This window comes from Desarmillaria tabescens (assembly GCF_030435595.1).
Source record: "Desarmillaria tabescens strain CCBAS 213 chromosome Unknown EV420scaffold_120, whole genome shotgun sequence".
NCBI classification, from domain to species: Eukaryota; Fungi; Basidiomycota; class Agaricomycetes; order Agaricales; family Physalacriaceae; genus Desarmillaria; species Desarmillaria tabescens.
Genome location: NW_026848419.1, coordinates 39,160 through 111,248, shown reverse-complemented (window position 1 = coordinate 111,248; position 72,089 = coordinate 39,160). Strand labels below are relative to the sequence as shown.

The window sequence follows — 72,089 nt, the reverse complement described above, 5'->3', positions numbered from 1 at the left end:
TGAGTTAGGTCAGGACCGCGACTCTAAGTATTCCTGATTGGCCCTTACTGTCACCACCAACACAACTTTAAATCCACCTGACGTCCATCCATATCGTTCGCTAATACTTTCGAGGTACATGCATGTCCAGCTGATTCAACTGTATTCATGTCACTTTTGTGCGGTCAATACAATAGTGGGCGGTACTCCAATCTTGATGTGCGAAATGACTGCAATCCCGTAGAGGCGGACAGACCAATCTTACAGTTGTTTTCCTCCTCGAAAACTAGACCACTAAGTCGACGTACACCAGCATGGCGCAATTCCTTCCAGGTCTGCCCTAAATCAGGTTCCAACACTAGGACGACGCAACACTATCAAGAGATCGATATGTCCATTGGACCGAGCTATACGAACTGGTGCTCCATAATAAGCACATATTCACATTCAGTTGGACCCATCATCGGTCCCCATTCAAATGTGAGTAAACAGAGAGCAAAAATAAGTCATTCTCTAATGATAGGCAAGCTTCTTAAGGACTAAAGGGAGGGAGAAACGACCCACCGCAACTCCTTCCCAATGATTTCGACTCTCCTGTTAGCGTTTCTTCTAATCGGTGCCACCCGGGTATTATATCGTCTATCCCTCCTTTTTAATCGTCGACGTCTACCCCTTCCTCCTGGACCCAAGGGACTCCTACTGATAGGGAACCTCTGGGATGTGCCCGTAGACCACCCATGGCTAACCTATGCTCGATGGGCTGCTACCTACGGCGATGTCTTATATCTGGACACACCGGAAATCCGACCATTATAATCAACTCGGTTCAGGCAGCGACCGATCTCTTCGAAAAACGTTCTGGGAATTATTCTGATAGGCCGGGTAAGGATGGAAGATCCTTCAATGTCTCAGTATTGACAATGTCACGCAGATTTCACCATGTTAAAGCTAGCGGGATGGGACAATAGCTTTAGCTTTATGCGATATTCTGATTGGTGGAGGTCAGTGCAATCGCCGTGTGGTCTAATTCTTCTCCTTCCTTCTTCTCTTCACAGAAAACACCGCAAAATGTTTCATCAGTACTTTCAGCCTCGTGCAGTTCCTGCGTACTACTCTGTGCAAATGAAGGCCACATTAGACTTGCTCCAACAGCTGCATAGATCTCCCGACACATTTGTTCAGCACGTCCGCCAGTAAGCTGGGCGTATCCCTGTAGCTTGGTCGTTGAAACTAACAGCCTTCCAGCCTTGCCGGTTCAATCATCATGAAAACTATCTACGGATATGATGTAGACCCAAATGGTGATCACTTCGTGGAATTGGTAGATCAGGCTGATGAAAGCTTCGCGCCGCTGGGAACATGGGAGCCTTCCTCGTCGATTACATCCCCAGTTTGCAATACCTTCCGCGTGAGTATGCTTGTATCTGATCGCTAACCTGGGGTTTATATTAAAGGCGGAGTCGTTAAGGATGGATGCCTGGTGCAAAATTCTTGAGCCTTGCGTGCGCATGGAGAAAAGACGTTAAAGACATGGAAGAAGAGCCGTTTAAATATACCATGGAGTCGCTAGTGGGTCCTTGTTTGTTGGTTGATATCAGTTGCGATCCATATTGACGCTTAATCAAGGCAAAGGGCAACGCGCCCCCTTCATTCGTGGCGGAAAATCTAACAAAGAAGGGGGCGTCAGAGGATACGAAGCACCTCGAAATTGTAAGGAATACGGCTGCGGTTGCCTTTTCTGGTGGTATTTCTCCGCCTCGTCGAGCATCTGATCTTACGCCCAAACCTTGATTAGCGGGAGCTGACACAGTGGGTTTTCATTCCGAAGTATCGTTCGGAGTCTCTAATCCTTGTAAAGACCGTGTCTGTCATCTTTCCGTGATACTCGCATTCTTCTGTACCCAGAGGTACAAGCTAAAGCCCAAGCTGAGGTGGACGCCGTGATTGGCCACGGCACCCGTCTACCGAATTTCGATGACCGTCCGCAACTGCCCTATATTGATGCCATCGTGTTGGAAGCACTGAGATGGAACCTGTTGCCCCACTGGTACGTGCTTTAGATTTGCGAGTATGCTTGAGTTCATAGTTTTGATGTTAGGTGTCGCTCATCGTACCATGGAAGAGGATGTTTACAGAGGATATTACATCCCTGCGGGTACGTTCGAGTCCCTTGATATTGTCAGTAATGCTTATCGGTCTTCCGTAGGCGCCACTGTTATTGGCAATGTTTGGTCAGTCACAAGTTAATCTATGATATCAAAGCCTCGGATTGACAGAACAACGTAGGCTCATGCTTCACGACGAAAAAGACTACCCTAACCCTCTGGTATTCGATCCCGACCGGTTCATGCACCAAGACGGTAAAGAAATGCAACCTGAGCCCACAGCCGCGTTTGGTTTTGGACGACGGTAACGCACCCTGTAATGTAATCACGTCCAATGCCCTTAATGATATTATTGTAGTATCTGTCCTGGCCGTTATCTTGCATTAAATACTGCTTGGATTGCTGTTGCATCTATGGCTTCGACTTTGTCATTCTCCAAGGCGGTGGATTCTGAAGGTCGGGTCATTGAACGAGTAATACTTATACGAGCACTTTTGTGAGGTAGGTCTTCCACGTCGGAGATCCTATGACGTGTTTTGATTCGAGGATAGTTTCCCGCGCCTTTCAAATGCATGATCAAAGCGCGTTCGGCTACGGCGCAAGCGTTGTTAGATTAGGACGCATTGCACCTATTTGAAGCAACTGCTTTCGTCGGAAGTCTGATTTTACGTCCTTGGCTATCATAGTGTACGATGAGCCTTTGGTATCCCGAAGTTTGTGCATGTGTTGCCGGGTTTATTTCTCTCCAATGTTTTAACGCTCGTTGGTGCGGACTTTCTACAGCTAAGCATTGTGCCCATCCATTTCACTAGTTCGTCCTCGTAGAGTATATACAAAGATACCCTGTATCTATACTGAACGCGAGCGAAGTATAGTTTCAAAAATGGCTTTCAGAGCTTATGGATGGAAAAGATCGATGATCTCGGCCATTGTAGGATACATAGTACGAAGAATATGTTTCTTGGAAATACTATGAGTTGCGTCAGAAGACTGGGATGATAGTCGAAAGAAGCATAAGGTGTATACTATCCAGAACTCAAGATTCTAAAACCTTGACACAGCATCTAGAATTAATTCAAGGCCGCTTTGTTTCAGCCCCAGAAAAAGTCCCCCCATTTGAGCTTTGAGCGTGTCCCATCCTGCCGGCCGTGTTTCAAAAGTAATTGCAACGTACATATCCTAGTCGTCCGGCGAAGGCCTGGTTATGCTGGTATTCTTCGGGTTACGAAGGTATCTCATCTCATCACTCTCATGCTCGACGCTTATATTGAATATCTGTTGATCCTCATGAGGATATATACTAAGGGAAACAAGAAAAATTGAACCTATAATGACTCCCCATGATCGAGCTTATAAGAGACAAAACCATCGTCAGATGGTGAAAAGTATTTTGAGGAAATACGTACCTCGGTACTATTCCACGGCATGGTCCATAGAGGCCACTTCATCTCCGATATCCTGAATGTGGGGTTGGCGCTAAACACGATTGTGTCGTCCACAGTGAGTATACGAATAATTATTATGGAGGCAGCTTACGCACCGCATTAAGACTCGAAAGCGCTGGAATAACTGTCAGTATCACTGAATCAAACACCTGTATATAGGCGTACCTGAGTTGTGTACAGTTTAGGCAAGATAAATATGACCCCTGAGAGATAATGATTAGAGTGGTCAAACAGAACAGAAATCGGAGAGCCCGCACAAAAGATGTAAGGCCGCCTCTGTCGGAAGCATAAGTAGGAAGGAAAAAATGACACAGATTGAACACTTGCCGTCGCACTGACAGTCAAACCTACAGCAGTTAGGGCGACGGTGGCGGTGAGAAACCCTGTCGGTCACATTAAGCCTCGCGGTGCGGGCCACGGAAGAGTATGGGACTTTGCCATTCTGCATAGTCACTGTTGACTTAGGTGGCTTCAACATACAGCAAAAACATTTCAGTTGGACAAGAAACTCACGTCGGGTATTCTGTTTAAGATACGATTGGTCCGTTTGATGGAACCTTTTGCTCGCTGCAGATATGTTGGCGATAATGACTGTGATGACGAGGTCCCCAAGTGCCGCTGGAATAAAGCCATACAAGAACGGGTACGCCCATTTCATTACGAAGCCCATTCCAGTCAACTGAATCGGCGATTAAAAGGCAGATTATACTTGTCGCCATACTGCCGGCAAAAGATGTCAATGTGCAAAGGACGATCACACCAAGGTAGAAATAGTTCCTACAATCAGTAAGCTTGATTAGAAACGACACTTGACCATTTGAAGGATATATATATAACGTACTTGGTTAACACCCAGATCCTCCATGCAAAAAAACCTTGAACCATTCCTGCCATGATACCCCCAGAAGCGGGTCAGTTGTGGCGGTCCAGTCAGCTGCAAAAAAAACGCTGTAAGCATAGGCATTCAACGGTGGCTGGTATCGAAAAATTACTGACTTTTGGTAAATGCGACGGGGTTCCCAAAATTGTCGATCAGGAGGTTATAAATCCTGCGAAGATGTCTCAACTTAAGCATACCAGTCAGGTTGTTCTTGACATATTCCGTACCACATAAGGACAAAAACAGAGTTGAGAACGTCCAAGGTAAAGAGGACTATGACAAATACCTTGAGCCAGATATTGTCCCTTGAAGAATGAATCAGAGGTTGTTATAGAAAAATACAGTTATGCTGACTTGGGATAGCGATCAAAGTAGATGTATACCTGCAGAAAACATAGCACCCAAGAGGAGGAAGCTAATGAATATAGCTAGAAGTGCGCGCGGTTCAATCCAACCATACGCATGACGACTGCGGAGTTTTACTCACATACAACGACGCCTCCAAAGGGATCTGAAATTTCGCTACTCATCTCTGAAGCGAAGGGGGGGGGGAGAGAATAACAGTAGGAATGAGAGATAGTTGAGTCAGAGGCAATATTAAAAAGATGGCCATCAAATTTCAAGATGATCATCATCAATGCCATAAGACGGGCTTCATCCTATATTCCGCAACATTTCGTGACCTGATTGTGAGTTAGTGATTCCGAAGAATCGGTGTTGGTATGTGGATCATGTTTTGTTAAGAGCAGCACCCTTCGTGCTAAGTGTTTATTACCGTAGCGAAGAGGCAAGTCCGGCATACTACTCACCTAGGTATAAGAACTTCATCTTCGGGAAAAATACTGAAGACAAAGCTAGAGACGAAATATTGTCAGATTCTGCATAGTCCATCAAATTAATAGAAGCCAGACGAATACAGCAAACGGAGCTCAGCAGATGCCCAACACCGGATGATTTTGTCGCCCGACGGGACACGAGTAAAGTATATTATTAGCCGGTGATCCTAAGAAGGTGGGAGAGGTACTAGTAAAATTTCGTAGCTACGCTTCTCTCTTCTTTACTCGATTGACTACGTACTCCACCGCTCATGTACTCCGTCAATCCCGTATCCGTGTCCTGATCCCTCGTGTGCTTCCATGCCCGCTAGGATTATTCCAACAATACGGCGTTCGGTTCTTATCCGTTGAAACCGGTCGACATGCGAATTTGGTTTATTGAAATCCCTAGTCGTTCGGAAGATGGTACATTGTACCTGTGCCTCCAAAAAGAATGTATACATGGCATGAATGTCATTGCCAAGAGCCCGTATGCTAGCCCCGACGTTTTCATAACGCGTGTCATGAAACCGGGTCTGTTGAACTCTGCGATGGGGATAGCGCCAAGGTCCGAGGAATAGCTATTTGAGCCACACCAATCAAACACCAGTGCCTAGTCCCGCTCCTCGTTAGGTCGAGGAAAGACGGTAAGAGAAGAAGGGACGCACCAGTAGACCCGCTGGTAGAGTACGAAAAAGGGGGAACTGTCATACAACACCAACCTAATATACGGGAATGTACGCACTTGTCAACTAAAGTATGCTAATGCATGATTCTGACACCAGCTGCGATGCGCGATCATGCTAAAGTAATACATACTCTGCATCTGGCAACAGGAGCAGCACGAATGCCTTGATTCTCCGACCTCGTTCCGACATGCATTGTACAAACCAACCGTTTTGACGGGGAATCACTTCGGAGCATGATAGTAGCTGATGGAACTACGAAATTGTCCTGGAATAGCCACGGATATAGCCGCGGCTTCCGAGATTGATAAAAAGCGCAGAAGTCTCGTCGGCAATTCTCAGGGCCTGTCCTCGTGGAACAAAAAATATAGTGGCTGTCGTAGCGCTAAATAAAGTCCACTGATAAGTGTAACACAGAAGCAAATAAGCGGAATATGCAGCTGCCTCGTGTCAAAGATGGCGAAATGACAATTCGCAGAATCTTCTGACTCAGTCTCAAGTCCATGGCTGCGGTCTCTTGCGCTTTGGATCCACGTGTTCACAACCTTCCGTCAGCTTCTGATGAACAAGAGGAATAAGCCGTACCAAGCACATGAATAATAAATCAAGCTCATTGTTTTTTACTCAAGAGCCTCAGAATCCTGACACGTATATCTCGATCCGATACGCCACCTAGCCATATGCATATGCACAGGAGCACAGGAAGGAGGGGATAAATCATATTCAAGAAAGCAGTTCGGCAAGAGGAGTCGAGAGCGAGAGAAGAGAGAAGAAAAAAGATGTACCGTTGTCGTTGAGGTCAAGTCTTGGTGTCGAGCACTACAATCTGGAAGGGCATCGCATATCTAGATCCCCGCTCTGCCATGCATTGTACGGATACTCCAGGGGGTTCGATTACTTGGCAACATCGTTTATCATTCGCAAAGTCGACCTCCAATTGATAATCCTAGGTATCGACGTTCAATATTTGATCATAGGTATCGTAAATTGGTTGTCTGGAGGGTATCGCTAGGTCTTGTAGAATCAAGTGAGCCGTTGACCTCCGCCGATTCGCCAGCTGGGACCATCCTCGAGACGACGAAGTGTAAAGGATCTGCCACGGGACGGGTCTTCAACCCAAGACTGAGTACGATTCGGGCGTATATTGCCAAGGTAGATAGTGTCAAAGACACGACATAGTGGTAGAAATCCTAGATAAAGTTGTGAGAAAAGGCCAAAAAACGGCGCATACGTAGTCATCCGAAGGAGTAGGTAAACAAAGATAAATGAATGATGTAATTATGGGTCCATAGAAATTCGCATCCCTTACACGAAGTGTCGTATATATTCAGCTTTCGTATTACTCGCGGATTTTGAGACTCAACGGACATGGTTCGCCTTCGATGTCGGAACTGGCGCTGAACGAAGATTGTCATGAGCGAAGGAGAAGAGAAATCTGAACATGTAGCTAGGCACCACTTGTATTCTCCGCAATATAGAACCGAGGGGAATGTCAATAGCTTCCTTGCGCAGGTATCCACTAAGAGCCTTGTATATTGAATGCACTGGATGATAGGTACTAAGGCAAAAGTGAGCCAAAATCAGGGTAATACATGTGACAACGTACTGGCTCATCCCTAACTTGACGCTCCCACATCTCTAAATCTGTTGTTGGCCTGCCCATAACTAGTAGAAGACTTTCTTGATACCCAATCGCGGCAGCGCAGACCTCCACATGATACACGGTTCGACTGTCACGTAGAGTATCATGTTTGATGGCGGGTACTGCGACAGCTCTAGCACCTCAGCAAGAATTTGGGCAGTAGCCTCTTACTCCGGGTGTCGAGTAGCCTACGGAAGATACAGTCTTGATAAGCGCATTTGAGTCCAAAAGACGCGTGTACATTCCTGAGCTCGTTCGTCTGATTCCTGATGACGACTCTATCACGGACAAAAATGCAGCCAATGGGTATCTCACCGGCGTTTGAGCCTGAAGAAAATGTTTATAGCGTCCCAATAGCGTCCTCGACTGGAGAGAAATTCAGACGCCCATACCACTGCTAGACTTGGTTCATGAAGACATCCATATCTACGACGGCAAATGATTCTTTGTTAATAGGAATGGTTGATGTTGAACCTGACAGTAAGTGAGACTCGATAGAGCTGTGGCCAGTCGTCGCGGTTCAAACGCAAAAGATAAAGCGGCCCGCGAAGCTCCGGTCTCTCTTCCTGTCACTATGACCCTCCATAATGTCCTAATAGTTAACCGCTCGAACGATTTTAATTACAGTGGATTTTCAGTTCTCTGTCACAGGGTTCTTCCAAACAACCGGCAGGATCTTCAGCTTGGCCTCCTCCCAAGGCGGAAGCTCGCTCAACGGCAACTCCAATCCCTCAGACTCGATACCCAGCCCAGTCGGCATCGCATGAGTGGGAGCCATCCATACGTACGGATGAGGTGCGTACTTGACTTTGGAGCGTACGGCAAGACTCTTGAGCTCTGGAGGGAGGATATCGAACATGGTCTTCCCGGAGACGGATGCAGTCGTTCCAAGAGGCACAGGGAGCTTGTCGCCTGTCCCATCGTCATATCGACAAACCTGCTTTGGACCAGTCGGTACATTGATGCCATACAGAGTGGTCACTCTAGGCGGGGATAAGTCGTACAAAGCGGCATCGATATGCCAGCGATAGAACCGTGTCGCTCCCTTGGCCTCATCCTTGAGTGAAACGCGAGTCTTGTGGAACATAGTGTGGGAAGGATGTTTCAGCTTGGCTTCAGTGAGACCTTCGTGATCGTAGACAGTCCCATTACCGATGAGCTGGACCTGAGGAACACGGGGAATCGTCTTGAGGTCGGGATGCAAGATAGACTTCTTCGTGTCCTCCGTCTTGTTATTACCGTGGCCGTAATTCTCAGATTCAGGATCAAAGGCCTGGAACAACAGTTAAGTCTTCCTCGCGGCACATGTAGATAAGGCATACCTTGGTCAACGCATATTGTTGCTCTGGCGACAGGTCGACGTTGCAGAACAGCAGAGCATCATGCTGGGGACGGTGAGCATTCGGCATATGCATGATATCAAGCAACACACTTTGTACAAACTTAAAGCATCCCGGGGTTACATCCCATCATGCTTCGCTCTCCATCGACATTAGTGCAATACAAGCTTCAATTTTCAACCGTCGGCCTCCAATCACTCCTTCAAAAGTCGATGCATGAATTTTGGCTGAACCCACTGGTTGCTCTGAAGTAGTGTAGAACGCTGGCATCGCCATCAAGGAATTGGCAGAAGGAAAAAAATATCCTTGTCAAGAGTCTGCTCTTCTCTAGACTATCGGATGTCGGCCCCTGAAATCGCCCTATTGCGTTCATGTTAGAGTGAACAAAAGACAGAGAAAGAGGAGAAAAAAGGAGAGACGCACCAGTATATTATCTGGCGAGCACGAAGAACAGGAAATCGCCACGCCATCATAATCTTGTATCTACAATGGGATGTATGCGCCTGTAGACTATCGGAATCCTTGAAACACGATGGTGCATATATATTTGTGTCCTCCATGAGATTCTCGATTTCTGACGAGCATCTGAGAAAAAGGCGGCATCGGGTGTCACGGTGGCCACTGGTGAAGGAGCGGACGTTCGGGCCGACCCAACCTTAACCACAACTGGGATCACTATTTTCTACATCGATTTCCCTTGCCTTCGAAGCTCAGACAACCCGTTTATTTCCAAGTTCTAACCGCAATGAGCATGTAAGAAGTGTGCGGCTATCAAAGTTTGGACGCGTTTCTTCGCTTTAACTCGAATCCAGGATTACCGCTGCAGTTGCGGTCATTGAAAGGTGACACTAATCTTGGACTGTCCTCAGCCATCGAAGTTCGATGACTTGTACCATGGCAATGCATTACGTTGAATACCATCCCACAGGAACCCTTCCACAGCAAACCACATGCACCGAAACGTATCTTGCTGTTCTGGTTTTCATGTTCTCCATTTCAACGACCTATTGGATCCTATCTTTGTATCAAGACCTGAATCTCATTACCACTTCATTCGTGCATGTCATCCCTATGGATGAGACAGTTCTCATCCATTCCCAAAATGAACAAGACGTGATGAACACTCTTGTCCTCCTGAATGTAAGTATCCTTTTCTTGTAAAAGGTTTATGTCCAACTCAACACTCAATAGCATGTGCTAACCAACGGTGTCGTCGTTTGGCGGGCTTGGGTACTCTGTCGAGACGAGTATAGCAAAAGTTTGATCCTTCCTCTCGTGTTCTTATGCTTGACTCTGTGTGAGCTCTGGTTCTTTTACGCCGGTCATCTTAGTCCCGCTCATGGTCGGCATGATAACAGCGTCCCTCTTGGCTACAATCGGACTGCGTGTCACCATAATTGTTGTTCCCGACATTCAGCATACCATCATGACCTTACATTAATAAGATCTGATCTGTTATCTGTATTAGGCGTCATAGACATTGGGTTACATCCAAATTCCAGATGAGGAGGACAAAAACAACCTTAGCAGAACGAGTTCTCACTTTGCTTGTCGAGTCCGGGATCATTTACTGCCTTTCTGCAGTATGTAACCGTTCGAACGATTTTTATCACAGCGGATCCTCAGTTCCCCCAGATAATGGTTCTGATTGCCATTATGATTCGACTTCCCTTTGGCACTCTCGGCGACATCTACACTCCGACCCAGTCCAGTCCGCGGTCCGTATTCATTAATACTCGTTCTAACTGGTTTTGACGACTCGAACCAGGGGATCTATCCAACTGTAGTCGTTCTTCTCGTCAGCCGCCAAGGTGAATTAAACGAGACTGTCATATTCATGTTTGAGGACAAGAGCAATCCCCGGGAACAGCAGCCGAATGTATCTCATTTGGGTACCATCGAGTTTGGTGATAATCAGAACATGATGAATGGCTCGGTTGGAGAAACGAAGACCCTTGCGGATGGTACTAGACGTAGTGGGTCGATGGTATCGCGGATTTAGTGAGCTGGACTACGCTGGCGTCGTTTTACTTTGCAATAACATGACTGAAGTCCTCTAGTAGAGTGCTGAACCAATCACCCTTGGCCCTTCGGTGCGTTCAGTAGTAGACGGGAACACCTTGTCGCGTCAGATAAATCCCGAGTGCGTTTCTTCAAAACCGATGGCACTGCGACATCCAGCATTATTTGTCTATTCTGCAGGGCTTGCCACCGATGCATTCTATGTGTTGGAAACTACCTGTCGGTAACAGCGGGACTTGATAGGTAGTTTCTGCAGAATGCTCTGTGTTGCCCTGGAGCACCATGGCTACTGAACGGGTTAAAACTGCTCTTCGTACCCGTACCTGCCGTGCTCGCAGGGGCCCGTAAAGATGGAATGACAAGTGAGCTTATGTAAATATCAAACTTGGAAGATATCCGAGGCCTAGACTAGAATACGTCGTTGATTATTACTATAAAAACAACGAGATCGTCGAAGGTGGCGATGTTTAAGGCTCGTAGTTCTCGCTATTATCATCGTGCATTTTTTCGGCCCAAGTTTGCACTGACTTGGCCAGACGGTCTTTCGGAATGTCTTGGTCGTCTGGCAAAAACCTGGCTATGCTGACATTCTTCGGGTTACGAGGGTATCTCATCTCATGACTCATGCTCGGCGCTTATGAATACCTGTTGATCGCCATGAGGATAGATACAAGGGAAACGAGAAAATTGAACCTACAGCGACTCCCTGTGATCGAGCTTACAACGGACAAAACCGTCGGCAGATGATGAAAAGTATTTTGAGGGAATACGTACCTCGGTACTAATCCACGGCATGGCCATAGAGGCCACTTCATCTCCGATATCCTGAATGTGTGGTTGGCGCTAAACACAAACAAGTCAAGAGTAAGTATACAAATAATGTAGTGATTATAGATGCTATCTTGCGTACCGCGTTAAGACTCGAAAGTACTGGATAACTGTCAGCGTCACTGAATCAACACATGTAGATAGGTGTACCCGAGTTTGTGTACAGTTTAGGCAAGATGAATACGACCCCTGGGAGGTAATGATTAGGCTGATCAAATAGAACAGAAACTGGAGAGCCCGCACAAAGATAGTAAGGTTGTCTCTGTCGGAAGCATAAGTAGGAAGGAAAAAATGACTCAGATTGAACACTTGCCTTCACACCGAGAGTCAAACCTACATCAGTTAAGGCGACGGTGGCGGTGAGAAACCCTGTCGGTCGCATTAAGCCTCGTGGTGCAGGCCACGGAAGAGTATGGGACTTGCCATTCTGCATCGTCACTGTTCACTCAGATGCTTTAACATACGGCAAAAACATTTCAGTTGGACAAGAAACTCACGTCGGGTAATTCTATCTAAGATACGATTGGTCTGTCTGATGGAACCTTTTGCTCGCTGCAGATACATAGCGATAATGACTGTGATGACGAGGTCCCCAAGTGCCGCTGGAATAAGCCATACAAGAACGGGTGCGCCCACTTTATTACGAAGCCCATTCCAGTCAGCTGATCCGTCAGTTAAAAAGCAGATTATACTTGTCGCCATACTGCCGGCAAAAGATGTCAATATGCATAGGACAATCACACCGAGATAGAAATAGTTCCTACAATCAGCAAGTTTAATCAGAAACGGCACTTGACCATTTGAAGGACATATAACGTACTTGGTTAACACCCAGATCCTCCATGCAAAAAAACCTTGTACCATTCCTGCCATGATACCCTCCAGAACTGGGTCCATTGTGGCGGTCCAGTCAGCTGCGAAAAAGACTGTAAGCATAACCATTCAACGGTCACTGGCATCGAGAAGTTACTTACTTTTGGTGAATGCGACGAGGTTCCCAAAATTGTCGATCAGGAGGTTATAAATCCTGCGAAGATGTCTCAACTTAAGCATACCAGTCAGGTTGTTCTTGACATATTCCGCACCACATAAGGACAAAAACAGAGTCGAGAACATCCAAGGTAAAGAGGACTATGACAAATGCCTTGAGCCAGATATTGTCCCTTGAAGAACGAATCAACGATTGTCGTAAAAGAAGACAGTTATGCTGACTTGGGATAGCGATCAAAGTAGATGTATACCTGCAGAAACATAGCACCCAAGAGGAGGAAGCTAATGAATATAGCTAGAAGTGCGCGCGCGCGATTCAATCCAACCATATGAATGAAGACTGCGGAGTTTTACTCACATATGACGACACCCCCAAAGGGGTCTGAAATTTCGCTACTCATCTCTGAGGCGAAGGGGAGAAGAAGAGTAAGAATGAGACATAGTTGAATCAGATGCAATATTATATCAAAAAGATGCTATCAAGTTTCAAGATGATCACCTTCAATGCCATAAGACGGGCTTCGATCTACATCCCACAACATTTCGTGACCTGATTGTGAGTTGGCGAAGCACTAGCGTTGGTATATGGATCATGTTTTATTAAGAGCGGCACCGTCCGTGCTAAGTGTTATTACCGTAGCGAAGAGGCGAGCCCAGCATACTACTCACCTAGGTATAAGAACGTCTTACCGCAAAATACTGAAGAGAAGTAATATATAATCCACAAGCAGAGTTATCTCCAAGGGTCGAGCTCATCCTGTCTTCCGGTGAGTGCCTATAAAAGATGTCATCACAAAAGGAAGTCTTGGTATCCGGTATTTTGATGTCCGAGTTAAGCCATTCCCGGGTTGAGGACGTTGACACTCTCCTCCCTGGTCCCAATAAACTAGAGACGACTGTCAGATTCCGCATAGTCCATAAGAATTGATAAGCCGGACCAATACAGCAAACGGAGCTCAACAGCCTTGTAGATGCCAACATCGGAAAATTTTTTCGCGAGAATGGCGGACACGAGTAAAGTATATTATTAGCCGGTGATCCTAAGAAGGTGGAAGAGAAATAAGCTGTTAATTTGGATGTGAGGGAGGAGCAAGAATCGCACTTTAATCACTCAGCCGTCTCGCTGTGAGTAGAGCGGCAACGCGTGAAGCTTAGACAGCTATTGCGCGGGCAACATACAGATTCTATTATGCTTCCTGGGGAGTGTATACAGCCTTCGGTTCACATCCGTTGAAATCGGTAGGCGTGCGACTTTGGCTTATTGAAATTACTAGACATTCGAAGAATGGTACAATGATCGGTGTCGCCGAAAAGAATGTATGCATAGCATGAATGACACTGCCAAGTGCCCATGTACTAGCGCCGACATTTTCATAACGCGCGTCATGAAACCAGGTGTGCGAACTCTGCGGATAGCGCCGAGGTCCGAGAAATAGCTATTTGAACCACACCAATCAAACACCAATGTCTATTCCTTCCTCGTTAGGTCGAGGAAAGACAGTAAGAGAAGAAGAGACGCACCAGTAGACCTATTGGTAGAGTACGAAAAGGGGAAACCGTCATACTCCAAGTTACCTAACTTACTCTCCGAAGAATATGGAACGATGAAACTGTCCTGGAATAGCCACAGGTCTTGCGGCGGCTACCAAGATCGATGAAAAGTGTAAGTCTCTCAGGCAATTCTCATAGCCCGACTTCGGAACGAAAAATATAGCTGTCGTAGCGCTAAATCAAGTTCATTAGTATGTATAACATAGAAGCAAGCAAGCATACAAGTATACTGTTAGGCTAATCAAAGTTATTTGTTGATCATATACTGGCTGCCCGGAGGGGATCGCCAGGTCTTGTAGAATCAAATGAGCTGTTGACCTCCGGCATTCGTCAGCTGGGACGATCCTCGAGACGGCGAAGTGTCGTGGATAGAAAGGATCATAAGATCAGACACGAAAAACTTGCAGCGTAAATGACTGTCCAATGCTATCCACTTTCAGGTCGTACCGGAAACAGTGAAAGAAAATTCTGGTAATTCATCAAAAAATACAGTCTTACACTAGACGCTCTTCAAGCCCACTTCTTCACATCTTCGGCCGTAGGTCCAATGGGATCATCCGACGCAGCGAGGTTACACTGGTGGAACGCCCTAACTTGATCCGAAGTGAAAGCCCCAACGACGCTATGCAACACCCCACGATTATGGAAGATGACCAGGTCCTTCTCTTTCCAGTCGTGCGGGTAAACAAGCTAGCGGCATGCTCAGTGTTTTCACTTACACCTGAGGTATAAATTACCCACCTTGGGCGCAATAGCCGGGCGCTGCATCTTGTATAACAACCCTCGCACCTCCTTCAAGTCCGTAAGGTGCGCACCATCAGGGTACAACGCGCCTTCCTTGCTCTTTCCATCCGGAACGGGATCAACAAGCAACTCTGCCACACCACAAGGATGGACTTGGAAATGCAACTCTCCCGTCACAGGATTCTTCCAAACGACCGGAAGGATCTTCAGCTTGGCCTCCTCCCAAGGTGGGAGCTCGCTCAGCGGCAACTCCGATCCCTCACACTCGATACCCAGCCCAGTCGGCATAGCGTGTGCAGGTGCCATCCAAACGTACGGATGAGGTGCGTACTTTACTTTGGAGCGTACGGCAAGACTCTTGAGCTCTGGAGGGAGGATATCGAACATGGTCTTCCCGGAGACGAATGCAGTCGTTCCAAGAGGCACAGGGAGCTCGTCGCCTGTCCCATCGTCATATCGGCAAACCTGCTTTGGACCAGTCGGTACATTGATGCCATACAGAGTGGTCACTCTAGGCGGGGATAAGTCGTACAAAGCGGCATCGATATGCCAGCGATAGAACCGTGTTGCTCCCTTGGCTTCATCCTCAGGTGACACACGAGTCTTGTGGAACGTAGTGTGAGATGGGTGTTTCAGCTTGGCCTCAGCAAGACCTTCATGGTCGTAGACGGTCCCGTTGCCAATGAGCTGGACCTGGGGAACACGAGGGATCGTCTTGAGGTCGGGATGCAAGATAGACTTCTTCGTGCCCTCCGTCTTGTTATTGCCGTGGCCGTAATTCTCAGATTCAGGATCAAAGGCCTGGAACGACAGTCAGGTCTTCCCCGCAGCACATGCAGATAAGGCATACCTTGGTCAACGCATATTGCTTCTCTGGCGACAGGTCGACGCCTCGGAATAGCAGAGCATCGTGCTGAGGATGATAAGCCTCGAGGATATGCACGAAATCAAGCACCATACCTTGTACAGAGCATCCCGGATCTCCTGGAACTGCTCTGGGGTAAAGTTCCCCGGATCTACTCCTTTCACTTGACGCCCAAAGGTGGTGAACTTAGTGGGATCAGCAGAGGCTGGCAGTGGGAACGGAATGAATTCGATAGCCATTATTCGTTGAAGATGATGGTAGAAAGCAGAATTGGGTTCGCTCTAATGATAGGATTTCCTCATGGACGTCATTTGATCTGGATCTTGGACTCGGAAATCTCCTATCGCCCGGCCGAATTGACAGACAGCGACAGACTCGAGGCAGACAGTTTGTCGAACATTTGAGCAAGATAAAGAGCGTGTCGAAGGCTGGTGATGGTGGGAATCAAGGAAGAGAAGAAAATTGCACAATTCCCTGCTTCTATTGCAAATTCCCACGAAGCTTGTGAATGCGCATCGAGTCTGCAATAAACAAAGTCTGATCTATTCAGCCTTCTGGTTCATAAGGTTCGTAGCAATATACAAGTACAGTAGCAACATAGATAATGTACAGTAAAATGACCATGAACCCATAGATATACACACATACAAGAGAAAAAAAAGCTCACAAAGACGTTGTCAAACCCAGAGCACGAGCACCTGCACCCGAAGCCCCTTCCCATCCCAAAAATCTCTCCGAACCAGTATCCACCGAGCTCGACCACCCATGGTAGCCCGTCTTCTCCCCAGCCGACCACGAATTTCCCGTACTTCTCGTCCTCGCCCACACCGAGATAAACAATATACGTTTCTGCTTGCGATTCAGAAAGAACCAGTGAGAGGACCACAACAGCGCCCCACGACGCTTCCTCGTGGGATAACTCAGGCCAGACTCGAAACTATCATCCGAACGACTGCGTGGCGTCATAGGTATAGGCGCCGACTTGGCCTCGTCAACATTGTAGTCGTCAAACTCGAACAACTCTTCTTCGTCTGTCGACTCGTCTTCATCACTGGCTGGATACTCGTCGTCGTCGCTCAAGTCGCTAGCGTGGGGATCAGCCTCTATCTCCGGTACGTACGAGAAGACCTCGCACTCGGAGAGGCCTATCACGTCGTCGAGGAGGCGGTAAATGAAAGGGTGGGTGCCAGACTCTATCGGAGGTGGTGCATAGGGGCTTTGGAGAAGGCTGTTGACTGGCGACGAAGACGTGGGTTTAGGCTCCGGGAAGAAGTCGGAAGACGTGGGCGGGTAGGAAGAGTACGTGCGCGGTGCACTGACGCCAGCCCGATGTGGTGATACCAGCGTCGTGCTGAGGGCGTTGAGGACCGCTGCTCCGCTCTCCTCTTTGTTGAAATGCCCAGGTCGTACATCCGAGAACTCGTAGTCAGGGAATGCGATGTTGAGGGTGGCAATGAGAAGATAAAGAGTCTTCCGTGAGGCATGCTTGTCGATGGGCCCAAAAGGCGTCATCTCCGGCTCATCGAGAGAGAGCCAGGAGGGAACTGGCGGTGAATGGGCTGCCTCGTCCTTGTAGGCATTCTCGAGCGATCGGAACAGCTTCTTTGTCGCGCTTGACGTTCTTGCAGCTGTACACCTCTATCCGAGTATGTACAGAGCATTCTGGACCTTCGTGGGTGAGAGATTGGGCGAGACGAGAGAGCGCTGGTTGATCAATGTACTTCATGGCGTCAGAGCGGAGTCGTGGGAATCGTTGCCTGTTTCGTCCTTGCTGATAAGGCGTCGGGACTCGGATGCCACTCTTCGCACGTTCGACCAATGCCAATATCCATCTCGTACGGACCAGCGAACAGAGGACATTGCTCCGGTACTCGAGGTAGCAGCAACGTGGACCAGATAAAGAAATATCATTGACTCGCCTGTCGGGTTCTTTAACCGCCACAACTTCTCGCCTCTCCGACAATCCCAACACAGTCTAGTCTTGCCCACGGTCGTCTCTTGACCCCTGAAGTCGTATCCTTGAAGGTGGATGCGGGGGCGGTTGGTGCATAGTATCAGCTAGTGGTGGACAGGTGTGAAAGAGGAATGTATCACTTGCGGTGTTGGGTATGACTCGGTCTGTGGCTTGCTGGTGAGTCATGTACAGTTCCACCTTCCCTTGCATTAACGCGACGTTCAGGTATAGGTTATCGCATCTTTGTATTATCTCGCCTGTACCGTACGGTTGCAATATCATCGTCTCTATGTAGACCTGTATTCGGTCAGAAACGATAGCGGCGACGAGCTCGGAGGATTTACGCACCAATCAAGGAATATCAAGACACATATAATCACCTCTGATCGCGGGTGGGTACCCTTCATGACCGCCACCGTCCATCGCCCAGTACATCGTCCACATCGATCCACATCTAAGAAATCGGTAAGATTAATGGCGGCAGCGAATAGAGAATACGTGCGTACCAGTACCCCATAGAAGATTGTATATAGCTAATTGGTACTCCCAATAGCGATACTAGCTCAATTCCTACCAATGGCTTCTACATCGACTGTAGGATGGATATTAGACTGGCGACGACAAAGATGAGGAGCTTTACTCACAAGGACAGTGAGACTACCCATGTCGTCCTTAGAGGACGCCATCGATGATCGTGGTTAGTGGAAGGGTTCCATCGACGAGTCATCGATGAAGACGCGTCGACAATTTCAATTACTTATTTATTTTATTATTTTATTATCGATGAGATCAATGACGTAGACGACCTGTCTGAGCGTTTCGGTAAGGTCTCATTTACTCAGATATGCCAGTAACTAAAAATTTTCATCAGATGGATCATAATTTGCAGATGCACATATTCCAAGCTTCTGCCGCAGTTCTATCCTCAAGGCTGTCCTGACGAAACAAGTGAAGTCCTCGTAGGCATTCATAGTGTCCAGGTTCAAGACGATAGTGGACACTGATGCAGAGAGGCTATTACCCAAATTCTGGCTGAGGCGCTAGAGTTGTCGCAGTGCCCGCTATCAAAGACGATGCTTTATGTACGGTCGAACTGTGTATCATGTGGGGGTCTGCGCTACGGGTATCAAGAGTCTCTTCTATGGGTGGGCCAACGACAGATTTAGTGGATGTGAGAGCGTCTTAGGGATGAGCGAGTACGTTGTCACATGTATCACTCCGATTTTGGCTCATTTTTGCCTTAGTACCTATCATCCGGTGCCACAAAGCTCTTAGTGGATATCTGCGCGAGGAAGTTATTGACATTCTTCATCGGTTCTATATAACGGAGAACATAAATGGTGTGTAGCTACATATCCAGGTTTTTCTTCCCCTTCGCTCATGACAGCCTTCGTTCAGCCAGTTCCAAAGTCGAAGGCGAACCATGCCCCCATGGCAGAATTATTGCCAGAAAGGTCTTAATATCCGCGAGTAATACAAAAGCTGAATATACGACACTTCACGTCTCGAGGACCGTCCCAGCTGATGAATCGGCGGAGGTAAACGGCTCACTTGATTCTACAAGACCTGGCGATACCCTCCGGGCAGCCAATTTACGATGCCTACGACCAACAGATGGTTTTGATTAGCCTGGCAATGCTTACTTGCCTCTGTGCTATACATATTAATGGACTTGATTTAGCCCCACGATAGCTGCTATATTTTTCCTTCCATGCTAGCAAGAAGACGGAGAATTGCCTGAGAGACTTCTGCGCTTTTTATCGATCTCAGAAACTGCCGCAATACCCGTGGCTATTCCAGGACAATACCATAGTTCCATCCACTAGATCGATTTTCCGGAGAGTAAATTAGGTACTTGGAGTATGACGGTTCCCCCCCCCCCCCCCCCTTTTCGTACTCTACCAATAGGTCTACTGGTGCGTCTCTTCTTCTCTTACCGTCTTTCCTCGACTTAACGAGGAGGGAATAGACACTGGTGTTTGATTGGTGTGGTTCAAATAGCTATTTCTCGGACCTTGGCGCTATTCGCAGAGTTCGCATACCCGGTTTTATGGCGCGCGGTATGAAAACGTCGGGGCTAGCACATGGGCATCTGGCAGTGTTATTCGTGCCATGTATACATTCTTTTCGGCGGCATAGGTACATTGTACCATTTTCCGAATGACTAGTGATTTCAATAAGCCAAATTCGCGCGCCGACCGGTTTCAACGTATGAGAACCGAAGGCTATACATATACGCTCCCGGGGAAGCATAATAGAATCTGTATGCTTGCCCACGCAATACCTATCTAAGCTTCATGCATTGTCGCTCTACTCACAGCGAGACGGCTGAGTGATTAAAGTGCGATTCTTGCTCCTCCCTCACATCCAAATTAACGGCTTATTTCTCTCCCACCTCCTTAGGATCACCGGCTAATAATATACTTTACCCGGTGTTAGCGTCTACGGAGGCTGTTGCGCTCCGTTTGATGTATTCGTCCGGCTTATCTATTCTTATGGACTATGCAGAATGATGAATCTGACAATCGTCTCTTGTTTTTTCTTCAGCATTTTGCACGAAGACATTCTTGTACCTTGCTGGACTAATAACACTTAGCACGAACGGTGCTGCTCTTAACAAGACGTGATTCATATACCAACACTGATGCTTCACCGACTTACAATCAGGTCACGAAATGTTGTGGGATATAGAATGAAGCCCATCTTATGGCATTGACGGTGATCATTTTGAAACTTGATGGCCATCTTTTTGATATAATATTGCGTCTGATTCAACTATCCCTCATTCTCACAGTATCTCACTCTTCTTCTCCCCTTCCACCTTAGAGATGAGTAGCGAAATTTTAGATCCCTTTGGGGGCGTCGTCATATGTGAGTAAAACTACAGTCTTCATTCGTATGGTTAGGTTGAACCGCGCGAACTTCTAGCTATATTTATTAGCTTCCTCCTTTTGGGTGCTATGTTTGTGCAATTGTACATCTACTTTGATCGCTATCCCAGGTCAGCATAACTATCTTCTTTTATGATTACCTCTGATTCATTCTCCAAGGAACAATATCTGGCTAAAGGTATTTGTCATAGTTCTCTTTACCTTGGACGTTCTCAACTCTGTCTTGTCCCTTATGTGGTATGGAATATGGCAAGAACAAATTAACCAGTATGCTTAAGTTGTGACATCTTTGCAGGATTTATAATCTCCTGATCGACAATTGTGGGAACCCCGTCGCATTCACCAAAAGTCAGTAACTTCTCCATGCTAGCCACCGTCGAATGCCTATGCTTACAGCTTTTTTTTGCAGCTGAATGGACTGCTGTAACCGACCCGCTTGTGGAGGGTATCATGGCAGGAATGGTTCAAGGTTTTTTTGCATGGAAGATCTGGGTGTTAACCAGGTACGTTATATATATCCTTCAAATTGTCAAGTTCCGTTTCTGATTAAACTTTCTGATTATAGGAACTATTTCTACCTCGGTGTGATCGTGCTCTGCACATTGACATCTCTTGCCGGCAGCCTAGCGACAAGTATACTCTGCTTTTTAACTGCCGGATCTGCTGACTGGAATGGGCTTCGTTATGAAGTGGGCGCACCCATTTTTATATGGCTTATTCCAGCGACACTTGGGGACCTCGTCATCACAGTCATTATCGTCATATATCTGCAACGAGCAAAAGGTTCCATCAAACGGACCAATCGTATCTTAGATAGAATTACCCGACGTGAGTTTCTTGTCCAACTGAGATATTTTTGCCGTATACTGAAGCATCTGAGTGAACAGTGACGATGCAGAATGGTAAGTCCCATACTCTTCCGTGTACCATGAAGTTTAATGCGATCGACAGGGTTTCTCACCGCCACCGTCGCCCTAACTGATGTAGGTTTGACTCTCGGTGTGAAGGCAAGTGTTCAATCCGAGTCACTTTTTCCTTCCTACTTATCTTTCCGACAGAGTCGGCCTTACTATCTTTGTGCGGGCTCTCCAATTTCTGTTCTGTTTGACCATCCTAATCATTACCTCCCAGGGGTCGTATATATCTTGCCTAAACTGTACACAAACTCAGGTACGCCTATCTACATGTGTTGATTCAGTGACGCCGACAGTTATACAGCGCTTTCGAGTCTTAACGCGGTGCGTAAGATGTCCTCTGCAATAATTATGTACTATATACTCACTGTGGACGATTCAATCGTGTTTAGCGCCAACCCCACATCCAGGATATTGGAGATGAAGTGGCCTCTATGAACATGCCGTGGAATAATCTCGAAGTACGTATTTTCTCAAAATATTTTTCACCGTTCTGACGATGATTTATTGTCCGTTGTAAGTTCGATCACAGGGAGTCACTGTAGGTTCAATTTTCTTGTTTCCCTTAGCATCTATCCTCATGAGGATTAACAGGTATTCATAAGCGCTGAGCATGAGAGTCATGAGATGAGATACCCTCGTAACCCGAAAAATGTCAGCATAGCCAGGTTTTTGCCAGACGAACAAGACGTTCCGAAAGACCGTCTGACCCAGTCAGTGCAAACATAGGCCAAAAAAATGCACGACGATAATAGCGAGAACTACGAGTCTTAAGTATCGCTACCTTCGACGATCTCTTTGTCTTTGTAGTAATAATCAACGATGTAGTCTAGTCTAGGCCTCGGTATTCAAAGTTTGATATTTACGCAAGCTCACTTGTCATCCAATCTTCAGCGGGCCCCTGCGAGTACGGTAGTAGGGTCCGAAGAGCAATATTAACCCATTCAGTAGCCATGGTGCTCCAGGGACAGGAATACAGGGCAATCTGCAGAAAACTACCCACCAAGTCCCGCTGTTACCGACAAGTAGTCGCTAACGCATAGAATGCATAGGTGGCAAGCCCTGCGGAATAGACAAATAATCCTTGATGTCGCAGTGTCATCGGTTCTGAAGAAACGCACCCGGGATTTATCTGACGCGACAAGGTGTTCCCGTCTACTATTGAACGCACCGAAGGGCTAAGGGTGGTTGGTTCAGCACTCTACTAGAGGACTTCGGTCATGTTATTGCAAAGTAAAACAACGCCAGCGTCGTCCAGCTCGCTAAAGCCGTAATAGGGCCATCGACCCACTAGTACGTCTAACATCCGCAAGGGTCTCCGTTTCTCCAACCGAGCCGTTCATCATGTTCGGATTATCACCAAACTCGATGGGTCCCAAATTGGATACACTGTTCGATGGTCATTCCGAACGATTGCCTTTGTCCGCAAAGGTAAACACGGCAGTCTCGTTTAATTCACCTTGGCGGCTGACGAGAAGGATGACTATGGTTGGATAGATGTCCCGGTTCGAACGGTCAATCTAGCTGGCTAGAACGAGTACCAGTGAGTACATACCGCGAACTGGACACTGACAGGAGTGTAGAGGTCGCCGAGGGTGCCAAAGGGAAGTCGAATTAGTGTGGCAATGAGAAGCGTTATCTGGGGGAACTGAGAATCCACTGTAATTAAAATCATTGGAGGAGTTACATACTCCGGAAAGACAGTAAATGATCCCGGACTCGGCGAGCAAGGTGAAAACTCGTTCCGCGACGGTTATATTTCTTCGCTTCATCCGAGGCTCGGACGTAACCCAGTGTCTATGACGCCTAGTACCAATAACAGATCAGATCTTATTAATGTAACAAACAACTATGAAGCAGAGTGCAGACCTAGCCTTGATTCCGACAATTGAAGTAGAGAAAACGTTGGTCAACAATGATAGGACCACGTTTGCTACTTGGCAGTAATCAAGCGCACGAGATAAACCGCTATGACTCGTCGTGACGATCTGCTGGTTGATGGTAATGGCAGTTATTGTGATGCGCAATCCGATTGTAACAAAGACGGACACTGTTAGTACGTTGATTGTGAGCGAGAATTAAGATGACGGCATAAGAACAAGAGCTCACAGAGAGTCAAGCATAAGAACACGAGAGGAAGAATCAGACTTTTGCTATACTCGCCTCGACAGAGTACCCAAGCCCGCCAAACGACGACGCCATCAGTTAACACATACTATGGAGCGTTAGACATAAACTCTTTAAAATTACAGGAAATAAATACTCACGTTCAGGAGGACAAGGGCATTCATCATGTTTTGTCCATCCCGGCCGGGGGTGAAAGCTATTTCGTCCAGAGGGATGGTATGCGCGAATGCGGTGGTAATGATGAGCACGACTTGATGTAACGATAGGATCCAATAGGCCGTTGAAAGGGAGAACATGAAAACCAGCATGCAGAACAGCGAGGTACGTGATCTGCTTCTCAGACCTCTCTTCCTACGTAGAAAGCTATCAGTTGTAAGGCCAGATGCTAACAAAAGAAAGGGACACACAGCATAATATAAGAACAGGTCGACATGATAATTATATACATGCCTGCGTGCTAAGGTTTAGATCAACTGTTCGACCAGGAGAGAGGCGGTGCTCACCATAAACTAAAGTTTGACAAGTTAATCTTATCGTATTATATAGAATACTGAGCTTGGTATTCGTCATGGCAGACGAAGGAAGGAGGGGGAGGAGTGTGCTGAAACCCTCGTATATAATAGATAAAGAGCGGCCGGCAGAAACCAGTCTAGTCTCTACTCGAGGAAGATCGTCCCGTATTTTCGATGGGATGCCTTTGAAACACATGTTGATAATGATTTCGACGCTCTAGGGTATACTAAGTACGGTCAAAGAGAGGTGAAGCTAACAGAATGATTAAAAGCTTCTGGTGCATGGCTGCTTCTTGAGGGATGATATATATCCGAAGTGATGCATTGATGCATTGCCATGGTACGAGTCATCAAAATCCGATGACTGAAGACAGTGCCACAAGGCCCACAACTGCAACAGTAGTCCTGGATTCGAGTTGAAGTGAAGAAACGCATCAGAAATTTGATAGCTGCGCACTTCGTACATGCTCTTTGCAGTTAGAACTCGGAAATCGAAGGTAGGGGAAATCGTCGTAGAAAATCAGTTGTGGTTGAAACTTGAAGCTGGACTGGCCCGATCGTCCGCTCCTTCACCAACGGCCATGGAGGCTATACCATCCATATTATGCAGAGTGGCCCTGTAGTTACAGTGCAGCCCGGTATGCAGAGTCGGAAGAGCTGCGCACAACGCTCTGCATACTCAGGGTCCTGTAATTTTCCCACATCCTGATTACGCCACAATACCCTCCCCCACCCTTCGCCCCTCTGCCCACAGCCCCAAAAACACCGGGCACAATCGCCAACGATTAATTATTGACATCATTTTGGTGCTCACATGATATTCAATGCTCCCATTTTGATACTGGCTGATACTGGGTGGCAACTGGGGTATTGAATTTTCCGCCCTTCTGCTCATTGCCAGGGGGGCCAAAAAAGAGCGGGCTCAGAAAATATTATTTGATATACTTACTAGTACTCCTTCCAAAAGTTCTACACCTACCCTTACCATATATTTGACTGAATGCGCATCGGCATGGCTTGGATGCACAGACTGTGGGAATATACCATTCCCAGATTGGTATACGGTTTGGAAATTGCGACAGCAGGCGAATTTTGGGATAGTAGACAGTATATTGCACTTATTCAATTAAAATATGACAAAAGAAGCAGTGTATGATTGCTCTATCTTGTTTGTGTCATATAATGTATGGATACTAAGGACAAGAAGTACTCCGACGTTTTCCGGAGTTTGCCGAAACACCCCTAACCCGCTCACAGTAAGCAAATAGGTCGAGATTGTACAGTCCCGAAATTCTCTCAGTGCTTGTAAATATAATTCACAATGTCTATTAGCTTCTTTAATGTTCTATGCATCTTCTCTGTGCATGTTTTCCGTTCTGTGCTTATGTAGACATGAATTATGATCTCAAAAGTATGCCAGAGGCATGTGTAAAAAGTCATACCTCACAGTACATGCTTAAATTGAAGTATATTACCCAGAGAGGCATGGTCTGTACTTATCTGGAGTGATATGTGTCACAATGTATATCTGCCCTGGCAGAAATATACCTCGGTCAGACAAAATTGCACCAGATGAGATTGTGCAAGTAATGTTCTTTTATGAGTTCACTTCAACGAGAAATGCAATTACAAGGCACGTAAAGGCAGATCGCCATGGATCGGACACCTGCTTTGGATAATGTAATACATAAAATTTTATTTTCAACCATTCTTACCCTTGGAAAGGTTGCACATACCTGTGTACAAATGATGCATCCTTGAAATGTCCTAAAATGCGTGATATTCACCATAAATGGCAGATAAATCAAGGTTGGGATAGATTATATACTATACAAAGTACACAGATGTATACTAGATAATTTCTATAGTATATTCCGTTAGCTTTTTGGGCTTCGGAGTAAAGGATTCGAGCAGAGGATGCATCCCGAGCATCCATTCCGCTCGCTCGATCGGTCCGGTCCGGTAAACCGGATACTGATCGAGTGGCTGTACCCCTCCTTTTTTTCGTCTCACCTTTTCACCGTCGATCCATGGTGTAGTTGCCTGCCTGCCCCCACTGCTCGTTTGAATGGAAATAAAGGTATATTAAATTACTTTTAATGCTAATATAGGTTTTACAGGTACTTTTGATCCATCTGGTGGCCCCTGGATGGCCTGGATATCGTGCATCAAGCCCCACTCGCCTGCGCGTAAGCCCTCCTGCAAGGCAGCATAATTTCCCCCTTCCAAATGATGGAGAATTGCACTACCACCATCTCCCTTTTACTACAGCCCCCGACAATTCTTGCCGCCGCCATTAAGCCCCGCCCTGTTGCCGTTGCGACCTACCTAGCATCCCCCACATCGAAATCGGGGCCAATCGCCATTCACCATGGCTTCTGAATGCATTAACGATGCCTCATTCACTCGATAACTCAACATCCGCCTCCATCTGCTGCCAGGAGGGCGTATGGATGCAAAGCCAACCATCACGACGACCAGGACGACGACGACAGTGATGGCGTGAGGGGTAGGGAGGACTCGATTATAGGGCATGAACACGCCAAATAGCGGGCTAGGGATGGAGTGGAAGCAGGGGTGTGCTAGGGACGGGTGGGAAGGCGAGAGGGTGTGGGCGGGAGGGCGAGAGCAAGGTCGGGATGCTGACGGTGAACGACACTGATGACGACCATGTCATTCGAGGCATTGAATGTTAATGAGGGTTCAAAGGCGTTGTGAACGAACCCACATTCATGGCTACGCGATCACGGATACCCCCTGCCGCCACCTGCTGCATCCCGTCCAACATCGGCCTCCCGTACGCTGCCCAGCTCACCCACCCACCTCAAACTCATGCATCCCTCATTATTTGGACCGGGTAACATGCATCATAGCTCTGTTTACCCCCTTGATGCCATGGTCGTCGTCTACCGGCTCCCTATCCCGACACCCACCTTTCCCCGCTCATATCACCCCCATAATAACGCAACGATCACTGCGCCATCGATATCATTGCTTCCCTCTACATGAGGCTTCATGGATGCTATCGATGCTTACATCCCGCCACGCCCGCCTGCACCGCATTTTATCCACATTTTGTATGCTGTACTATATTTTAACTATATTCATTTTATTTGATAATAATACGGGACAATCCCTTTTAGGCAGGCATCGGGAGGACGACGAGAGGACGTCTCTTCATCGTTTGCAACGATGACGGCAAGGTGAAAGGACACGAGGGCAATATACGAATACGTAATTTGAGTATGCAGAGTATGTGTCTTGGGTATGCAGAGTGGGTTTCTTGGGTATGCAGAGCGCATCTCCCCAGCGCCACCGTCCTGTAGTTACAGGAGACTCTGCATACCGGCTTGCACTGTAACTACAGGAGATTCTGCATACTGTGGACAATAAAGGTTGGGCCATGACCACCGATGCCGCCTTTTTCTCGGATGCCTGTCAGATATTGGGAATCTCATAAAGGGAAAGTATACATCGAGTTCCAAGGACTCCGATAGTATAGACCAAAGGCGCATTTATCCAATTGTTGATACAGGTTTGTGATGACCTGGCGATTTCCTATTCTTCGTGCTCACCAGATGGTCTACTGATGTGTCTATCCTCTTTTTCTGACTTTCCTCACTCTGACGTGAGCGCAATAGGGCGACTTAAAGGGCCAACATCTAAGAGCCAACATCTGAGATTCGAGAAAGGTAGACTCTTGGTAAGGATATCCTTTCCTTTCGCCAATTCCTAGCACCAAAACGCGTACATCTGATGGAAATTTCTACCGGAAGTAACCGATTGAGTTATGTTGGTCGGCCGCGTTCGTTGTTCTTACTCCGACCGTCAATTTTGCGACGCGCGTCACCCAATCGCTCAAACCCATCTTCACCTGGTTCCCAGCACCAAGTAAATACCATGCCTCACTGTTTCTTTCTGACCTACTTATCTGATATCGATCCTTAGAATGCCACAACGCTCCAAACCATCAGGTCTCCCACAAGAAATTCTTGATGCCATCATTGACGAGCTGCAGGACGACAAGAAATCTCTAAGGCAAGCATCTTTAGCTTGCAAGGCCCTTTGTCCCAGGACCAGGGACCATCTGTTCTCTGTCGTCGTAATATCAGGTAGCTCCGGTTTTGACCGCCTCCGGAAGTTGATCACACTGTCTCCCAAGCTCGCCCTATATTTCAAAAGGCTTCAAATCTCAATCTTGCAGATGTTGGATATCCATGCTCCTGCAGTTTATGGACCGCTGACAGTCTTCAACAACGCTTGACGTATCTCGTATCCAGAACATTGCAATCGCCACCTTCAGGGCGCATTTAGCTCGGGGAAGTGATATATTGCGGTGGTGGATCTCCAACCTCTCTGCGGTGAATAAACGCAATGACATTCGTTCAGTTACCATCACAATCACAACATACACGCCGCACCAAGGACGCCCGGCTTTGGATTGGGGAGACCTCCGGATGAGGTTGGACAGCTGTTTGACTTCGTACAAGATGGCTTCGCTGCAGTACGTTGCAATTACTTTTGATCCACGGCCAGCAGGATGGGATGCGCTCAAAGCTCAAATGGAGGAAATTTTTCTAGGGCTGAAGCAAAGCGGACGTGAAGTAATTCTAGATGCTGTGGCAATGTTTTAAAATCTTGGGTTCTGGATAGTGTACGCGTTATGCTTCTTTCGACCATCAGTCCAGTGTTCTGACGTGACTGGTAGTTTTTCCAAGAAACATATCCTTCGTACTATGTACCTACAATCGCCGAGATCATTGATCTTTTCCATCCATAAGCCCTGAAAGCCTTCTCCGAAACTATACTTCGTTCGCGTTCAGTACAGTTACAGGGTCCTTTGCATATACTCTATGAAGAACCAGTAATAACGATGGGAACAATGCTTAGTTGTACAAAAGTCCGCACGGACGAGTGTTAAAAGATCAAAGAGAATTAAACCCGGTAGCACATACGGGATACAAAAGGCTCATCGTACGCTACGATAGCCAGGAAAGTAAACCAGCCTTCCGACCAAAGCAGTCGGTCCAAAAAGGGTGCAATCTGTCCTAATCTAACAACGCCTGCGCCGCAGCCGAACGCGCCTTGATCATGCATTTGAAAGGCATGGGAAAACTACGCTCGAATCAAAACACGCCATAGAATATCCGGCACGGAAGACCTACCTCACAAAAGCGCTCGTATAGGTATTACTCGGTTCAATGACCCGACCTTCAGAATCCACCGCCTTGGAGAACGACAATGTCGAAACCATAGATGCAACAACAATCCAAGCAGTATTTACTGCAAGATAACGGCCGGGACAGATACTATAATAATAGTATCATTAAGGTCGTTGAACGTAATTACTTTACAGGGTGCGTACCGTCTTCCAAAACCAAACACAGCTGTGGGTTCAGGTTGGACTTCTTTACCATCTTGGGGCATGAACCGGTCGGGATCGAATACCAGAGGGTTAGGATAGTCTTTTTCGTCATGAAGTATGGCCCTACATCGTCTGTCAATCCGAGGGTTCGATATCGTAGATTAACTTGTGACTGACCAAATATTGCCAATAACAGTGGCGCCTACGGAAGACTGATAAGCATTAACTGACAATATCAACGGAATCGGAACGTACCCGCAGGGATATAATATCCTCTGTAAACATCCTCTTCCATGGTACGATGAGCAATACCTGACGTCAGATTTTATGAACTCAAGCATACTCGCTGATCTGAAAGCATATACCCATCGGTGCAGCAGGGTTCCATCTCAGTGCTTCCAACACGATAGCATCGATATACGGCAGCTGCGGACGGTCATCGAAATTCGGTAGGCGGGTGCCGTGACCAAGCACCGCGTCCACCTCAGCTTGGGCTTTAGCTTGTACTTCTGGGTAAAGAAGGAAGGCGAGCATCATGGAAAGGATGACAGACGCGGTCTTTGCAAGAATAAGAGATTCCGAACGATGCACACAAGTGAAAACCTACAGAGCCAGCTCCCGCTAATCGAGGCCCGGGCATGAGATCAGATGCTCAACAAACGTCGAGGATCACCTACCAATAAAGGCAACCACAGCTATGTTCCGTACAATTTCAGGGTGCTTCGCATCCTCTGACACCTCCTTCGTCAGATTTTCCCCTACGAATGAAGGGGGTGCGATGCCCTTCACCTTGAATAAGCGTCAATACGGATCACAATTAATATCAACCAACAAGCAGGGTCATACCAGCGACTCCATCGTATATTTAAACGGCTCTTCTGCCATATCATCAATGTCTTTTCTCCACGCGGACGCAAGACTCAAGAACTTTGTGCCAGGCATCCATTCTCAATGACGCCATCTTCAATACGAACCTCAGACTGGCAGTTAAATAACAGGCGCACTCACGCGGAAGGTATTGCAAACTGGGAATGTAGTCGACGAGGAAGGATCCCACATTCCCAGCGGCGCGACCACTTTCCCGAGCTTGATCCACCAATTCTACGAAGTGATCACCATTTGGGTCTACATCATATCCGTAGGTAGTCTTCAGGATGATTGAACCGGCAAGGCTGGAGGGCTGTTAGTTTCCAGCAACCAAGATACAGGGATACGCCCAGCTTACTGGTGGACATGCTTAACATATGCATCGGGAGATCTATGCAACTGTTGGAGCAAGTCTAATGTGGCCTTCATTTGCACAGGGTAGTACGCCGGAACGGCACGAGGCTGGAAGTACTGGTGAAACATTCGGCGGTGTTTTCTGTGAAGAGAAGAAGGAAGGAGAAGAATTAGACCACACGGCGGTTGCACTGACCTCCACCTATCAGAATATCGCATAAAACCAAAGTTGATGTCCCATCCTGACAGCTTTAACATGGTGAAATCTGCGTGACATTTTCAACTCTGAAACATTGAAACATCATCCATCTTTACCTGGCCTATCGGAATAATTCCCAGAACGTTTTTCGAAGAGATCCGCTGCTGCCTGAGCCGAGTTGATTATAATGGTCGGATTTCCGGGTGTGTCCAGATACAAAACGTCGCCGTAGGTGGCAGCCCATCGCGCATAGGTAAGCCATGGGTAGTCTACGGGAACATCCCAGAGGTTCCCTATCAGCGGGAGTCCCTTGGGTCCAGGAGGGAGAGGTAGAAATCGACGATTAAAAAGGAGGGACAAACGATATAATACCAGGGCACCAATTAGAATAGACACTAACAGGAGAGTCGAAAACATTGGGAAGGAGTTGCAGTGGGTCGTTTCTCCCTTCTTTTGAGTCCTTAAGAAGCTTGCCTATCATTAGAGAATGACTTATTTTTGCTCTCTGTTTACTCACATTTGAATGGGGGCCGATGATAGGTCCAACTGAATATGAATATGTGCTTATTATGGAGCACCAGTTCGTATAACTCGGTCCAATGGACATATTGGCCTCTTGATAGTGTTGCGTCGTCCTAGTGTCAGAACATGATTTAGAGTAGGTTGGAAGAGACTGTGCGCTAATGGCGTATGTCGATTGAAGGGGAAAACAACCATAAGATGGGTCTGTCTGCTTCTATGCGAATTGCAGCCGTTCCGCACAACAAAGTGACATGAATACAGTTGAATCAGCTGGACATTCATGAACCTCGAAAGTATTAGCGAATGGTATGGATCGATGTCAGGTGGATTAGGGTAGGGTTGGTGGCAGCGGTGGTAGTGGCATGAGGATCCAATCAGGAATAGCTAGAGTCGCGGTCCTGACATGGCGGCGACTTCAAGTCAATGGTCATCGGCCGGCTGAGGGAATGAATACAAGGGAGAGGTTGTAATGGCCACCAGATCCCTCTGCAAAAAGGCACGGAGCATGTATATGCCTGATACAGAGTCGTCCGAAATGGTAGTGACATATATGGCAAGGACGGCAAGATGTGCATCACTATCATCCGAGGCTGACGCCCCGTAGTAGCGCTCCTGGTAGCCCCGCACTAGCATAACGTAGGTCAGAAGTTGGCGGAAATGGTGAGTGGGTAGGAAAGCGATCGCTAAGGATGTCTTGGAAGGGTCGGAGAGGAGACGCCAGAGCTCCTGGTCCTGATCCCCAGCGACGGCAGAGTCCGCAAGGTTAAATATCCAAGGTAACGCAATCGCAAGTTTTTGCTGCCACGATATCGTACGTAACAACCCTGCCAGTCTTGGAGAGAATATCCCGGCGTGATTTTAGCATGCTGGTGCTGTTCGAACCGATCATCTACCTGTATGCAGTCGCTATGCGAGGTTCAGTAAAAGAAACTATCAATTTTTTTCAGCACTCACAGGACGTAGAATTGAATGCGCAGCCGTTTCCGTAGTCTCCCCTCCACCTAGACATGAAGATTTAGCGTGCCGAAAGTTGACTGGCCCGAGATGGCTCACGTAGGACTGAGATATGTTAGGCGAAACACGTCTCTATGGTTTCGGTGAGCGCTTGAGCTTGAAACACTGGTCGATCGTGTCTGCAAAAGAACAGCCTCAGAGTAGACGTGCTTTTCTCCTCATATTCGAGCGCGAAACTGCGGTTAAATTTCCCTCCTGAATTCCATAAACCCTGCTGCTCTATGAACCCATGCCGCCGGTTTTCCTGCATCTGGTTGATGCCAGTCTTGAAATAGCATGCCATACATTCCGTGAAGATCCTCAACGATGGCCACAGAGCCAGAAGTTGCGAAGTCGGAGGTCGGACTATGTTTTGAGAAGAGAGATCGCAGTTGTGGTTGAAGGTCAGATTGGGCGCCGGCCCGAACAAGTCCGCTCCTTTGGCACCAGCACCCACCATCACTCAAGCCGCGTCGTCCTTACCTCACTCTAGAGGATATACACATTGACAGTGACTTCAGTTATAGTAGTGCTATCCAGGATAATGGTGCTCAGGCATGGCGATTTCTCATACTTTGTGCTCCGCAAATTTACCAAGCATTGCTGCCTTCTACACGGTAAATACTACTATTCCTGCCGCCCCAGAAGATATACCAATTCGACTGCACTCTTGTCGCAAGAATCCTGGCTTCTCTACATGATATAACTCTCTTGCTTCCATGGAATGCGAACTTTCCGTCACCAAGCACTGGCTGGAACGGACGATGTCAACCCTTACGGATTCTAGGCGATGAATACGGTGTGAAATGTTGTCGAGGATACTGTCTAGACTATTTACCCCTTGGATAAATCATTCATGTACCAGGCTCTGAGATGGTGGATTCGACAGGGAACGATCGTTATATCGTCCTCAACCAACCGCATAGTGAGAGGATTTTTATGCAATACCTTCGCTATCCTGCTCATGTCAGCACCTCGCTCAAAAGTTCCCGATGATACTTGCCGCCAAGGACATAACTGATAGTCGGAACTCATTAACGTCTAGGTGCGGCTCTGAGTATGAATGGCGGCAAGTATCGCAGTTTCTGTGCAGGGCTTGTTATGACAGTCCGTCTGGGTAAGAATTTGTCTATCCTGTACAACACTGGATAATAATACCGTCTCTAGTTGCATCTCCTCGTTCAGGACATATTCTGTTCTTGTCATTCAAGCTTTGTGAAGGGATTCTTCCTGTGTCGCGCCCAAGACACCGTGGAACCACATTAAAACCGAACCTTTTCTCGCTATTTTAGCCGCCGTGTTTTGTTCAAGGCTCTCTTACTGCAGTGGTGGTTGTCTTTCTCATATCCTGTGACATTGGACGCTCAATAATGACCAGGAAGAATATGAAGACGACAACAATCACGGTCAAGATGACGACCCGTCGGTCATTATCGCTCGAGATCACTGCGGATTCTCTGTTTCTTTCGAATGTTACAGCATTGAATGTTGATCTACTTTACCAGATGGTCTTAAGCTATTCTCACCTGCGATCGAAACGGATACACCGTGTTAATACCTCGTCAGTAGTTGCCTATAAATTGTAACATTCCTCACCGTTCATCCCAGAAAATACCCCGAGTTTCGACAAATGCCAGGACATCGGCGAAGATGCAAATAATCTTGTTGATTGATCAGGCTCATAACAGTCGGTGGTGGAAGTAACGTCAAGAACCAGGACCGGGCATGCCATAGATGCATTCCGGGTTGATCGTCGCAGTAAGGTCTTCCTGAAGGGAATTGCTGTAGTCCCCGTCTACTATGGAACCTATCGAAGGCCCGAGGGAGGTTCGTTCAGCACTCTACTGGAGGATATCGGTGATAGCATAGAGACGACGCATGGCTCTGACTGTTAGCCATGCAAACTGGCAAGTCATCAATCAACAGCTGAAGCTCTTTTTCACCTCTTTGCAGGATCAACTTGTGCACTTGGTCGAGGAATTACACGACGTACGTACTGCACAGGTCTTTGGAACCACGTGGTGTGTTGCAGACTTCCGATGGCTTTAAGGTATTCGACATTCAGAATTGCGTCGGTGCGATCGTTGTTACTGCAAGAAGAGTTAAAAAGACTGGACACCATATACTACATTCACCCAAATCAACCCACTTTCCATACCCTTAATCTAAAATATACTTTCTACAGAATCTGTCGTCTTTCATTCCTGGAAGCATCCGAGTTTTTCTCAACAACTTCGATGATTCAATAGGTCCGGAAGTAGCCAATTGGTGTTCTCTTACTCTGCCACGTTCATCGTTTGTCTCTCTTACAGCTATCATCTCCGCAAGACGTGTTGCTCAGCTTTGCTATTGGCAGGAACTCAACTCCAAATAAGTAGCAAAGTCTCAATTCTTGCTGCTTTGTTCAACCTACGTATCTAACATTTTAATTATCAGAATGCCAATATCGGATCTTCCACCGAAAATTCTCGATGCCATTATCGATGAGCTGCAGGGTGACCAGAAAGCTCTGTGAAGTAATTCTAGATGCTGTGACGAGCTTTGAAAATCTTGGGATCTGGATAGTGTACGTGTACGCCTGATGCCTCTTTCGACTATCAGCCCAGTGTTATGACATAACTCAATAGTTTTTCCAAGAAACATATTCTTCGTACTATGTAACTACAATCACCGAGATCATCGATCATTTCCATCCGTAAGCTCTAAAAGCCTTCTTTGAAATATACTTCGCTCGCGTTCAGTATAGATACAAGGTATCTTTGCATATACTCTATAGAGACGAACCAGTAAAAATGATGGCACAATGCTTAGCTGTACAAAGTCCGCACCAACGAGTGTTAAAACATCGAAGAGAATCAAACCCAGCAGCACATGCACCAAATTGTGGATACCAAATGCTCACCCGTACACTAGGAACGTAAATCAGACCTCCGACCAAGGCAGTTGTTCCAAAATGGGTGTAACCCGTCCTAATCTAATAACGCTTGGGCCGCAGCCGAACGCGCCTTGATCAGGCATTTGAAAGGCATGGGAAAACTATGCTCGAATCAAAACATGCCATAGGATCTCCAACGTGGAAGACCTACCTCACAAAAGCGCTCGTATAGGTATTACTCGGTTCAATGACCCGACCATCAGAATCCACCGCCTTGGAGAACGACAAAGTCGAAACCAGAGATGCAACAGCAATCCAAGCAGTATTTACTGCAAGATAACGGCCAGGACAGATACTATAATAATATCATTAAGGTCGTTGGACATGATTATATTACAGGGTGCGTACCGTCTTCCAAAACCAAACACGACTGTGGGTTCAGGTTGTACTTCTCTACCATCTTGGGGCATGAATCGGTCGGGATTGAACACCAGAGGGTCAGGATAGTCTTTTTCGTCGTGAAGCATGGCCCTACGTCGTCTGTTAATCCGAAGCTTTAATATCATAGGTTAACTTGTGACTGACCAAACATTGCCAATAACAGTGGCGCCTACGGAAGACTGATAAGCATTAACTGACAATATCAACGGAATCGGAACGTACCCGCAGGGATGTAATATCCTCTGTAAACATCCTCTTCCATGGTACGATGAGCGACACCTAACATCAAAACTAATGAACTCAAGCATACTCGCAAATCTAAAAGCACGTACCAAGTGGGGCAACAGGTTTCCATCTCAGTGCTTCCAACACGATGGCATCAATATAGGGCAGCTGCGGACGGTCATCGAAATTCGGTAGACGGGTGCCATGACCGATGACGGCATCCACCTCAGCTTGGGCTTTAGCTTGTACCTCCGGGTACAGAAGGAAAGCGAGTATCACGGAAAGAATGACAGACACGGTCTTTACAAGGATTAGAGACTCCGGACGATACTTCGGAATGAAAACCCACAGTATCAGCTCCCGCTAATCAAAGCTTAGCATTAAATCAGATGCTCAACAAGGGCGGAGAAATACCTACCAGAATAAGCAACCGCAGCCGTATTCCTTACAATTTCGAGGTGCTTTGCATTTTCTGACGATTCGTTCTTTGTTAGATTTTCCGCCACGAATGAAGGGGGCGCGTTGCCCTTTGCCTTGATTAAGCGTCAATATGGATCGCAGTTGATATCAACCAACAAGCAAGGTCATACCAATGACTCCATCGTATATCTAAACGGCTCTTCTGTCATATCCTCAACGTCTTTTCTCCACGCGGACGCAAGGCTAAAGAACTTTGCACCAGGCATCCATCCTTAATGACTCCGCTTTTAGTATAAACTCCAGGCCAGTGGTCAGATAAAAACATACGCACGCGGAAGGTACTGTAAACTGGGGATGTAATCAACGAGGAAGGCTCCGATGATCGCAGTGGCGCGAATGCTTTCATCAGCCTGATCCACCAATTCCACGAAGTGATCACCATTTGGGTCTACATCATATCCGTAGACAGTTTTCATGATGATGGAACCGGCAAGGCTGGAGGGCTGTTAGTTTCCAGCGACCAAGCTACATGGATACGCCCCGCTTACTGGCGGACATGCTTGACAAATGCATCGGGAGATCTATGCAACTGTTGGAGCAAGTCTAATGTGGCTCTCATTTGCACAGGGTAGTATGCCGGGACAGCACGAGGCTGGAAGTATTGGTGAAACATTCGGCGGTGTTTTCTGTGAAGAGAAGAAGGAAGGAGAAGAATTAGACCACACGGCAGTTGCACTGACCTCCACCAATCAGAATATCGCATAAAAGCAAAATTATTGTCCCATCCCGCTAGCTTTAACATGGTGAAATCTGCATGATATTATCAATCCTCAGACAGTATAGTATCATCCATCCTTACCCGGCCTATCAGAATAATTCCCAGAACGTTTTTCGAAGAGATCGGTCGCTGCCTGAACCGAGTTGATTATAACGGTCGGATTTCCGGGTGTGTCCAGATATAAGACATCGCCATAGGTGGCAGCCCATCGCGCATAAGTTAGCCATGGGTAGTCTACGGGAACATCCCAGAGGTTCCCTATCAGCGGGAGTCCCTTGGGTCCAGGAGGGAGAGGTAGTCGTCGACGATTAAAAAGGAGGGACAAACGATATAATACCAGGGCACCAATCAGAAGAAACGCCAACAGGAGAGTCGAAATCATTGGAAGGAGTTGCCGTGGGTGATTTCTCCCTTGCTTCGTGTCCTTACGAAGTCATATTTATCACTAGAGAAGGGTTTATTTTAGTTCTCTGTTTACATTTGAATGGGAACTAATGATATGCTCACATGAGTGTGAACATGTGCTTATTATGGAACACTAGTTGGCATAGCCCAGCCCACCGGACATACTGGTCTCTTGATAGTGTTGCATCGTCTCTGTGTCAAAACCTGATTTAGAGTGGGCTGGAAGAGACTCTGCGCTGATGGCGTATGTCGACCTGGTTGAAGGGGAAAACCAACCATAAGATTGGTCTGTCTGCTTCTATGCGAATTGCAGCCGTTCCGCACATCAAAGTGACATAAATACGGTTGAATCACCTGGATATTCATGAACCTCGAAAGTATTAGCAAACTGTATGAATGGACGTCAGGTGGATTTGGATTTGTGTTAGTGGTAGCATTGGTAGGGGCACGAGGCAATCAGGAATAGCTAGGTCGCGGTCCTGATACGGCGGCGACTTCAATTCAATGACTGTCGGAGAAGAGATGTCATGACATTGTCCTTGACTTGTCCTCTCCTGGTGAATGGAATGAAGACAAGGCAGAGATTGTAATGCAAACCGGATCCGCGGCAAAAAGGTGTGGATGACGTGGATGCTTAGTGCGGTGTTGTCTGGAATGGTAGTGGCAGATATGGCAAGGGCGGCAAGAGGTGCGTCACCATCGTCCCTGAGGCTGATGCTCCATAGTGGCGCTCTTCGTGGCCCCGCACTGGTAGGACGTAGGTCGGAAGTCGACGAAAATGGTGAATGGGCAGGAGCGCGATTATTCGACGATGTCTTGAGTTGGTCTTGAGAGACTCGGAAGAGATGTGGTACCAATCCCTGATGATAGCAGACTTCAAAAGGTTATGTATCCAAGGTAAAGAGATCACAAGGTTTTCACGATATAGTAACGAACTCGCTAGCCTTTGAGAGTATGACCCGGCGTGACTGTTAGTATGCTGGTGTCATGCTATTCGAACCGAATACCCGCATATATGCGGTCCCTATGCGAGGGTTCAGTAAAAGAAACTATCACTTTCTTCAGCACTCACAGAACATAGAATTGAATGTGCAGCCGGTTTCCGTAGTCTCCCTCCACCTCGACATGAAGATTTAGCGTCCCGAAAGTTGACTAGCCCGAAATGGGTCGTGTAGAAGCGAGAAATATTGGGGAAAACATGCCGTCTCTATGGTGGCTTCGGTGCTTGAGCTTGAAACGCTGGTTAATCGTGTGTGCAAAAGAACCTCATATTTTTTTCACCAACTTCCACAGAACAAGCGTCGTGCTTCTGCCTGGCACACATTGATCCTCCTCTTCAATCTCATCAGCGTGACCGAGTAAAAGTTCGGCGCCACCACCACATGCATACCAAAACCTTAGGCAGCCTAGATCGAAGATGACGTTCTAAACTCTGAAAGTTGATACGTTCAACGTGTATACGCAGTCCTCTAGCGAAGCTAGGGAAGGTCTGCTAACTTGAAGGCTTTTTGGATGAAGTCGACTGGAATGTTACGGGCTTGCTATGGTTCGGACATGCAGGTTATTCCTGAGGATGTTGTTATTTTCAGCAAATGTAGATAAATGACGAGGCAGACCTGAGTTGTTCGCAAGAGTATCAGCCTGAACTAAATCCAGCTGAACATATCTGACATCGAGACTGTGCTCCCCTTGAATTCAGCTCTAATGTGACACGACGTTGTGGTCAATGGTGCAGCGTCAGTTTCGAGACGGACACAAGCGCAGCACTGTTCATGACGCTCTTCAACGACGGAGTCAGAGAGATGGTGCCGCAGTCCACATGGATCCTTGAGCTGAGTCTGATGGAATAAATGCGTCGCCAGATAATCGGAATGAGAGAAAATGGTTGTCGTCGTGGTTGAAGCTAAGGTTAGACTCCCGGCCCGAACAAGGCCGCCGCTTTACCCTCTATACTAACCTCGAAGTCGCTAGTGATGTCGTTCAAGGAGCTGACTATTCCGCGGACCTCCCCCAGTTCATTTCCTCTCGTTTCATGTATTCTTGCAACCTCCATTGGCATTTATCACTCTGTAAAGCCATTGCAGCGTGACAGCCATATTTCTTGACCCTTCGTTATCCCGGGTCGACATCATCTGCAGCTGATGTCAGCGAGCGCAGCTGGTCTGCGACGATCAGGATTACGGTAGTCGGAAGGATTCAGAGGGAATGTGCATATTCGCTGTCATTTCGGACTCATGCACTAGTAGATAATGTTGCTACGACTGTCATTACTTCTCACAACGAGCCATCGAGGTCGGTAGGAGTAGTTTACTTCTATTTACCTGAGCTGTATCAGCGGAGATGGCCAATCAATCCAGTTTTCCAGTTTTCTATACATCTTCCTCACCTCACCCTATGTCCTACGAACCCTAACCACAATTCCAGGCTATTTCAATTTTCATGCAACACAGATTCGTAGGCAGGATATGCAGGGTGATGGTACTCGAGGTGGGGTGATGAACGTAGCATGAAAATTGTCGAAGAACATCGCCCAGACTATTTATCCCTTTTTTAATCTGTGCACCAGGCTCTGAGATTGTGAATTCGACGAAGAGCGATCTCGATATCATTTAAATGGTGAGAGTTCATGTCAGCACCTCGCTTGAAAATCCTCGGTACTACTCGAAACCAAGCTGGTGCCAAGGGCATGGCTGTGAAAGCACGTACATTCTCTGCACTATCTGACATCGGGATGAAGCTCGAACCGCGGATGGCGGTGAGTCTCTAAGCAAAATTTCTTAATCAAAGTCTTATGCTATGACCTCGACATAATTTTGCAATGGTCGCCATCGCCGTTTTGTGAACTTATTGCGCTTCTTTCTCCATCATTTAAGCTAAGCTTCAGGCTCAACCGTCGCAAAGGTGCCTTTCGTGACACGGCAATAGCTACGCAGAAATTTATGAGACTTGAGTCATTCTTCGCGTCATTGTTCTGTTCAAAGATATATATAACTTTTAGCCATGCCAGATCTACGGCTTCGCTACAGTGTGTGTATTAAAATACTAACGAACGGAAGAATTCAGAAATTTGCACAAATGGCGGTGGTCTTGACAAGAGAACGTTTTGATCAATGCTTGCAGGCCATCCGTGGCATACCTATACACGCGACTGGGAGACTTCTCATAGTCATAGAAGGATCTGTAACTGTGTTACAGATTTATTATTAGCCCATCGAACATATCTCTTAAGAGAGAAAAGACCTACGGTGCTGGAACGAGCCAGAAACGTGACCGGGGTTGCGATTTTGGCCGCGGTGGCGGGGGAGGAGGCGGAGGATGGGCCCGGCGCCACTTCTCCATCTGCACCGAGTTGGCCTTCGTTATGTGATCCATCAACGCTTCTTCTGCACCCTCCACGGCGGAAAGCAGTAACTCGGAGCTTTCAAACTTGACCCTACTCCAAACCTCCGCTGCCGCCTTCTGATCAGGCCATGCACTCAAAACCTGAGCCCAATCTAGGATGGACCGTGCCAAGTCGGGTTTCGACGATGCCTTATCCTCAGGCTTCTTTACTGGGGGCACCCAATTCGGGTCAGTCAGGGGTCCTCCATGGGCTGCACGCTCAGCAAAGCTGCGAAGGTTTGCGTCCCGCTCGTGGTATTTGTCATGGAGGATGTCATCGTCAAAAGGGAAGTCTCCGGCATCTCGAAGGCGACGAAGCCAGAGCTGTGCATCACCCAGTCCCGGGAACAGATGGTTCACGGCATCTAACGCGTCCCGTTTCGACGTCTTCAGCCCTTTTTCGACGACTTGGAGAGCACGAGTGCGAAGTTTTTTGTCGGACACCTTGGAGAGATATTTGACGATGATGAGGATGGCTGGGGTGTGAAGGGTAAAGTTTTTCTTGGTCAAGTAATCGAGCAGACGGACGATGTCTTCAGTTTGGGATGCTGCTGCCAGTATTTCCGCCGCATCCGAGTATCAAATGAAGGGCTTATCCAAGAAGAGTTCTTTTTTGATTGCCGATAGTATAGAGGGCTTGATGTCAGGATACTTTGACACCAGAGAGGTGTACTGGTGAAACGATGGCAGCTCGATAAATTCGGCAATTCGGTGGTTGTGACGTTCAGCGTAGAGACGGCTGGCAACAGTCTTCATTTCTTGCGACCAGTGGTCGTCCCAGAAAGCATATCCATCCTCGTTTTCTGGGTCTACACCGCCGTCAGTCAAACGAAGAGAAGACATCCATGATGCAAAAAACGTACCAGTGGTATCCTGACGAAACAGACTGAAGACCTGTTCATAGTCTTCATCGTCCCTTATGACCTCACAGACCGAGACTGGGAACCCTCGCATCGCTGAGAATACAAAAAACTCCCTCCACATCCAAGCCATATAGTCACGAATGGAGTGACTTTCATTGTATACCGTTTTGTTCTCTGAATTGGCGATGACTAGTCTTTTTGTCAAATCAAAGTCCCCACCCCTAATACCAGAGTATTAGCATCTCGTGTGCATGATAAAACGGACATTTTTACGAACAAGGAGTTCGCAGACGACGAGCAAAGTTTCATACACTTGCAGGTAAGCTCCATATCTGCATTTTCTTCAGCCATTGAGAGCCATACGTCGGGAAGCCAGTCAACAACTTCCTCCATGATCCTCTCCATCAGCGGGACTTGCTCGTCTCCTTCATCGTCTGAGTCGTATCTCTCAATGGTGGAGAGTTGTTTGCTCAGGGATCCCAGAGTTACACTGTGAAACTCGTACTTGAGGTCACTGACAGCCTTCTTCCCCATCGGAAGAATATCTAGAAGGGAAACGGCAATTTCACGAAGGTTTTGAAAGGCTACACGGTTGTCCGGGGTCACTTCGAGTGTTTTTGCCATAGTCAACGCGTCGGTAAGAAGGTCGTGAAGCCGCTGTACCGATGGAATGTTAGTTTTGGCATTTGGTGTCGAAACAACGCGTCCTTTCTTCGCTGAACGCGCTGCTGGAGCTGGAATGGTTTGGTTCCGGATTGCACCGGTCGCGCTACGCGTTTTTCGTGGAGAGAAGGACATGGTAAGCGAAGTGTAAGTTCCAAGCCTGGGAGAATCCCCTCCGCGACGTCGGCCATTTTAATACCGAACATATTCAGGTCACAGTTTTCCACCTGGAAGCTGGAACTTGAACGTGTTGAACATACGGCCCAAATGATCCGAACTCCGACGGCAAATGCCGAACTCCATCTTGTCAAAGGCCAGTGCTGAATTGATGCCACAGTCAGAACGGACCGACCAGATTCGCGACAAATTCCCCTCAAACGTCTGTAATAAGGCATCAGGTGAAGGAGAGAGAACTGACCGGTTTTGTAGAAGTATGCGCCGAGTGGCCTCATTGGCCCTTTCTCAGCCCTTTCTTTTACAATTGTTTTTATGACTACTTAAGTATGTTCACTTCAGCAAGTTGAACATCCATGGTCGGAGATCTAGGAATAAGCCACAGCGCTTACACCTCCGTTATGGAGCAGCTCGAACCCGAATTTCGATTTGTTTTGCACTTATGTAAAAAATGAGACGGAAAATGGCTTCAAATAAGGGGGGCGGAGAGGCTTTGACAAGCAAGGTGAAGACGCAGGAGTGCAGCCGAGAGTGTACTGTTGGTACTACGTTGGGTGGGAGCCACAAAAATCTAGAGGAAGGTTAGTCTCATCAAGCAGACTCAGTGATCCGTATGAAGATGAGTTGTTTAATGGGAGGAAGGCCAGTTGCTTTTATGTGGCTCTCTTCTTCTCTTTTACTTAACTCCCTTTTTAGAACTGCTCCATGCATCATCCAGCGTCTCATCTTTCATCGTTCTCCAGCACAAATGGTGAATTCCCAATGACGAACAGTAGTCCCTTGGCTCACAGGTGATTCGTGTTCGAAATTGCGAACAGGCTTGCATGTACTCTCTATGAGCTTCGTTCGTTGAGAAGGTTATACTAAACATCAGACTATATATTAACATTAACTCCCGCTTACAGGATTGTCGAACTATCTATCTTCAACAACGCTTGACGTATCTCGAGTCGAGAACATTGCAATCACCACCTTCAGGGTGTATTTAACTCAGGGAAGTGACATATTGCGGTGGTGGATCTCCAACCTCTCTGCGGTGAATGAACGCAACATCATTCGTTCAGTTACCATCACAATCAGATCATACACGCCGCACCAAGGACACTCGGCTTTGGATCGGAAAGACTTCTGGATGAGGTTGGACAGCTGTTTGACTTTGTAAGTTCGTATAAGATGGTCTGGCTAGAGCGTGTTGCAATTACTCTTGATCCACGGTCAGCAGAATGGGACACGCTCAAAGCTCAAATGGAGGAAAAATTTCTGGCGCTGAAACAAAGCGGCCGTGAATTAATTCTAGATGCTGTGACGAAGTTTAGTATGTTTGGTTCTGGATAATGTACACCTTATGCTTCTTTCGACTATCAGTCCAGTGTTCTGACGTGACTCATAGTTTTTCCAAGAAACATATCCTTCGTACTATGTACCTACAATCGCCGAGATCATTGATCTTTTCCATCCATATGCTCTGAAAGCCTTCGAAACTACACTTTTTTCGCGTTCAGTACAGATACAGGGACCTTTGCATATACTCGACGAACAACCAGTAATAACGACGGGCACAATGCTTAGTTGTACAAAAGTCCGCATGGACGAGTGTTAAAAGATCAAAGAGAATTAAACCCGGTAGCACATACACCAACTTCAGGATACAAAAGGCTCATCGTACACTACGACAACCAGGAAGGTAAACCAGCCTTCCGACCAAAGCAGTCAATCCAAAAAGGGTGCAATCTATCCTAATCTAACAACGCTTGCGCCGCAGCCGAACGCGCTTTGATCATGCATTTGAAAGGCATAGGAAAACTACTCTCGAATCAAAACATGCCATAGGATCTCCGACGTGGAAGAGGTCGAATGTTGGAGGAGGAAAACAACCGTAAGATTGGTCTATCTGCCTTTACGGAATCGCAGTCATTCCGCACATCAAAGATTGGAGTACCACTCGCTATTATATTGACCGCACAACAAAATAGCATGGATACAGTTGAATCAGCTGGACATGCATGCACCTTGAAAGTATTAGCGAACGATATGGTTGGACGTCAGGTGTATTTAGAGTTGTGTTGGTGGTGGCAGTAGGGGCACGAGGATCCAATCAGTAATACAGGTTAGGGTCGCGGTCCTGGCATAACGTCAATGGTCGTCGGAGAAGGGATGTCATCACATCAACCTCAATGCGTCTTCTCCTGGCAAATGGAGTGAAAACAAGGTAGAGGTTGTAACGCCAACCGGATCCGCGGCAAAAAAGGCATGGACAATGGGGGTGCCTGGTTGCCGGAATGGTAGTGACAAGATGTGCGTCACTATCGTCGGAGTCTGACGTCCTCGTAGCCCAGCACTGGCATGGCGTAGGTCAGAAGTCGGCGAAAAAAATGCCAACTGAACAGGAGCGCGATTACTTGAGGATGTCTTGAGAGACTCGTAGGACATGTGGTGCCAGTCCTTGGTGGCGTCGGACTTCGATATGTTCGATATGCCACTACGGAGAAAGGTCTGCATGGTTCGAATGGTATTAACTTGAAGGCTTTTGGATGATGTCGACTGGGATGTTACCGGGTCGCTGTACTTTGGACACGTAGCTCGTTCCTGCAGACGTTAGTTTCAGGAAAAGTAGATATGGTGACGGGACGAACTTGTGTTATTCACAGGAGTCTCAGCCTTCCCTCGACCTTCTCGACAGCCTGGACTGAAATGGTCGACAATGTTCAACCAAACATGCTGATATCGAGAATCCGCTTTTCCTTGAATTCAGCCCTAAGAGCTGGGTTAACAGGACAATTCCTCGCTTCTCTGTGAATACTAGGATGCTTACTCTGCATCTGATAATTTGGCAGATGGAAATGAATCCCAGACTGTTGTTGATACAGGGTATCGTCATAAGCCGTCCAACTTTCTTTGACTTCAAGCATATCGGACATCTGTGTAATGGTTAGGAAGTCAACAGAAGTGAGGCTTGAACGTGCCTACAGGATGAACAGCCTCAGAGTAGACGTGCTTTTCTCCTCATATTCGAGCGCGAAACTGCGGTTAAAATTCCCTCCTGAATTCCATAAACCCTGCTGCTCTATGAACCCATGCCGCCGGTTTTCCTGCATCTGGTTGACGCCAGTCTTGAAATAACATGCCATACATTCCGTGAAGATCCTCAACGATGGCCACAGAGCCAGAAGTTGCGAAGTCGGAGGTCGGACTATGTTTTGAGAAGAGAGATCGCAGTTGTGGTTGAAGGTCAGATTGGGCGCCGGCCTGAACAAGTCCGCTCCTTTGGCACCAGCACCCACCATCACTCAAGCCGCGTCGTCCTTACCTCACTCTAGAGGATATACACATTGACAGCGACTTCAGTTATAGCAGTGCTATGCAGGATAATGGTACTCAGGTGTGGCGATTTCTCGTACCTTGTGCTCCGCAAATTTACCAAGTACTGCTGCCTTCTACACGGTAAATACTACTATCCCTGCCACCCCAGAAGATATACTAATTCGACTGCACTCTTGTCGCGAGAATTCTGGCTTCTATACATGATATAATTCTCTTGCTTCCATGGAATGCGAACTTTCCGTCACAGAGCACTAGCTGGAACTGGATGATGTCAACCCTTACAAATTCTAGGCGATGAATACAGTGTGAAATGTTGTCGAAGATACTGCCTAGACTATTTATCCCTTGGATAAATCATTCATGTGCCAGGCTCTGAGATGGTGGATTCGACGGGGAACGATCTTAATATTGTTCTCAATCAATCGGATGGCGAGAGCGTTTTTATTCAATACCTTCAATAGCTATCCTTGCTCATATCAGCGCCTCGCTCAAAAGTTCCCGACAATACTCAACGCCAACGGCATAGCTATGATAGTCGGACTTCATGTGACGTCTAGGTGTGGCTCTGAGTATGGATGACGGCAAGTATGACAGTTTATGTGCAGGACTCGTTATGACAGTCCGTCTGGGTAAGAATTTATCTATCCCATACAAAACTGGATAATAATACCGTCTCTAGTCGCATCTCCTCTGTCAGGACATATTCTGTTCCTATCATTCAAGCTTTGTGAAAGGAATCGTCCTCTGTCGCGCCTAAGGCCCTGCGAGACCACATTAAAACTGAACCTTTTCTCGCTATTTCAGCCATCGTGTTTTGTTCAAGGCTCTCTAACTGTACGGATGGTTGTCTTTCTCATGTCCTATGACATTGGACTTTTGATAATGGCCAGGAAGAAAATGAAGACAACAACAATCACGGTCAAGATGACGACCTGTCAGTCATTATCGCTCAAGATGCACCGCGGATTCTCTGTTTCTTTCGAAGGCTACGGCATGGAATGTCGATCTACTTTACTAGAATGGTCTTAAACTATTTTCACCTGCGATCGAAATGGATACATCGTGTTAATTTGACTGGAAGTAGCCGATTGAGGTTATGATAGTCGGCCACGTTCATATTTATTCGTCCTTCTTACTCCGACCATCAATTTTGCGATGCGCGTCACCCAGTCGCTATAACCCATCATCTCCTGGTTCCCAGCACCAAGTAAATTCCCTGCCTCACTGTTTCTTTCTGACCTACTTATCTGATATCGATCCTTAGAATGTCACAACGCTCCAAACCATCAGGTCTCCCACAAGAAATTCTCGATGCCATCATTGACGAGCTGTAGGACAACAAGAAATCTCTAAAGCAAGCATCCTTAGCTTGCAAGGCCCTTTGTCCCAGGACCAGGGTCCACCTATTCTCTGTCGTCGTGATATCAGGCAGCTCTGATTCTGACCGCCTCCAGAAGTTGATCACGCTATCTCCCAAGCTCACCCTATATTTCAAAGCGCTTCAAATCTCAATCTTGCAGATGTTGGATATCCATGCTCCTGCAGTTTACGGACCGCTGACATTTATCGAATCTCTTGTCAATATCACCCACTTGGACCTTTGCAATGGATTCTGGTGCCACATGCCGGACACCGTTGTGTCCAGTCTGCAATCCCGTTCTTACCACATCGGCGAGCACTTCAACTTCAGAACGATGGGCGATGTATGCTCACTAATGCAAAATTCACCTGACTTACGACAAGTGCACTTCACGTGCAAATTTCATCCCATACCGGAGTGCCATTTGGACCACTCCCTTCATTGTACCGCCGCTCCGGTAGCCTTGCATATCACAGACTCTCAGGACACTTTAGTTTCTCAGGCACCCGGCCTTCTGAAGTCAGCCCTATCATTCCATCCATGCCCGTTTTCTTTCAAAAACGTTCGTACACTCGTTGTAGACCTTTCTGGTATGAACGCTATCGTTCCGCAGCATCTCGCGCAGTATTTAGCCCTTCCGGACACTTCTCTCAAGCATCCCAATGTAAACCATAACAAGCAAGGTGTGTAAGATTGTTACACTAAAGATCAGACTGTCCCTATATTTACATCCGCTTACAGGATTGTCGAACCGTCTATCGTCAACAGCACTTGACGTATCTCGTATCTCGAATATTGCGGTGATGGATCTCCAACCTCTCCGCGGTGAATAAACGCAGCGTCATTCGTTCAGTTACCATCACAATCAGAACATACCCGCCGCACCAAGGACACCCGGCTTTGGATTGGAAAGACCTCTGGATGAGGTTGGACAGCTGTTTGACTTCTTATAGGATGGCTTCGCTGGAGTGCATTGCAATTACTTTTGATCCACGGCCAGCAGAATGGGACCCGCTCAAAGCTCAAATGGAGGGAAATTTTCTAGGGCTGAAGCAAAGCGGCCGTGAATTAATTCTAGATGCTGTGGCAATGTTTTAAAATCTTGGATTCTGGATAGTGTACGCGTTATGCTTCTTTCGACTATCAGCTCAGTGTTCTCACGTGATTCATAGTTTTTCCAAGAAATATATCCTTCGTACTATGTACCTACAATCACCGAGATCATTGATCTTTTCCATCCATAAGCTCTTAAAGCCTTCTTCGAAACTATACTTCGTTCACGTTCAGTACAGATACAGGGACCTTTGCACATGCTCTACGAAGAACCAGTAATAATGATGGGCACAATGCTTAGTCGTACAAAAATCCGCACGGACGAGTGTTAAAAGATCAAAGAGAATTAAACCCGGTAGCACATACACAGACTTCAGGATACAAAAGGCTCATCGTACGCTACGATAGCCAGGAAAGTAAATCAGAGTTCCGACCAAAGCAGTTGATCCAAAAAGGGTGCAATCTGTCCTAATCAAACAACGCCTGCGCCGCAGCAGAACGCGCCTTGATCATGCATTTGAAAGGCACGGGAAAACTACGCTCAAATCAAAACATGCCATAGGATATCCGGCACGGAAGACCCACCTCGCAAAAGCGCTCGTATAGGTACCACTCGGTTCAATAACCCGACCCTCGGAATCCACCACCTTGGAGAACGACGAAGTCGATGCTATACACGCGATGACAATCCAGGCACTATTTAACGCAAGATATCGACCAGGACAGATACTGGAAGGATATTAGCATGGGAGCCAGGTGGAATTATATTACATGATGCGTACCGTCTTCCAAACCCAAACGCGGCTGTGGGTTCAGGTTGGACTTCTTTACCATCTTGGGGCATGAATCGGTCGGGATTGAATACCAGAGGGTTAGGATAGTCCTTTTCGTCATGAAGCATGGCCCTACATCGTCTGTCAATCCGAGACTTGGATATCATACATTAACTTGGGACGAACCAAGCGTTGCCAATAACAGTGGCGCCTATGGAAGACCGATAGGCATTAACTGACAATATCAACGGACTCGGAACGCACCTGCAGGGATGTAATATCCTCTGTAAACATCCTCTTCCATGGTACGATGAGCAATACCTGACGTCAAATTTTATGAACGAAAACATACTCGCTGATCTGAAAGCACATACCCAACGGTGTAACAGGGTTCCATCTTAGTGCTTCCAACACAATAGCATCAATGTAGGGCAGCTGCGGACGGTCATCGAAATTTGGTAGGCGGGTGCCATGACCAACCACCGCATCCACCTCGGCTTGGGCTTTAGCTTGTACTTCTGGGTACAGAAGGAAGGCGAGTATCATGGAAAGGATGACAGACACGGTCTTTGCAAGAATAAGAGACTCCAAATGATACTTCGGAATGAAAACCCACAGTGTCAGCTCCCGCTAATCAAGGTTTAAGCATAAGATCAGATGTTCAACAAGGGCGGAGAAATACCCACCAGAAAAGGCAACCGCAGCCGTATTCCTTACAATTTCGAGGTGCTTCGTATCCTCTGACACTCCCTTCTTTGTTAGATTTTCCGCCACGAATGAAGGGGGTGCGTTGCCCTTTTCCTTGATTAAGCATCAATATGGATCGCCAATGATATCAACCAACAAGCAAAGACCTACCAGCGACTCCATCGTATATTTAAACGGTTCTTCTGTCATGTCCTCGACGTCTTTCCTCCATGCGCGCGCAAGTCTCAAGAACTTTGCACCAGGCATCCATACTTGATGACACCACCTTCAATATGAACCTCAGGCTGACAATTAAATAAAGGCATACTCACGTGGAAGGTATTGCAAACTGGGGATGTAATCAACGAGGAAGGCTCCCACGTTCCCCGCGGCGTGAATGCTTTCCTGAGCCTGATCCACCAATTCTACGAAGTGATCACCATTTGGGTCTACATCATATCCGTAGATAGTTTTCATGACGATTGAACTGGCGAGGCTGGAAGGCTCTTAGTTCCCAATGACCAAGCTACAGGGATACACCTAGCTTACTGGTGGACATGCTGAACAAAAGCGTCGGGAAATCTATGCAGCTGTTGAAGCAAGACCAACGTCGCTTTCATTTGCACAGGGTAGTACGCCAGAACTGCACGAGGCTGGAAGTACTGGTGAAACATTCGGCGATGCGTTCTGTGAAGAGAAGGAAGAAGAATTAGACCATGAACAGAACGCACGGCGGTTGCACTAACCTCCATCGATTAGAGTATCTCATAAAACCAAAGGCGATGTCCCATCCCGCTAGCTTTAACATGGTGAAATCTGTGTGGCATTGTCAACTCCGAGACGTCAAAGCGTATCGTCTATCCCATACTCGGCCTATCGGAATAATTGCCAGAACGCTTTTCGAAGAGATCTGCTGCTGCCTGGGTAGAGTTGATTATAATAGTCGGATTTCCGGGTATATCCAGATATAAGACATCGCCGTAGGTGGCAGTCCATCGAGCATAGGTAAGCCATGGGTAGTCTACGGGCACATCCCACAGGTTCCCTATCAGCAGGAGTCCCTTGGGTCCAGGAGGGAGAGGTAGACGTCGACGATCAAAAAGGAGGGATAGACGATATAATACCAGGGCACCAATCAGAAGAAACGCCAACAGGAGAGTCGAAATCATTGGGAAGGAGTTGCCGTGGGTGGTTTCTGCTTTGCTTCGAGTCCTTAAGAAGTTGTATTTATCACTAGAGAAGGGCTTATTTTGGCTCTCTGTTTATATTTGAACGGGAACTGATGATAGCTCACATGAGTGTGAACATGTGCTTATTATGGAGCACCAGTTGGTGTAGCCCAGTCCACTGGACATACCGGTCTCTTGATAGTATTGCGTCGTCTGTGTCAAAACCTGACTTAGAGTGAGCTGGAAGAGACTGTTCGCTGATGGCATATGTCGACCTGGTTAAACGGGAAAACCAACCATAAGATTGGTCTGTCTGCTTCTATGCGAATTGCAGCCGTTTCGCACATGAAAGATTGGAGTACCGCACATCAAAGTGACATAAATACGATTGAATCAGCTGCATATTCATGAACCTCGAAAGTATTAGCGAACGGCATGAATGGACGTCAGGTGGATTTTGAGTCGTGTTAGTGGTGGCATTGGTAGGGGCACGAGGCAATCAGGAATAGCTAGGGTCACGGTCCTGATACGGCGGCGACCTCAATTCAATGACTGTCGGAGAAGAGATGTCATGACATTGACCTTGACTTGTCCTCTCCTGGTGAATGGAATAAAGGCAAGGCAGAGATTGTAACGCCAACCGAATCCGTGGCAAAAAGGCGTGGATAACGTGGATGCTTTAATGCAGTGTCGTCTGGTAGCGACAGATATGGTAAGGACGGCAAGAGGTGCGTCACTATCGTCCCCGAGGCTGATGCTCCATAGTCGCGCTCTTCGTAGCCCCGCACTGGTAGGACGTAGGTCAGAAGTTGACCAAAATGACGAATGGGCAGGAGCGCGATTATTCAAGGATGTCTTGAGAGACTCGTAAGAGATGTGGTACCAATCCCTGATGATAGCAGACTTCAAAAGGTTATGTATCCAAGGTAAAGAGATCACAAGGTTTTCACGATATAGTAACGAACTCGCTAGCCTTTGAGAGTACGACCCGGCGTGACTGTTAGTATGTTGGTGTCGTGCTATTCGAATCGAATACCCGCATATATGCGGTCCCTATGCGAGGGTTCAGTAAAAGAAACTGTCACTTTTTTCAGCACTCAGTGAACATAGAATTGAATGTGCAGCCGGTGTCCGTAGTCTCCCCTCCACCTCGACATGAAATTTAGCGTGCCGGAAGTTGACTAGCCCGAGATGGGTCGTAGGAGTGAGAGATATTGGGGAAAACATGCCGTCTCTATGGCTTCGGTACTCGAGCTTGAACGCTGGTTAATCGTGCCTGCCAAAGAACCTCATATTCTTCCCACCAACTTCCACAGAACAAGCGTCGTGCTTCTGCCTGGCACACATTGATCCTCCTCTTCAATCTCCTTCATCAGTGTGACCGAGTAAAAGTTCGGGGCCGCCACCGCCGTATGCATACCAAAAGCTTGGGCAGCCTGGATCGAAGATGACGTTCTAAGCTCTGAAAGTTGATATGTTCAACGTGTATGCGCAGTCCTCTGGTGATTCGTGAAGCTAGGGAGGAAGGTCTGCTAACTTGAAGGATTTTCAGATTAAGTCGACTGGGATGTTACGGGCTTGCTATGGTTCGGAAATGCAGTTTATTCCTGAGGATGTTGTTATTTTCAGCAAATGTAGATAAATGGCAAGGCAGACCTGAGTTGTTCACAAGAGTATTAGCCTGTCCTCGACGTTCTCGATAGTCTCTTTCACAGCCTGAACTAAATTCCGCTGAACGTATCTGACATCGAGACTGTGCTCCCCTTGAATCCAGCTCTAATGTGACACGTCGTTATGGTCAATGGTGTTGGGTCAGCTTCGAGACGGACACAAGCACAGCACTGTTCATGACGCTTTTCAACGATGGACACGGAGTCAGAGAGGTGATGTCACAGTCCACATGGATCCTTGAGCTTGGGCCTGATGGAATAAATGCGTGGCCAGATTGGAATCAGAGAAAATCGTCGTCGTCGCGGTTGAAGCTAAGGTTAGACTCCCGGCCCGAACAAGGCCGCTGCTTTACCCTCTACACATCTTCCTCACCTCACCCTATGTCCTACGAACCCTAACCACAATTCCAGGATATTTCATGCAACACAGATTCGTAGGCAGTATATTCAGGATGATGGTACTCGGGGCAGGGCGATGAACGCAGCATTGAAAATCGCTGAAGAAGATCGTCCAGACTATTTATCCCTTTTTCGATCTGTGTACCAGGCTCTGAGACTGTGCACCCGACGAAGAACGATCTTGATATCATTCTCAAACGATCAGATGGTGAGAGCTCATGTCAGCACCTCGCCTGAAAATTCCTGATGCCACTCGAAGCCAAGCTGGCGCCGAGGGCACGGCTGTGAAAGTACGTACATTCTCTGCACCGTCTGACATCCGGGTGAAGCTTGAACGTTGAACCGCGGATGGCGGTGAGTCTCTCTAAGTAAAGTTTCTTGATCACCGTCTTATGCTATTACCTCGACATAATTTTGCAATGGACGCCGTCGCCTTGGTGGACGTATTGTGCTTCTTTCTCCACCATTTAAGCTAAACTTCAAGCTCAACCGTCGCAATGGTGCCTTTCGTGACACGGCAATAGCTACGCAAAAGTTTATGAGATTCGAGCCATTCTCCGTGCCATTGCTCTGCTCAAAGACTTCCGAAGCATATATAACTTTTAGCCATGCCAGATCTACGAATTAGCTACGTTGTGTGTATCAAAATACTGACGAACGGAAGAAATCAGAAATTTGCGTGTAAATCTATTTGTACAAACCGCGGTGGTCTTGACAAGAGAATGTTTTGATCAATGTTTGCAGGCCATCCATGGCATACATATACACGCGACTGGGAGACTTCTCACAGTCATAGAAGGATCTGTAACTGTTTTACAGAATTATTATTAGCCTATCGAACATATCTCTTAAGAGAGAAAATAACCTACGGTTCTGGAACTCTCCAACAGGGACCTTTGCATATACTCTACGAAGAACCAGTAATAACGATGGGCACAATGCTTAGTCGTACAAAAATCCGCACGGACGAGTGTTAAAATATCAAAGAGAATTAAACCCAGTAGCACATACACCAACTTCAGGATACAAAAGGCTCATCGTACGCTACGATAACCAGGAAGGTAAACCAGCCTTCCGACCAAAGCAGTCAATCCAAAAAGGGTGCAATCTATCCTAATCTAACAACGCTTGCGCCGCAGCCGAACGCGCTTTGATCATGCATTTGAAAGGCATAGGAAAACTACTCTCGAATCAAAACATGCCATAGGATCTCCGACGTGGAAGACCTACCTCACAAAAGCGCTCGTATAGGTATTACTTGGTTCAATGACCCGACCTTCAGAATCCACCGCCTTGGAGAACGACAATGTCGAAGCCATAGATGCAACTACCATCCAAACAGTATTTAATGCAAGATAACGGCCAGGACAGATACTATAATAATATCATTAAGGTCGTTGGACATGATTATATTATATTACAGGGTGCGTACCGTCTTCCAAAACCAAACACGACTGTGGGTTCAGGTTGGACTTCTTTACCATCTTGGGGCATGAATCGGTCGGGATTGAACACCAGAGGGTCAGGATAGTCTTTTTCGTCGTGAAGCATGGCCCTACGTCGTCTGTTAATCCGAGGCTTCAATATCATAGGTTAACTTGTGACTGACCAAACATTGCCAATAACAGTGGCGCCTACAGAAGACCGATAAGCATTAGCTGACAATATCAAGGGAATCGGAACGTACCCGCAGGGATATAATATCCTCTGTAAACATCCTCTTCCTTGGTACGATGAGCAATACCTGACGTCAAAATTTATGAACTCAAGCATACTCGCAGATCTGAAAGCATATACCCATCGGTGCAACAGGTTTCCATCTCAGTGCTTCCAACACGATGGCATCAATATAGGATAGCTGCGGACGGTCATCGAAATTCGGTAGACGGGTGCCATGACCGATGACGGCATCCACATCAGCTTGGGCTTTAGCTTGCACCTCTGGGTACAGAAGGAATGCGAGTATCACGGAAAGGATGACAGACACGGTCTTTACAAGGATTAGACTTAGAACGATACTTCGGAATGAAAACCCACTGTGTCAGCTCCCGCTAATCAAGGTTTAGGCATAAGATCAAATGTTCAACAAGCGCGGAGAAATGCCTACCAGAATAAGCAACCGCAGCCGTATTCCTAACAATTTCGAGGTGCTTTGCATTTTCTGACGATTCGTTCTTTGTTAAGTTTTCCGCCACGAATGAAGGGGGTGCGTTGCCCTTTGTCTTGATTAAGCGTCAATATGGATCGCAGTTGATATCAACCAACAAGCAAGGTCATACCAATGACTCCATCGTATATCTAAACGGCTCTTCTGTCATATCCTCAACGTCTTTTCTCCACGCGGACGCAAGGCTAAAGAACTTTGCACCAGGCATCCATCCTTAACGACGCCGCCTTTAGTATAAACTCCAGGCTAGCGGTTAAATAAAAGCATACTCACGCGGAAGGTACTGTAAACTGGGAATGTAATCAACGAGGAAGGCTCCGATGATCCCAGCGGCGTGAACGCTTTCCTGAGCCTGATCCACCAATTCCACGAAGTGATCACCATTTGGGTCTACATCATATCCGTAGACAGTTTTCATGACGATGGAACCGGCAAGGCTGGAGGGCTGTCAGTTCCAGCGATCAAGCTACAGAGATACGCCCGGCTTACTGATGGACGTGCTGAATAAACGCATCGGGAGATCTATGCAGCTGTTGGAGCAAGTCTAATGTGGCCTTCATTTGCACAGGGTAGTATGCCGGAACAGCACGAGGCTGGAAGTATTGATGAAACATTCGGCGGTGTGTTCTGTGAAGAGAAGAGAAGGAGAAGAATTAGACCACAAGGCGGTTGCACTGACCTCCACCTATCAGAATATCGCATAAAAGCAAGGTTATAGTCCCATCCCGCTAGCTTTAACATGGTGAAATCTGCGTGACATTGTCAACACTAAGACATTGAAGGATCGTCCATCCTTACCCGGCCTATCAGAATAATTCCCAGAACGTTTTTCGAACAGATCGGTCGCTGCCTGAACTGAGTTGATTATAACGGTCGGATTTCCGGGTGTGTCCAGATATAAGACATCGCCATAGGTGGCAGCCCATCGCGCATAAGTTAGCCATGGGTAGTCTACGGGAACATCCCAGAGGTTCCCTATCAGCGGGAGTCCCTTGGGTCCAGGAGGGAGAGGTAGTCGTCGACGATTAAAAAGGAGGGATAGACGATATAATACCAGGGTGGCACCGATTAGAAGAAAGGCTGACAGGAGAGTCGAAATCATTGGGAAGGAGTTGCGGTGGGTTGTTTCTCCTTTCCTTTGAGCTCTTAAGAAGCTTGCCTATCATTAGAGAAGCACTTATTTTTGCTCTCTGTCTACTCGGATTTGAAGGGGGGCCGAATCCCGATGATAGGTCCACCTGGGTGAGAATATGTGCTTATTATGGAGCACCAGCTCGTATAGGTCGGTTAGGTCGGTCTAATGGACATACCGGTCTCTTGATAGTGTTGCGTCGTCCTAGTGTCGGGACCTGATTTAGGGCAAGCCTGGAAGGGATTGCGCCATGCTGGTGTACGTCGACCTTATGGTCTAATTTTGGGACGAGCAACTTGAACCGTAAGATTGGTCTATCTGCCTCTACGGAATCGCAGTCATTCCACACATCAAAGATTGGAGTACCACCCACTATGACATGACTGCGCAGACTGCGCAACGAAGTGACATGAATACAGTTGAATAAGCTGGACATGCGTACACCTCGCAAGTATTAGCGAACGATATGCATAACGTCAATGGTCGTCGGAGAAGGGATCCATGGCAAAAAAGATGGACAATGGGGGTGCCTGGTGCGGTATCGTCCGGAATGGTAGTGACAAGATGTGCGTCACTATCGTCGGAGTCTGACGCCCTCGTAGTCCAGCACAGGCATGGCGTAGGTCAAAAGTCGGCAAAAAAAAAAAGCCAACTGGGTAGGAGCGCGATTACTCAAGGATGTCTTGAGAAACTCGTAGGAGATGTGGTTCCAGTCCTTGATGGCGTCGGACTTCGATATGTTCGATATGTCACCACGGAGATAGGTCTGCATGGTTCGAATGGTATTACATAACTTGGAGGCCTTTTGGATGATATCGACTGGGATATTACAGGGTTGCTGTGGTGGGGACACGTAATTCGTTCCTGCAGACGTCGTTAGTTTCAGGAAAAGTAGATATGGTGACGAGACGGACTTGTTGTTATTCACACGAGTATCAGCCTTCCCTCGACCTTCTCAACAGCCTAGATCGAGAATCCGCTTTTCCTTGAATTCGGCCCTAAGAGCTAGTTTGACAGGACAATTCCTCACTACTCTGCGAATACTAGGATGCTTGCTCAGATATGATAACTTCGCAGATGGAAATGAATCCCAGATTGTTGTTGACAGAGGGTATCGTCGCGAACCGTCCAACGTTCTTCGACTTCAAGTGATACTGGACGTGCCTGTGTAACAGTTAGGAAGTCAACAAGAGTGAAGACCAATGGTACGTGCCTACAGGTTGAACAGCCCCAGAATAGACGTGTATTTTCTCCTCAAATTCGAGCGCGAGACTGCGCTTAGAATTCCCTCCCGATTTCCATGAACCCTGCTGCTCCATACCGCTGGTTATCCTGCGTCCAGTTGATGCCGGTCTTAAAAATAACACGCAGTATACATTCCGTGTATATCGTCAACGATGGACACAGAGCCAGACGTTGCGAGGTCGGAGGTCGAGGGCATCGCAGTTGTGGAAAAAGGTCAAACCAGCCACCGGCCCGGCCCTTTTCCTCCCGGGCCTTACCAATACCCACCATCACTCAAGCCGCGTCGTCCTTACCTCACTCTAGAGGATATGCACATTGACACCGGATAATGGTACTTGGACCTGGTGATTTCTCTTACTGTGTGCTCCGCAAATTTACCCAACACTGGGCCTTTTACACAGTAAATACTACTATTCCTGCTGCCCCAGAAGATATAACAATTCGGTTGCATCTTGTCGCGAGAATTCTGGCTTCCATACGTGCTATAACTCTCTTTCTTCCATGGAACATGAATTTTCCGTCACGGAGCAGCTGGAACTAGACTATGCCAACCCTTACGGACTCAGCATGAAATGTTATCGATGATACCGCCCCTGAGGCTATTTACCCTCGGATAAATACATGCATCAGGCTCCGCAATGGTGAATTCGACGGGGAGCGATCTTAATATTTTTCTCAAACAATCGGATGGTAAGTATTTCTATTCAATACCTTAGCTATCCTTGCTCATGTCAGCGCCTCACTCAAAAGTTCCCGACAGTACTCAACGCCAATGGCATAGCTATGATACTCGGAGTTCATCTGACATCTAGGTGCGGCTCTAAGTATGGATGGCGGCAAGTATGGCAGTTATCGTTACGACAGTCCGTCTGAGTAAGAATTCATCTATCCCCCACAAAACTGGATAACAATATCATCTCTAGTTACATCTCCTCGGTCATGGCATATTCTGTTCCTATCATTCAAGCTTCGTGAAAGGAATCGTCCTATGTCGCGCCTAAGGCCCCGCGGGACCACATTAAAACGGAACCTTTTCTCGCTATTTCAGCCGCCGTGTTTTGTTCTCTAACTGTACTGGTGGTTGTTTTTCTCATGTCCTGTGACATTGGACGCTCGATAATGACCAGGAAGAGATTGAAGACGACAACAATCACAGTCAAGATGACGACGCGTCAGTCATTATCACTCGAGATCAACGCGGATTCTCTGTTTACTTCGAAGGTTACGGCATGAAATGTTGATCTACTTTACCAGATGGTCTTAAACTATTCTCACCTGCGATCGAAACGGATACATTGTGTTAATACCTCGTCAGTAGTTGTTTATATGATTGAAATGGTCCTCACCATTCATCCTAGAAAACACCCAGAGTTCCGGTATTTGCTCGACAGATGCTAGGGCATCGGCGAAGACGCAAATAATCTCGTTGATTGATCAGGCTCATAACAGTCAGCGGTGGAAGTAACGTCAAGAACCGGGCCCGGGCATGCCATAGATGCATTCCGGGTTGATCGTCGAAGTAAGGTCTTCCTGAAGGGAAGTACTGTAGTCCCCGTCTACTATGGAACTTATCGAAAGCCCGAGGGAGGTTCGTTCAGCACTCTACTGAAGGTGTTGGTGATAGTATAGAGACGATGCATGGCTCTGACTGTTAAATCTCTCGTCAATATCACTCGCTTGTCCCTCCTCGAAGGAGAATGGTACTATATACCGGACACTGTTGTGTCTAGTTTGCAGTCCCATTCTTACCACGCAGTCGAAATACGCCCGCTCTTCATAATCACATCCATAGGCGACATTTGCTCGCTTCTGCAAATTCGCCCAACTTGCAGGAAGCATATTTCACGTGTGGAGATCTGAGAGGCTTCAGTTTTCCCTCCGAGGACGTTGACAGGTTTTGGAAGTTGGAGCTGCATTGATGCGACCGCTTGGTATTGCGATAACTTACAATGCCTGTATAGCATATAGCTGCGAAATGTATTGATTATAGAAGTACCAAAACTCTTATCTACTACCTGAACCGATTGGTAAGTCAATTTCGCGTACAACAAACAGTCGATGAATAGAAGGAACGAGAGAAACCAGAAGACTAGGTAACACTACAATGAGCAGTAGATGAACCATGATTTTGATTTCAAGTGGTGAACGGCCGTTAGTTTCGTAAGGTTCGGTGGTCTTGACGAGTAAAAGTCTTGATCAAGGCTTGCATGCCGTCTGTGATATATTCGTACACGTAGCTAGGAGAGTTGCAGTGGTCGTAGTAAGCCCTGAGTACCGACATTAGTTACTCTAATCCGACTCGGAATCTTTATTAGAACCGGACATACGTAGCTGTGCACATCAAGGCAAACATTTGATGTCGCGATTTGGGTGCAGGGCGTCGAGGCTGAGCTCGCAGCCATTTATCCGCCTGTACGGAATCAGCTTGCTCAGTGCGGTCCATCAGTGCCTGTTCTGCACCCTCCACAGTAGAAAACAGCAATTCGGAGCTATCACACTTGACCCTATGCCAAACCTCCGCAGCCGCCTTCTGTTCAGGCCATTCACTCAAAACCTGAGCCCAATCTCGGATGGACTGCACCAAGTTGGGTTTCGACAGTTGGTCCACCTCTTCGAGATAATCACTGCCCTCATCCTCGGAATCGACGTCTTCCTGAGTCTCAGGCTCCGTTACTGGGGGGGCCCAATTCGGGTCAGTCAGGGGTCCTCCATTGGCTGCACGCTCAGCAAAGCTGCGAAGGTTTGCGTTTCGCTCATCATATTTATCGTGGAGAATGTTGTTGTCAAAGGGGAAGTCTCCGGCATCTCGAAGACGACAAAGCCAGAGCTGTGCATCACCTAGTCCAGGGAACAGATGGTTCACGGCATCTAACGTGTCTCGTTTCAACGTCTTGAGCCCTTTTTCGACGACTTGGAGAGCACGAGTGTGAAGTTTTTTGTCTGACGATCTGGAAAGATATTTGACGATGATGAGGATGGTTGGGGCGTGAAGGGTGAAGGTTTTATCGGTCAAGAAATCGAGCAGACGGACGATGTCTTCTGTTTGGGAGGCTGCTGCGAAGATTTCCGCCGCGTCGAAGTACCGAATGAAGGGCTTGTCTAAGAAGAGTCGTTCTCGGACTGAGGATAGAAGCGAACTCTTGATGTCAGGATAATCTGACACCAATTTAGTGTACAGATGAAAAGAGGGTTTCTTGATAAACTCAGTGATTCGGTGATTGTGACGTTCAGCATAAAGACGGTGGGCGATGGTCCTCATTTCTTCCGACCAATGGTCGTCCCAGAATGCATATCCATCCTCGTTTTCTGGGTCTACACCGCCGTCAGTCAAACAAAGAGGAGACATCCGTGATGCAAAAAACGTACCAGTGGTATCCTGACGAAATAGACTGAAGACCTGTTCATAGTCTTCATCGTCCCTTATGACCTCACAGACCGAGACTGGGCCCCCTCGCACCGCTGAGAATACGAAGAATTCTCTCCACATCCAAGCCATATAGTCGACAACATAGTGACTTTGATTATAGACCGTCTTCTTCTCCGAGTTTGTGATGACTAGTGTGTCGGTGCAGTCATATTCGCTACCGCTGGTATAGAATAAGATTCGTCAGTATCCCACAACACATGAGAAATAGCATTTGACAAACAGATCATTGGCGGCTGATGAACAAAGGATCAAACATCTGCGGATAAGGTCCATGTCTGCGTTTTCTTTAGCCATCACGAGCCAGATATCGGGAAGCCATCCAACAGCCTCCTTCATGATCCTATCCATCAGCGGGCCTTGTTCATCATGTCTATCCTCCGGGTCGTATTTTTCGCTTGTGGCAAGTTCACTTGATAACGACGTCAGAGAAATATCGTGCAACTCGTATTTGAGGTCTTTAACTGCTCTTTTTTCTCCTGGAAGAATATCCAGAAGTGAAACAGCAATTTTACGGACGTTCTGAAGGGCGATGTGATTGTCGGGGGTCATTTCGAGTGACTTTGCGGTATTCAACGCGTCGGTAAGAAGGTCGTGAAGCCGCTGTACCGGTGATATGTTGGATTTAGCTTTTGACGACGAGACGACGCGTCCTTTCTTGGCTGGACGCGCTATTGGAGCTGCTGCGGTTCGGTTATGGAGTGCACCGGTCGCGCTACGCGTTTTTCGTGGAGAGAAGGACATGGTAAGCAAAGTGTAAGTTCCAAGCCTGGGAGAATCCCCTCCACGATGTCGGCCATTTTAATACCGGCCATATCCAGGCGGCAATTTTCTACCTGGAAGTTGGAAGGAACGTGTTGAACATACGGCCCAAAGGATCCGAACACCGACGGTAAATGCCGAACTCCATCCTGACGTGAAGTCCATTGCTAAATCGACGGCAGACAGCCGACCGGATTCGCGACAAGTTCGCCACAAACATCTAGGATGAGATATCAGGTGAAGGAGAAACAAAAGAACTAACCAGTTTTGTAGAGGTATGGAGCACCTCGAACTTAAATTTTGAAATCGTGGACGATGCCAGCATTTGGCAAAGAACTCAGTGTAGCACGTCGCCGAGGGTATCGCTGGGATGTTTGCCCCTCGGATACAGTATTGATGCTCCATACACCTGTCTTACGCTGGTGAATTTGACCAGGGGTGATGTTGATTTCATTCTCAAATGATCATACGGCCGGGATGTGTTCAACACCTCGGCTATCCTTCGCTCCCCTCTCTTGATGCCACTCAAACTAAGCTGATGATGGCTGTAGAAGCTGATGCTCACAAGCTGTTTCTCTGCATCAGGTGATCGTGCTACGGAACGTGGCGCCTGCTCAGCTAGGTAAGGTTTCATCTGTTCTTTAACAGTCGGTATGATTTCTGATCTGTCCTCACGATTTTCAGCCAAAACCTTTCTCCCACTCAAGCTTTGATGGATCATTCGTCCGTCGCTCTGCAGGACCACATCAATCCCGACCCTCTCTTCGCCATTCTAGCTTGCCATGCCTTCAATTGCTGTTAAAGACAGGAACCTTGAGCTACGTAATGCGGCACAGATTTTCCTTCGTTTCAAGCTTGTCGATTTTGGGCTGTCAGAATTGCGACGGTGCAGGCATCATCGCTGTGAAGAGTTACAACGCCTGTACAGGGTATAATTGCAATGAATTTCACTATCAAATACACGTCAATTTATCGGCGTAAACTGCGGTGATCTTGACAAGAGAATATCTTCAGCGCTTGCAGGCCATCCGTGACATAAAGGTACACGGAGCTGGGAGCCTTGGAAAAGTCGTAGGATTCGCAACTGTTATTGAAGTTTTATCAGTCCATCAAACACGGTATCTTGAAAGAAAAGACCTACACTGGAAAACTCCAGAAACGCGGTTGCAGTCGGTGTTGCCATTTTGATGGCGGTGGCGGGAGAGGGTTGGCCTGACGCCAGTTTTCCCACTGTACCGAATCGGCGTGCTCAATGCGATCTATCAACACTTCTTCTACACCCTCCACGGCAGAAAACGGTAACTCAGAGCCATCAAACTTGATCCTATTCCAAACCTCTGCAGCTACCATTTCATCAGGCCACTTGCCCAAAATCTGCGCCCAATCTTGGATGGACTGTGCCAAGTCAGGTTCCGACGTTTGGGGCTCGTCTTCATAATTGTTATCTTCGGAATAGACCTCTCTCCGATTCTTTACCGGAGGCACCCAGTCGAGGTCAGCGAGAGGACCTCCACTGACTGCACACTCAGCGAAACGACGAAGGTTTGCCTCCCGCTCGTGGTATCTATCATGGTGGATGTCGTCGTCGAAAGGGAACTGCCCGGTGTCTCGAAGACGAGAAGCCAGAGCTGTGCAACTTTGAGTCCCGGATAGAGGCCATTCACGGCATCTAACGCGTCCTGCTTCGACGTCTCGAGCCCCTTTTCGACGGCTTGTAGAGCACGAGTGCGAAGCTTTTTGTCGGTCACTTTGGAGAGATATTTGACGATGATAAGGATGGCTGGAGTGTGGAGGGTGAAGTCCTTTCCGCTCAAGTAATCAACCAGACGAACGATGTCTTCGGTTTGGGATGCTGCTACCAGGATCTCCGCCGCGTCCGAGTACCGAATGAAGGGCTTGTCCGAAAAGAGTCCTTTTTTGATTGTCGATAGTATACAGGGCTTGATGTCGGGATATTGTGACACCAAAGAGGTGTACAGTGGAAACGATGGTAGCTTGATAAATTCGGCAATCCGGTGATTGTGACGTTTAGCATAGAGACAGTCGACGGCGGCCTTCATTTCTGGCGACCAGTGGTCGTCCCAGAAAGCATAGCCATCCTCGTTTCTTGGGTCTACACCATCGTCAGTCAAGTGAAAGGGAGACATTTGTATGCGAAAAACGTACCAGTGGTATCTTGACGAAATAGACTGAAAATTTGTTCATGGATTTCATCATCTTTCATGACCTCAGGCGGGACTGGCAGCCCTTGGATGGCTGAGAATATCAGGAATTCTTTCCACATCCCAGCCATATAGTCGACAACGTAGTAACTTTGATCATAGATCATCTTCTTCTCCGAGTTGGCAATGCCCAGCCTGTTTGTGCAGTCAAGAAACTCCCCCCTACTATACAATAGCATGGTTAATATCCCGTAACATAAGAAAAATAGATATTCGACGAACAGATCGTCCGCAGCTGCCGAACAAAGGTTCAAACATCGGCGGATAAGATCCATGTCTGCATTTTCTTCCGTCATTTCAAGCCATATATCGGGAAGCCATTCGACCACCTCCTCCATGATCCCCTCCATCAGTGAGATTTGTTCATAACATCTATCTTCTGGGTCGTTTGTTTCACTTGCGGCAAGCTCGCTTCCCAACGACGTCAAAGAAAGATAGTGCGACTCGTATTCGAGGTCTTTAACTGTTCTCTCGTCACCCGGAAGGATATCCAGAAGCGCAACAGCAATTTTACGGACGTTTCGAAGGGTGACGCGATTGTCTGGAGTCACATCGAGTGATTTTGCCATAGCCAACGCCTCGGTAAGGAGGTTATGAAGCGGCTGTGCCGTTGGGGATGTTGGATTTAGCTTTTGACGACGAAACGACGCGTCCTTTCTTCGCTGCACGCGCAGCTGGAGCCGGCGTGGTTCGGTTGCGGAGCGCACCGGTCGCAATACGCGTTTTTCGTGGGGATACAGACATAATGACGAGGTGAGAGTATTAGGCCTGGGAAATTTTCCTTCCCGGTTTCCAACATGTCACCAACGCTGACTATACTCGGACCAGAAATTTCCAGTTGGAAGCTGGTTGAAGAACACGAACATACGGCGTAAACGGCCCGAGCATCAACGGCAAACGCCGAATTCCATCTGACGAACTATCACCGACCAAATCGACGGCAGGCAGCGAGATCAAACTGACAAACTGGCCCTGACGAAAGCAGAGGTTGCAAGCCAGGAGGATCTAGTCCAGCGAGCGAGGCCTCGGAATGTACTGGCAAGAACGCTCAAGGTAGCGATTACGACTCGGACGTTCATGCCACGACGTTAAGACAAATGTCCCCACGAAATTCCAGGATTAGGTGGCGGGTAAGGAAGGAGGTGTAACCGGTGGACAGGCTAACTAATGCAGGGTAGTTACCACCTGTTGGAGGCAAACAATGCGTCGTCCACAATACCGACCCATTCACCACGATACGATGCAGAATTGGTCCGGCAATCCGGAAGACGCAGGTGCACAGCAGGGAGTGTATTTTCTGTACTACGCTGAGCGGGAGCTACAACAGTCCAAGGGAATCCAAAGGGTTTTGTACGTGACTCCTTATTTAAACTGCTTCGTACCTCGTCCAGCATCCCGTCCATCATTCTCCTACGCAAATAACACGATTACCGGGACAAACGGCAGCTGAGACAGGCAGTATACCAGAATATGAGCGCAGGCTTGCGCGCGCTCCAGTTAATGTGATGAGCTTGGTATATTGTACCCGGTATGGCTTACTCTTTTGGCTTGTCAAGGGCTAATTGGCGTTGTTTCAATAGGCGAGAACCTTGCCATGTGCAGCGGTGATGGACGGCTAATGGAGGAAGCTGATCCTCGTAGTTGGGACCTTGCTTTCTGCGAAACAGGACCGGTTCAGCTCATCAAAGGGTGTGTGAGTGCGCGCGCTGTTCATGTTAAATATATCAACAAAGTTGTACTAGGACAGTTGATTTACTTTGGATTCTTGTCCTATCGGTGTTTTATGAATGCGAACTACTTGTACTCGTCTCAGTTGGGTATGTCTGACATTCCACGTCACCGTGCCTATCTGATGTCACGTTCCCGCCACCGGATGCCGATGGCGACGTAAAGCTAAAAGTAAATTTCATGCTCTTCCTTTCTTCACCATGGCACTGAAGGTGATTTATCATCTTTTCTTGATATGCTGATCATCTTTTTATGTTCGGCAGACCTTTCAAGCCGCGACTTCTATGCATTATAAAAGAGTGCTATGTATCATCGTCAAAGAGTACTTCTTTACTTACCTTCCTCGATGGCTACTGCTCAGACCAGTATCCCGCTGCCAGATCTTGACGATGCCGATAAAGCTATTGTATTCCTAGTCCGCGATGAAGAGTTGAACTCAACAATACTCTACTCTCTATTGAGCGGTGTGTATGTTCATTTGTCTGGACCTATTAAGGGTCTAATCATGACTCTGCGTAGGCGTATACACCGGTGTTGTTGCTATCACGTTAGGAAGCATCTGTGAGAGAAACGTGTCTACCGTGTGGTACGAGCTGACGTGAATGGTACAGTTATGAACAAGGCTCAGCCGATTCGACGATCCATGGTCGTCGTTATAGTCCTCCTGCATATTGTGACAATGCTCAACTTTGGGTTTGTCTGGAAATACATAGACTCTATGTTCATTGGCAATGGATCAAACTTCTGGACCGAATACCTGTTTTTTAGCAGTTCTAACATGATGTTAGAAGTGGGGATGGGTACTACAAGCGTTGTGTGTACCATTCTTGCAGACTCCACCATGGTGTGTACGCGTCCGTCATAATTTCTGCATCAACATCATTATCTGAACTGTAGATTGTGCGCTGTTGGATGGTATGGGGACGCAGGTGGCTATCTATCTTGCTTCCAATCTTTCTTCTCTTTGCCGCGATAGGTAAGATCACCCAAATCCATTAGCTTAAGAGCTTACCTATTTACTTTGAACAAAGTGTTCAAAATCCTTGGTACATACGTACAAATCGCCGATCCACTCGATAATTCTACTCTGTTTATCACTCTTTATACGTCTTTTATCCTCGCAACAACTTTGTGGTGTACGTTGTTGATCATCTACCGCATTGTCACCGTTGCACAGATAGGAAATGGCGTCCGAGCTTACCGAAACGTCATTGAAATCCTGGTCGAATCGTCGGCCCTTTATTCAATATTCTTGATCTTATACATGATTTTTGCTACTCGGGACCTTTTTGCATTGGCTTACTTTGATTTCCTAGCAGGAATCACAAGGGTACGCTCATACTCTTTCCCAAATTCCATAACTAAATGGCATCGTGTAGGGAGTCGCACTGACACTTCTCGTTGGACGCGTTGCAGCGGGGCACTCCCGTCCAGACGACTCTTGGGAGGGAGGCGTAATATCCGGCTCGCTTCGCTTCGGGACGCGTTCTGGGGGTCGACACTCTCAGAGTCAGCAGGATTCCATGATGAGCGACGACCTCGAAGCACAACACGAGGGAGACGGTAATCGAATCCCGGCAGACTCTCAGGAAAATATGAGCAGCGGGAACTTTGCACGTAAGGCTGATACCAGGAGCCAGCCTGAGCATGAGGGCGACGATAAATATGTTCATCGCATGTTGAAGGGCCCCCAGGATGGTACCATTGGTATCGACTCGCAATGTGCCATACCAGTCAATGTACCTAGCTAGAGAGACCAAAAGACGGTCATCTTGATAACGAGAATGTCATTCGTGGGGATAATCTTGTGGGTGACCACGGAATGATCGCATTGTTTATCCTGCCTCCGCCCTTGAGGATCCAAAGTAGCTCATAATTATTGAAGTATAGTTTGATCATTGAAGATTGAGTCTGTGTCGATGGCGACTTTGCTCGCCGTTCGCCACGAATATGACTACAGAGGAAAATGGTTATCGTGGCAATACTTAAGTATCAGAGTGGTGGTGATGATGCCACCGGCCCGGTGCCAATCTTCTCCTCAGTGACCCATTAATCTAGCTTTGGCAGATGAACAAATACTCAAGCATTGGATAATAAGGCCCATGTCCGCATTTTCTCCAGTCATTGCAAGCCATATATCGGGAAGCCATTCGACAACCTCTTTCATAATACTTCCCATCAGTTGGGATTGCTTATAGCTTCGATCCTCCGGGTCATATTTCCTACTGGTGGTAAGCTCGCTCGCTGATGAGCACAGAGAAACATGATGAAGCTCGCATTCGAGGTCTCTGAGTGCTCCCTCGTTTCCTGGAAGGATATCCAGAAGTCCAACAGCAATTTTACGGACGTTTTGTCTGGAGTAACATCGAGTGATTTTGTCATAGTCAACGCGTCGGTAAGGAGGATATGAAGCCACTGTGCTGATGGGGTGTTGTATTTAGCTTTTGACGACGAAACGACGCGTCCTTTCCTCACTAGACGCGCAGTTGGAGCTAGCGTGGTATGGTTACGGAGTGCACCGGTTGCGCTACGCGTTTTTTGTGGGGATACAGACATAATGACGAGGTGAGAATATTAGGGCTTGGAAAAATTCTTCCCCGGTATCGAACATATGCATGTCACTAACACTGACTATCTCGGACCAGAATTTTCAGTTGGAAGCTGGAAAAACACGAACATACGGCGTAAACGGCCCGAGCGCCAACGGCAGCACAGCCACCCCAGAAAGCTCAGGTTGCATAGACCGAATCCAGTATACACAGGACTCGGAACATGGAGGTTTCGTGACAGCGCTCCATGATAGTAGTAGCCTTGCCTTGGCACTATAGCACAGAGGATATGGGGCACCAGCGTGTGTTGATGCTTGGAGCAGACAGCGAAGAAACGTCGCAGCCCCTATTTCCACTTGAACATCGCCCGCATAGCTCGCGCAATACGCGCACTGCCCATCAGATTAAGGTCTCCCTGAAGTATGTGCGGCATCGCCAGACACACTCGGAGGCCATTCGCGTGAGAGGGGTCAGAAACCGCACCCGCGAGAATTGATGATGCTGAGCTTTGACGGCAGGCGTCATCACAATTGAAGGTCGGACCGGCCCGATCATCCGCTCCTTCACTAATGGCCACCATGACCACTGATGCCGCCTTTTTCTCAGATTCTCGCCAGGATTTGCGAATGCCACAGAGGAAATGAAGCATCAAGTTTAAGTTTCAAGGACTCCGATGGTCTGCAGACGCATATATTTCATCGCAGATCCAGGATTGTGATGGCCTGGTGATTTCTTGTTCTTCAACGGGTGCGTCTCTCTCTTTTCCCTGTACTTCTTCACTTTGACACGAAATTAATAGGACGACTTCAAGGACGAGAATCCGAGAATCAGACAAAGGCAGACTCTCGCCACCGATATTCTTTTCTTCCGCCAATTCCTTGACGACAATGCCAGCGTTCGACACTACCCTCAGAGCAACTAGTGGGTTCAGTCGAAATTCATGCATCGACTTCGGAAGGAGTGATTGGAGGCTGTTGGGTGAAAATTGAAACCTGTATGTTAATGCCGATGGAGAGTGAAGCATTGTGGTATGCAATCCCGGAATGTTTTGTACAAGGTATGTTGCTTGATTTCATGCATATACCGAACGTTCATCATCTCCAGTACGATGCTCCGATGTCTCGCAACGTCGACCCGTCACCAGAGCAGCGGTATGTATCGACCAAGGCATGCCTATCATCTGCAGCGGGAACAACCTAAACATCCTTTCAGGCCTCTGACCCCGAGAATTACAGCAGGATAGGGCCAATGGGGGAAATCGTTTCTATCGCTGGTACCATCGACGCTGCGCAATACGACTTATCGCCGTCTAGGGTGACCTCTCGGTATGGCTTCAATGTACCGACTAGTCCTCAGTAAATTTGTCGGTATGATGATGGGACCGGCGACGGGCTTCCTGTGGCTTTGGGAGGGACGGCATTTGTCTCTGGGAAAACCGTGTTCCGAAATATCCTCCTTCCGGAACTCAAGAGTCTCGCCGCGCATTCTAAGTCAAGTACGCACCTCATCCATGCGTGTGGATGGCCCCTGTGCACGCGATGCCGAATGGGCTAGGTATCGGATCTGTGGGATTGGGCTTGTCGCTAAGTGAGCTTGCGCCTTGGGAGGAGGCCCAGCTGAAGATGCCAGTCGCTTGGAAGAGCCCCGTGAAGGTAGAGCTGCATTTTCAGGTTCATTTTTATGGTGCGGCCAAGTTACTCTTTGAGCCCATTCCAGAGGAAGGAAGGCCACGTTATACCCTGATAGTATGCGCCTTACGGGCCTGAGAAGGAAGTGCGAGGGTTGTTGTACAAGATGCAGCACCCGGCTATTGCACCAAAGGTGGGTAAATTTGTGTTTTGACGTCGGACAAATCACTGATTATACCCCAAGCCTGTTTACCCACACGACTGGAAAAGTGATATTCCATAATCGCGCATTCCACCAGTGTAACCTCGATGCGTCGGACGACTCCACTGGGCCCACTGCCAAAGCTGTGAAGAAGTAGGCTTGAAAGTATAGTGTAAGATTGTATCTTTGATGAAATAACCAAGACTTTCTTTCGCCGTTTCCCATTTTTTAGTGTGCTGTGCAAGGGCCATTTCTCTGCTTCGTCTGACGTAGAGGTGCGGTTCGGACTACTGGTGGCGCTGAGTATGGCATTTTCTCTGCAGGACTTGCTGTTATTGGAGCTGGGCTGTGCAATAACAGCGCTCATCTGTCCCGTCTGGATAATAATCCCGTTTCTATTTTCATCCTTAAGTCTTGGCCATGATGTATCTTCATTCTGTCCCTGCCATTCAAGCTTTGCGAAGGAATTCTTCCACTGTCGCAGCCTAACTTTGGCGGGATCATACCTTCTCGTTTTGTTCAGAGTTCTCTGGGTGTACTGATAAGTGTCCTCCTGACATTGGATGCTTGATATGGAGATGCCCAACGATCAGGAAGAATGCGAAGACGACAACAGTCATGCCCAGTAGTCATTATCACTCGAGATTACCGGGGATTTGTACGTCTTCTTTTAACAGTCACGACAACCAATGTTGATCTACTTTACCAGATGGTCCTAGACTATCTTTACTTACAATTAAAATAGATACATCGTATCAATATCTCACCAGTGGTTGATTGTTATGATCGGAACACTCCCACTCACCGCTCACCATAGAAGGTACCTCGAGCGCCAGTAAATGCCGTTGCATAGGACATTGCCAAAGACCCGGGTCATTCCGATCGTTGATTGCCTACAATAATCGATGGTGGTGGTGCGACGGAACGGATATCAGTTCTGAAGCTCGCTCATACCGGAAACTCGTTTGAAATTGATCTATTGCGACAAAGTGTTCCTGAAGGGAAGCTCTCTAGTTCCTGTCTACTATGGAACACACCGAAGGGCTGAGGGTGGTTGGTTCGCCACTCTAGTAGAGAGCTTCGGTCATGTTAATGCAAAGGAAAACAACGCCAGCGTCGTCCAGCTCGCTAATCCTGAGAACGCTGTAATACTGATGACCTGCTATGTCTAACATCCGCAAGGGTCTCCGTTTCTCCAAACGAGCCGTTCATATTCTGATTATCGCCAAACTCGATGGGTCCCAAATTGGATACATTCAATGGCTGTTCCGGGGGATTGCGTTTGTCCTCAAACGTGAACATGGCAGTCTCGTTTAATTCGCCTTGGCGGCTGACGAGAAGAATAACTAAGGTTGGATAGATCCCCTGGTTTGAACGGTCAATTTGGCCAGCTAAACGAGTATTAATTAATACGGACCGCGAACTGGACCTGGACCGGAGTGTAGACATCGCTGAGATTGCCAAAGGGAAGTTGAATCTCAGTGGCAATCAGAGCTATTATCTGGAGGAATTGAGGATCCGGTGTAATAAAAATCGTTCGAACGGTCACGTACTCCAGAAAGACAGTAAATGATCCCGGACTCGACAAACAAAGTGAGAACCCGTCCTGCTAAAGTTATTTTTGTCCGCCTCATCTGAAGTTCGGATGTAACCCAGTGTCTATGACGCCTAGTACAGATAACAGATCAGATCTTATTAATGTAAGGGACAACCATGACCACGACACGTACCAGGCTTTGACTCCGACAATCAAAGTAGAAAATATGTTGGTCAATAATGACAG

At 47.4% G+C, this 72,089-nt stretch overlaps 4 protein-coding genes across 4 annotated transcripts; 2 read left to right on the top strand and 2 right to left on the bottom strand.

Moving 5' to 3' along the window:
* The first annotated feature begins 20,643 nt into the window (after positions 1-20,643).
* Positions 20,644-22,497, top strand: EV420DRAFT_1770216 (uncharacterized protein). The gene is made up of 13 exons (XM_060481061.1): positions 20,644-20,717; positions 20,775-20,847; positions 20,897-20,974; positions 21,033-21,085; positions 21,147-21,240; positions 21,303-21,565; positions 21,625-21,639; positions 21,689-21,738; positions 21,796-21,907; positions 21,956-21,975; positions 22,044-22,112; positions 22,184-22,192; positions 22,246-22,497. Exons 1-13 carry the CDS (start codon positions 20,675-20,677, stop codon positions 22,378-22,380), a joined length of 1,014 nt encoding a protein of 337 aa, XP_060322420.1. The 5' UTR covers positions 20,644-20,674; the 3' UTR covers positions 22,381-22,497.
* Positions 22,498-26,984: 4,487 nt separating this feature from the next.
* EV420DRAFT_1589743 (uncharacterized protein) lies at positions 26,985-27,588 on the top strand (the record flags this gene model as incomplete). The annotated part of the gene is made up of 2 exons (XM_060474890.1): positions 26,985-27,374; positions 27,434-27,588. Coding segments are annotated over 2 exons (454 nt in total), but the record flags the coding sequence as incomplete, so codon positions are not given.
* Positions 27,589-29,338: 1,750 nt separating this feature from the next.
* Positions 29,339-31,492, bottom strand: EV420DRAFT_1281002 (cytochrome P450; the record flags this gene model as incomplete). The annotated part of the gene is made up of 13 exons (XM_060468234.1): positions 29,339-29,405; positions 29,456-29,599; positions 29,656-29,778; positions 29,833-29,857; positions 29,911-29,967; positions 30,021-30,213; positions 30,263-30,276; positions 30,333-30,444; positions 30,502-30,602; positions 30,664-30,827; positions 30,881-31,018; positions 31,073-31,142; positions 31,192-31,492. The coding sequence occupies 13 exons, from the start codon at positions 31,490-31,492 to the stop codon at positions 29,339-29,341; spliced, it is 1,509 nt and encodes a 502-aa protein (XP_060322418.1).
* A 3,904-nt stretch (positions 31,493-35,396) lies between these two features.
* Positions 35,397-38,064, bottom strand: EV420DRAFT_232466 (cytochrome P450). The gene is made up of 14 exons (XM_060481317.1): positions 37,837-38,064; positions 37,411-37,774; positions 37,292-37,361; positions 37,100-37,237; positions 36,883-37,046; positions 36,722-36,822; positions 36,550-36,658; positions 36,481-36,494; positions 36,239-36,431; positions 36,129-36,185; positions 36,051-36,075; positions 35,874-35,996; positions 35,677-35,820; positions 35,397-35,626 (listed from the first exon to the last, which is right to left on the bottom strand). The coding sequence occupies exons 2-14, from the start codon at positions 37,709-37,711 to the stop codon at positions 35,560-35,562; spliced, it is 1,506 nt and encodes a 501-aa protein (XP_060322417.1). The 5' UTR covers positions 37,712-37,774; positions 37,837-38,064; the 3' UTR covers positions 35,397-35,559.
* Positions 38,065-72,089: the final 34,025 nt, after the last annotated feature.

Excerpts from the sequence above, each read along its gene's own strand:
- EV420DRAFT_1770216 (XM_060481061.1), top strand. The coding sequence starts at position 20,675 with ATGAGTAGCGAAATTTTAGATCCCTTTGGGGGCGTCGTCATAT. Across the intron at positions 20,975-21,032 it reads TCTGTCTTGTCCCTTATGTG|GATTTATAATCTCCTGATCG; the intron begins GTATGGAATATG and ends ACATCTTTGCAG. Across the intron at positions 21,908-21,955 it reads TAAACTGTACACAAACTCAG|CGCTTTCGAGTCTTAACGCG; the intron begins GTACGCCTATCT and ends ACAGTTATACAG.
- EV420DRAFT_232466 (XM_060481317.1), bottom strand. The coding sequence starts at position 37,711 with ATGATTTCGACTCTCCTGTTGGCGTTTCTTCTGATTGGTGCCCTGGTA. Across the intron at positions 37,047-37,099 it reads TTTGTCAAGCATGTCCGCCA|CCTTGCCGGTTCCATCATCA; the intron begins GTAAGCGGGGCG and ends ACAGCCCTCCAG. Across the intron at positions 35,997-36,050 it reads ACTGTTATTGGCAATGTTTG|GGCCATGCTTCACGACGAAA; the intron begins GTCAGTCACAAG and ends CAGACGACGTAG.